Source organism: Hemitrygon akajei, unplaced genomic scaffold (assembly GCF_048418815.1).
Source record: "Hemitrygon akajei unplaced genomic scaffold, sHemAka1.3 Scf000207, whole genome shotgun sequence".
Classification (NCBI taxonomy): domain Eukaryota; kingdom Metazoa; phylum Chordata; class Chondrichthyes; order Myliobatiformes; family Dasyatidae; genus Hemitrygon; species Hemitrygon akajei.
In genome coordinates this window covers 204234-265215 of record NW_027332092.1, presented here as the reverse complement: position 1 = coordinate 265215, position 60982 = coordinate 204234, and the positions used below count along the sequence as shown (strand labels likewise).

At 45.4% G+C, this 60982-nt stretch overlaps 1 protein-coding gene across 4 annotated transcripts; it reads left to right on the top strand.

The window, feature by feature from the left end:
• The first annotated feature begins 254 nt into the window (after nt 1–254).
• On the top strand, nt 255–20910 carry LOC140724409 (uncharacterized). 4 transcript variants are annotated; one of them, XM_073038857.1, is made up of 3 exons: nt 255–589; nt 1422–1590; nt 7448–10248. In XM_073038857.1, the coding sequence occupies exon 3, from the start codon at nt 7783–7785 to the stop codon at nt 9490–9492; it is 1710 nt and encodes a 569-aa protein (XP_072894958.1). In that variant the 5' UTR covers nt 255–589; nt 1422–1590; nt 7448–7782; the 3' UTR covers nt 9493–10248. The 4 variants fall into 4 exon arrangements, 3 of the variants coding, with proteins under 3 accessions (XP_072894958.1, XP_072894957.1, XP_072894956.1); XM_073038856.1 differs by having other exon boundaries at nt 256–589; nt 7467–10248; XM_073038855.1 differs by having other exon boundaries at nt 256–589; nt 7396–10248.
• Nucleotides 20911–60982: the final 40072 nt, after the last annotated feature.

Here is a 60982-nt window from a genome sequence, read left to right as displayed (position 1 = left end):
GTTCTGGGCGCCCCCATTCTTGGAAGGATGTCGGGGCTTTGGAGAGGGTGTGGAAGAGGTTTACCAGGATATTGTCTGGATTAGAGGGCATGAGCTATAACGAGAGGTTGGACAAACTTGAGTTGTTTTCTCCAGAGCGGCGCAGGCTGGGGTGAGACTGGATGGACATTTATAAGATTACGAGAGGAGTAGATACAGTGAACAGACGATATAATTTTCCTGCGGGTTGAAATGTCTGACACATTTAGGGTGAGAGGCGATGTGAACGGCAAGTTTGCTTCTTTACAGAATGAGGGGTAGCTGGATCTTTGTCTGGGGGTGGGAGACCCCCACAGGTCACGTGATATCGTCTGCCCCTCCCATTTAACCGCAGATGGGCAGGATCTTGGCGTCTGTGTCCGAGGCCCCGCCCTCCGGATGATGCAACAATTAGTTCGCGCATGCTCACAGTCTACAGGCGGGCGGTGTGCTCGCTTTCACAGCGCTGAAGTACATCAGCTCCCGGATCGGCAAAGGGTTCCCGCCTCCTGGGTGGGGAGCCGGGGGTCGGGATCACTGTCTGCGGGCCGAAGATATCACTTTCCCATCGGTGAGTACTGAGACCGATCCCGAGTGAGGAGATCCTATGTTAGCCATGAGCTCCGAACCGAGGGCCAATTTCTCATTTAGTACCCAGTTATCTGGGCTCGTCAGAAATGTGTCGGCTTCACTGAATCTGCATTGAGCGATCCAAACCAGGAGCCCAGGCTGTCTATTTCCACAGAATTGAAACGGACGTCCCGCGAATAGGTCACGTGAGGCTGTGCGCCGCAGATATGCTCCGCCCTCCGCTTTGTGACGCACGGTCACGTGGTGTGTGCCCACTGTCTCCGGATGAATGGTGATGCGGGATGGTGGGGGAAGTGGAGGGATGTATGGTGAAGTAAACCTACCAATGTTGAAAAGCCTGGATACAGTGGACATGGAAAGTTTGCGATTGACAGCACAGTGTCAGAGTAAAGATGCTTCCCTTTAAAACTGAGATGAGAAAAATTTCTTCAGCCAAAAGATGGCTGATTTGTGGAATTTGTTGCCACAGAGGTTGGTTGAGGCTGCCATTTGGGTATATTTATGGCAGAGATTAATATACTCATGATTGCTAAGTAGCTTCAGGGTTACAGCAGGAAGGCAGGAATATGGTGCTGGAATAAATCTCAGCCATGGTTGAGTGGTGGAGCAGACTCGATGGATCGAATCACCTAATTCTGTCCCTACATCTTATGTCTAACAATGACTGAATGATATCAGGTTTTGTGACGTGTCAGGGACAGATTTGTTCACTGAGATCGTTATATTTGTCTTCAATGTTTAGAGTTCAGGGAGCAGAAATATTTTGTTCTCCTTTGTATTGTTAACATGGTTCGTTATCTCTCATGTTAAAGTTACACCTGCGGTGAGAGATTTATTGGAAGAAAAGCCCACAACTGGAAGCAAACCACAACTGAAGACGAGGGAACAGCAACACGTGAACCAGCCCGAGGACTGAGAGAACCAACTGGAGAGAAACCTTCTGACTCAGGGTTTCCAGTGATTCAGTCAGAAGAAAGTTTGGTGAGTCTCATTTACTCAAATACTGGTCCTTTAGACATCACATAACTGTACAAAGGAAGGTAGGGAATAATTGGAGTGAGACTGAATGTGCCCAGAAATACCAGTTATGCCTCTATCAGACCCAGTTGCAATCACTCCAGATCTGCTAATGTGCTGTCAGTAGCACGGCTCTTTAAACTTACACACATTCCCTCAGTGTTTGCTCATTTGAAGAGCTTGCATCTTCTGAAGTAGCTTTTGGTCGGTTCTGAGTGTGGAGAGGGAAAGAGGGGTGTTTATATTTATTATCTTGCAAAAAGAAGTAATTGTTTGCAATTACTTGCTGCAAACTCACTACCCAGACCCTGTACATTCTCAACAATATTAATTACATAGATGACAAGTAGCAATGGGTGTTACCCTGGGGAGCTCCAGGAGACACGGGCCTTGCCTCCAGTAAACAGCCTCCCATCATCACCATCTGCTTCCTACCATCGAGCTGTTCCCAGACTCTAGGCTCTGTGACAAACACAATGGTAGCAGCAGAATTAGACAGTGATTAACATAAAGAGAGATTTGTTGCTTCTTGAAAGCTGTCTGATGCAATGGACCAGATCCTCGTTTGCTCACAATGTGATCTGCCCTCGGAACCATCCTCCCGGGTCACACTTTGTCCGATAACCCACATCCCCAACCTCCCTCCACCAGCCAGTAGCCCCACAACTTTCCCACCATTTACCCCACACCCGTACACACAAACAGATTCATGTCACCAACATCCACTCTCACTGCTGGGGAACCACAACCAACTGATCCTACATTCCAGGCCCAGATTGTCCAGCCTTCTGTCTCCATCCCAACCCTTTCCCCCCCTGCAACCGACCTTCGATTTAGGTTGTCACGTAACCTGTAACCGGGTAACCAAACCAGCAGAAATGGAATGATACGTTGGAGTCTGTTGGTACTGTAACTAAAGGTGTTTATTAATAAACTAAGTAATACAGTATCCAAAATGCAAATATACATATAAAACAGGTTAGCAATGATAAATACAGAAGTGTAGGAATAAGAACCAAAACCAAGCTCTATCGTAGTCAAGGGGTAAATGAATAGTCTTAAGATAATGCAGAGTTCAGTTCAGTTTGGGTTGAGGTAGTTGCTGTTGTGATGTTGGAGAGAGAGAGAGAGAGAGAGAGCGAACGAGAGATGAGCGGAATCAGCAGGCAAACCTTCCGTTGTCTTCTTGTTCCTTTGACCTGTTGTGGTCATCGATTATGACCCTTCCGTTCCCGGCTAGACCGTTCTTCAGTGCTGGACTTGTCACCCAGGCGAGGATGGGCACACACACAAGCCCCCACCGGCCTGCCTTCACACACTGTGAGCTTTGGACCGAATCCCCCGAATCGACCCTCCAAGCCCCCACCTTCCTGTGGGTGAACAACACTTGTTCAGTGTCCAGTGGCGTGTCTGCCTGTGTCTCAGCAGACTCATCTTTTATCTCCCCTGCCGGGGTTCCAGCCATCCATTAACTGATCATGTCCATCAAACTGGGCCACTCCCTCCTGTCTCAGCAGGCACCTGGCATCACTCTGCTGTGTCAGCAAGGATTCACTCAAGCAGGCAAAGTCCTTGGGAGTAAAGTCAACAATCAGCGAAGAAGCCATCATTTTAAATCCTTGTGTCTCTCTCATTGTCAGCATGTGCAGCATGGTGCCTCTCCCCATCTTTATCCCTCCCTCTCGTTAGCAGCTTAGTTCACGGGGGGCCAACTCTGGACCCCATCTCCCCATGGTTTTCTCATCACACATAACAATGTAAACCCGAGACCAGCTCCTTCCTCATCGCCGCCCAACCAGGCTCAGAGCTCGTTAAGGAGCCTCGTGTGTGGTACCTTGTAAAACATATATGTCAAACTCAAGGCCCGCGAGCCAAATCCGGCCCGCAGTGGAATTATCTTTGGCCCGCGAGATAATATCTAATTACTATTAAAGCTGGCCCCAGTAATCGAAGCGCCTATGGCGTATGATATGGCTAATGCTGAGTTTATTCAGGTACCAGGTTTTCAGGGTTTTTAGTGTTTATTCGGCAGTCTTCTTCATAAGAAACGGAATTTATAAAGTGAAACACTTTGTAGTTATAGCAGAGACTGAGACACATGAGAGCAGGCTGAAAAAAACGGATGCAACGAAAGCTGCGTTCGCACGCGACCGACTGATCTGGCCCGCATGAAGCTGTATTTTGCTCAATCCGGCCCGTGACCTAAAATGAGTTTGGCACCCCTGTTAAAAGGTCTGAAAATCCAAGTGCAAAATATCAACCAACTCTCATTTGTCTACCCTGCTTATTATTTCTCAAAGCATTCCACCAAATTCATCGGGCAAGATTTTCCCTTGCGGAAACAATGCTGACTCTGGCCTATTTTATCTTGTGCCTCCAAGTACCCCAAACTCACATCCTTAACAATCAACTCCAACATCTTTCAAACCACTGTCAGTCTAAGTGGCCTATAGTTTCCTTTCTTCTCCCTCTCTCCCTTCTTGAAGAGTGGAGTGGCTTTTGCAATGTTCCAGTCTTTCAGAACCATTCCTGAATTTAGTGATTCTTGAAGGATCATTAGTAATGCCTCCACAATCTCTCCCGCCACCTCTTTCAGAACTGTGTGTGTAAACCATCTGGTCCAGGTGACTTATCTGCCTTCAGATCTTCAGTTTCCAAAGAACCTTCTCTCTCCTTGTGGTCCCTTCTGTACAGGTCCCACCTTCCCTGGAAGAGAGCCATGGAACCAAAAATCCTATCCCCCCCCACATGCCTGATGTCATGCATGGGTTTGCTACACCGGGGTCTAACATCATGTGTGTGATACCTTACATATGTGGGTTATTCTCGTGGTTGTGCAGTTTAATCTTTATTCCGTTCAGACAAGGGAGTGAGATCCAGTGTCACGTCCTCTCATTGTGGGCGGGCATTTTTTCATTCACTCCATTCCACTGTTAAAACTTGCCGAAGTGCAGCCAATGTTTCGAGGTATATAATCCTATTAATGCAAGAAGGAAGCTGAGGAATTCCTGAGGAATAATCAGTTTGCTTATAACAGCAGATTGGAAAATGTCCCTAGGCCTGGTGGTACGTTTTCTGTTTTTGTGTTTTCATTTATCTTCGACCCGATGGGTGGTTGAGAATTGAGAATGTCTGGTCTGGAGTTCTGGGAATCTTTAATTATGTTGCCTGATTTACTGAGGCAGCAGAAAGTATAGAGCGAGTCCATGGAGGGGAGGCTTGCTTCCATGATGTGCTCAGCGAAGTCCACAGTTCTCTGCTATTTCTTGAAGTCAACAGAAGAGAGTAGCCACACAAAGGTGTGATGTATCCGGATTGGAAACTTTTTATGGTGTAAACTTCAATTCGCCGGAGCAATAACCACACCACAATCAGTTCATTATTTTTTTCACGAGTTCACTTTATTCTTTTCCATGAATCATGGGAAGTTCACATCTGCAGATGTGCCGGGCTGTCTGCACCACTTTCTACAGGTTCCTGCGATTGAGGGAAGTACAGTTCCCATACCAGGCAGTGATGCAGCCAGTCAAGATGCTCTCAATTGTCTCCCTGTAGAAATCTCTTAGCATTTGGGGCCCAAATCAAACTTCTTCAACCATCTGAGGTGAAAAACACAGCTGGTATGTACAGACCATTTGAGATCCTTGGTGATGTTTATGCTGAGGAACTTAAAGCTGTTCACCATTTTAACCCCAGGTCCATTGACGTCAATAGGGGTTAGTCTGCCTCCATTCCTCCTGTCCTCCACAATCAGCTCCATTGTTTTTGTGCCAATGAGGGAGAGTTTGTTCAGACCAGTCAGATGTTGTTCAGACCTCAGATAGAGTCAGCAATCAAATGGTTGAGCATGGTGCGATGAATGTGCTGAGCTGTGTATATCACAATGCAAGAAGCATCGTAGGAAAGCCAGATGAGCTCAGGACAGGGCATTATGATATTGTAGCCATTCTTGGGACTTGGTTGCACCCAACAGTCTGAGGGATTTAGAGGAACAAATTTCCAGAGAGATCGCAGACCATGCCAAGAAACAAAGGTTGATTCAGTAAGTGATTTTAACTTTCCAGATATTGTCTGTGACTTCCATACTGTAAAAAGACTAGATGGGGTAGAGTTTGTCAAATGTGCCCTTACTCAGTAGGTAGGATTCCCGACGTAGAAGTGTGCAGGAAGCTGTTAGGAAATGATCCAGGGCTGGTGACAGAAATTAGTGATCATAATGCCAGGAGATTCAAAGTAAATATGGAAAAAGAGAGGTCTGGATCACGGGTTGAGATTCTCAATTGGAGACAGGTCAATTCTGTGGTATCAGAAAGGATCTGACAAGTGTGGTTTGGGACAGGCTGTTTTCTGGAAAAGGAGTACTTGGTAAGTGGGAGGCCTTCAGAAGTGAAATTTTGAGGGTGTAGAGTTTGTACATGCCTGCCAAAATAAAGGTTGCATGGTAACTGGTGCAGGGAACCTGGGTTTTTAAGAGATATTGAGGCCCTGGATATGTTGTTCCTCTAAATGCCTCAGACTGTTGGGTGCTACCAAGACTCATTAATGACTACAATATCATGATTCCACGCACTGAGCTCATCTGACTTTTTTTAGTTGTCTTCTGTTGGTTTCCAAAAGCTTCCCAATATTTTTTCTCTTTTGTTTGCCCTCTCTTTGGCTTTTATGTTGGCTTTGGCTTCTCATTTTAGCCACAGTTGTGTCCTCCTGCCTTTCCAATGCTTTCACTTCCTCGGATGTATCGATCACTCAGCTCCCGAATTGCTCCCAGAAACTCCAGCCATTGCTGCTCCGTTGTCCCTTCTACCTTTTCCCTTCCAAACAAGTTTGTCCAGCTTCTCTGTCACAGAAACCTACAGAAGTTCAGTATGGAAACAGGCTACTTGGCCCATCTAGTCAATGCTGAAAAAGCATTTAAGCTGTCTAATGCAACTACCTGCACTGGGACCATCGCCCTCCATACTCCTACCATCCAGACTCCCATCCAAACTTCTTTAAAATGGTGAAACTGAGCTCATATTCATCACTCATGCTGACATCTCATTCCACACTCTCACAACTATTTCAGTGAAGAGCTTTTCTACACGCTCCCGTTAAATTTTCACCTTTGCCACTTACCCATGATCCTCTGGTTATCATCCCACCCAACCTCAGTGGAAAATGCTGCTTGCATTTACCCTATCTGTACCCTAATAATTTTGTATACTTGTAACAAAACCTCAAAGCAATGTATGATTCCCTTGTTTATGTTTAGAGCATATTTTAGGTGAAAAGATGATGAGGGGCATTCATTGTGTGTATCACCAGAGGCTTTTTTCCCCAGGTCTAAAGTGGCTAACATGAGGGGCATAGTTTTAAGGTGCTTGGAAATAGATACCGAGAGTATGTCAGGGGTTAGTTTTTTTACACAGAGAGTGGTGGGTGCTTGGAATGAGTACCGGCTATTTGTGTGAGAGTGTTTCAGTTACTGTGGGGCCAGGCACCCATGCAGCTCAGTGGGAGCAGGGAATAACACCAATGGACAGAGTCAAAGTGAGCCGGGTCACAGATTGGAGATGTTAGAAATGTCCCATTCTCATAGAGACAGGAGGAGCATCAGAGAATTTGATGGTCATTCTAGATACCAGCACTGTGCCCAGTTAGAAGATGACTTCTCTCTCCAACTTGGGTTGAAATTCACTGAAACGTTGTGAAACCATATCACACCTTGACGAGTCAAGTGATCTCATCTGAAATGTTGTCTGTTGATGGACTTAGTAAATCTTTTTACAGGTTGAAAATGATGAGGAATTTGTCAACTGGAATCTCAAACATATCATGCCAGTTTTTCTGTCTCTGACCAGATATTTACGAAGTGGAGCAAGGGATTCACTTCATCTTCCTTCCTGTTCAGACTGTGGGGAGGGATTCACTCGATCATCTGACTGACTTCTACGCCCGTTATTTTACATGGGGGAACCCATTCACCTGCCCAGACTGTGGGAATGGGTTCAGTTGGTTGTCTCAACTGAAGGTACATCAGCAAGTTCATACTGTTCTGTGTGAGAGAAGGGATCCAGTCGGTCTTCCCACCTGTGGACACACCAGCCGGTTCACACTGGGCAGAGGCTGGTCATCTGCTGAATTTGTGGGGAAGGATTCACTCAGTCATCTGACCTAATGGCTCACCGGAGAGTTCACACTGGGGAGAGGCCGTTCACCTGCTCGGACTGTGGGAAGGGATTCAATTCCTCATCCCAACTGAAGGTGCATCAGCGAGTTCACACTGGCGAGAGGCCATTCACCTGCTCAGACTGTGGGAAGGGATTCACTTGCTCATCCCCACTGAGGGTACATCAGAGAGTTCACACTGGGGAGAGGCCATTCACCTGCTCAGACTGTGGAAAGGGATTCACTCGGTCATCTGACCTAATGGTACACCAGCTAGTTCACACTGGGGAGAAGCCGTTCTCCTGCTCAGACTGTGGGAAGGGATTCACTCGGTCATCTCAACTGAAGGTACATCAGAGAGTTCACACTGGAGAGAGGCCATTCACCTGCTCATACTGTGGGACAGGATTCACTCAGTCATCCTCCCTAATGAAACACCAGCGAGTTCACACCGGGGAGCGGCCATTCACCTGCTCGGACTGTGGGAAGGGATTCACTTACTCATCCCAACTGAGGGTACATCAGAGAGTTCACACTGGGGAGAGGCCATTCACCTGCTCAGACTGTGGGAAGGGATTCACTCAGTCATCTCAACTGAAGATACATCAGCGAGTTCACACTGGAGAGAAGCCGTTCACCTGCTCAGACTGTGGAAAGGGATTCACTCGGTCATCTGACCTAATGGTACACCAGCTAGTTCACACTGGGGAGAAGCCATTCTCCTGCTCAGACTGTGGGAAGGGATTCACTCGGTCATCTCAACTGAAGGTACATCAGAGAGTTCACACTGGAGAGAGGCCATTCACCTGCTCATACTGTGGGACAGGATTCACTCAGTCATCCTCCCTAATGAAACACCAGCGAGTTCACACCGGGGAGCGGCCATTCACCTGCTCGGACTGTGGGAAGGGATTCATTTGCTCATCTAACCTGAAGTCACATCAGCAAGTTCATACTGGTGAGAAGCCATTCACCTGTTCAGACTGTGGGAAGGGATTCATTCGGTCGTCGTACCTGATGGCTCACCAACGAGTTCACATAAGGGAGCGGCCGTTCACCTGCTCAGACTGTGGGAAGGGATTCCCCTGCTCATCCCAACTGAAGATACATCAACGAGTTCACACTGGCAAGAGGCCATTCACCTGCTCAGACTGTGGGAAGGGATTCCCTTACTCATCCCAACTGAGGGTACATCAGCGAGGTCACACTGGCGAGAGGCCGTTCACCTGCTCAGTCTGTGGGAAGGGGTTCACTCAGTCATCTGAACTGAAAGTACATCAGCGAGTTCACACTGGCGAGAGGCCATTCACCTGCTCAGACTGTGGGAAGGGATTCACTCAGTCATCTCAACTGAACGTACATCAGAGAGTTCACACTGGTGAGCAGCCGTTCACCTGCTCAGACTGTGGGAAGGGATTCACTTGCTCATCCCAACTGAGGGTACATCAGCGAGTTCACACTGGGGAGAGGCCGTTCACCTGCTCAGACTGTGGGAAGGGATTCACTTGCTCATCCCAACTGAGGGTACATCAGAGAGTTCACACTGGGGAGAGGCCGATCACCTGCTCAGACTGTGGGAAGGGATTCACTTGCTCATCTCAACTGAAGGTACATCAGCGAGTTCACACTGGGGAGAAGCCGTTCACCTGCCCAGACTGCGGGAAGGGATTCACTTGGTCATCTCAACTACAGAGACACCAACGAGTTCACAGTGGGTAGAGGCTGATCACCTGCTCAGACCTTGGGAAGCGATTCACTCAGTCATCTAGGCGTATGTAACTCTTGCTTCGGCTAGCAGCTTAATGTAGGGGTGATAGCCCCCAGCCCGGCCAAACTTGTGAAATCTCGTTTGGGTGGATGCTGTGTGATGTGTCCCCTGTTACAAATCAGTTCCCCGAAATTACAAACAGTACACAATATGCGATTAAACGATTGAGCTTTATAATTCTTACTTTGATTATAGGGTTAGTAAAGTAAACAAAGAAAAAGGGCCCGCTCTCTCCATTCACGTCTTCTCATCTCTCCCTAGCGAAAGACCACAAATTCTCTCTTCCAGACTCACAAGAAAGAATGTTTCTCTCATTGGATAGCCCGGCACTCCAAAACCCTGTTATCTCTAGTCTTAACCTAAACATTGCTGCTGCAGAGAAACCATTACCTCAGCAGTGAAACATTACAGAGAGGCCATTACATGAACAGTGAAACCTTGCAGCAAGTTACACATGTGACACACTACCGGGTTCACACTGGGGAGAAAGTTTCAATAAGCTGCATGCTGGATATTTGTCCATCACCGTTGCTGAATGCAATTTCGAGAGTGACTGTCGGTGCTGAACTCTGCAATTATTGCTGCTGCTCACCACACCCAGTTCTGCACCCTGGTCACTGGGAATGGGAGGAGTTTCTTCTTTCACCTTTAATGGGACTGGTGTTTAATATTCTGAATCTGAAACAAATAAATCAGTTTATTTTAAACTCTGTCTCTGGTACTTAAGTGAATTTATAACACACCTAGTGTACAGTAGAGAGTCAACTCTGGCCAGCTGGACCCTGCCAGTGATTCTGTTCCATGACAGTCCTTTTAAATCCTCCCCTGTACGGCCAAAACAGCACGGTTTTCCTCTTCCCAGACAGATCTCTCGGAATTCTTTGGTGAAATAAGAAAGGTGGTGGGTGGTGTTTGTTTGGATTTTCAGATTGTTTTGAACAAGGTGCTGCAGCTGAAGCTGCTTAACAAGACCACAGCTCATGGTATATGATGTCTCTGTGCTGTTCCCGCTGGAGTTTAGAATTATGGGCGGGTTTCCTGAATACTGTAAAGCCAAGATAGAGAGGATGTTTCCCATAATGCATAGCCCAGGACCAGGGGTACACCCTCAGACTACAGGGAAATCAATTCATAAGAAAGATGAGGAGGAAGTCTTATGATATTATGTTTATTCAACATGGCCATGACTGATCTATGTTTCTGTGTCTATCCCCCTCTATCTCCACCTAAAATGTACCCAGTCAGCCGCCTACACTCAGCTAGATAGACACTTCACTGATACTAAAGGAATTTACATGGAAGATTTAGAATTTTAGAAATTTCCATATGTCTCCATTTAAAATGAGTGGCCCTTTTCGATCCCTGTCAGTTTCTCTCTCACTGATCAATATGTCTCTTTCCCTCGTATATCTCCCCCGTCTCAATCCCTGGTTTCTATCCCAGCTTAACTCCCCATCTCTCTTCCCTCTCATATTCCCTCCAATCTCTCTCCTCCGTCATTCTCACCCATGCCTCTTTCTGCCCCTCACTTCCTCCCCGTTTATTTCTTACCCACATCCATCTCACTCTTCCCGCAATTCTCTCCCCTCACTGGTTGTTGCCACCATCTCTCTCCCCTCTGTTTCTCACCTCTAACACTTCCCTGCCAGCTCTCCTCAGTCTTGCTCACTAACACTCCTAGTCTCTCGATTCTCTCTCCCTCTTTTTCACAACCACCACTCAGCCTGTTCTCTCCTCCCTCCAACCCTCCCTCCCCCTCTTTCTCTATCGCTTCCTCCCCCTTCTCTCTTTCTCCCTCTTCCTCTATCTCTCTGTCACTTTCTCTCCCTCCTCTGCTTCATCCAACTCCAAACGCCAGTATGTTCCGATGTCACCAAGGCTACTTATCTTGTCGATGTCACTGTCGCACATTGAAAGGGACGGGTTGCTATCCTGCAGTGAGCACGGGCTGAGATTCAGTGTCGGGGTGGGGGTGTGGTTTGTAGACAGAAAGGGGAGAAGAGAGGTGAGAGTGAGCGGAAGTTGGGGTGACTGGAGTAGGAGAGGGAGGTGAGGAAGTGGGAGAGGATGTATTAGGATAAGAGGGGAGAGGAGGAAATGGAGAGTGAGAGAAGATGGAGGAGAAGCAGAGAGGAAGGTGTGCTGAGAATTGAGAGGAGGGTGAAGGGTAGGGAGAAAGGGAGTGGAAGATAAAGTGAGTGCACTGTGGAGAGGAGCAAGCAAGATGTTGAGGGAGCTGCACACACAGTGTTGAGGGAGTCCCATTCCCTCTGTCCTACTCACTGTAACTCTTCTAAGGATGTATTTTCATCAATGAAAACAGGATTCAACATGCTGCGAGCATGTACTATTCTGAACTGAAATGAAAGCTCAGACCAGAAAGATGAAGAAATGATCACAATCGAGCAGTTATTCCCTCTGGGGTGGTTACATGTCCTAAGATGGCTTTAGGAGCAAATAACACTCGCCAGGGGGACATTAAAGAATCTTGGTGGGGCGATAAGCCATCAGATCTGACCGACCATTAGTAGAGCAGGCACTTCCAAAAAAGGTGGTGGCGCTGGGACACAGGAAGAAGCATCGCACTGCAGGCCTTGAGCATTCGTCATCACAACGCGTCTGACACTTGGCGATCTCGTCCGACCTAACCACCCTAGCAGACGTTGTTGCAGATGCATAAATTAGCGACGGGGGTACTGGACTGTTCTCGCCTCGCGGCACTGGGGCTAAAGTAGGTTGGGAAACTCTGCTAAAGAGGATTGAGTTAACCAATGGATGAGCATAACCGTCCACGGGTGAGATCCACCATCTGAGCAGACGAGGTGTCAACGTGAAGCGTCTGAGGACAGGCTCAAAACTGGAGATCTCTTCTCAGAAGCTGAGTGGTTCCTTGTGTAAACAGAGGACCAGGCGGTTGACACAAAAATAACAAACATGCACTTTGAAAGAGTAACAAACTCAAGATGAAGTGTTGTGCCTTTCTCAGGCTCTGAAGCAGAATATGCCATTTGATTGCTCACACAGTCGCCATCAAGTGGCAAGCATCATTCATCAAAATCAGGAAGGAAGGTGACATTTCTCCCTGGAGTCGTAATTTAGGTGCTCCATGGAAATTTGCACAATTATGAACCAAATCCAGGAGTTCTGTAGTGTTAATCATTTCTCCACAACAGGTTTATCTGATACCAAGGACAAGTGTGAGGTTTACTGTAAGCTCCTTAGACTGGTGACTTTCTTTTTCATTTCATCCTGACGCAAAAGACTGAAGTAACAAATGAGATGCAATTTTGCTGATTAGGTTTGAATGCCCTTGGATGCTCTCCCGCTTTATCATTACTGACAGGGTTGTGACGGTGACAGGGCCGGAATATGCTGGGCAAATAAACAGAAAAGGTAGGGTGAGATAGGAGGTGGACATCGCGGGCTGAAGGTGTGAATGTGTGTTTGCCTGTGTTGTGCCTCTCTCGGGCTCTAAACCAGTTTTATTCTCTCCGCTGTCATGTTCTTCGGTGACCGTCCATTCTGCAGTGTCCAGATGGTTCTCCACCTTGCTCTGACCTTTCAACCCTTTTGGATGCAACTAGTCACCAAAATGTGTCTGACCGTCAGGTTGTTGAGCAGTAGTATTAACACGAACGGGAGTAATGACGTTAGAACAGTAGTAAGACAGTCATATCCCACCCACCCGGGATCCGTATAGTATCCCGTCTTTGGAACGCAGTCTCCGGGTATATTGTCAATAACTTTCACAGGTTGCAATATAAGAAGTCGGGCACATGATTCAAACAGACCAGAACACTGGTTGTTATCAGAACCACAGACGCAGTTTTCCCGGTGCAATACTTTACTCTCCACCTCTGGCAACAGATGACGACAAACCGATCAAAGGTAAAGCTGACAGTGGACCAGACAGAGGAGTCTGTGGCTGTCTCTGTCAGGGCAGCAATCACACTGCATACGGGGGTGATGGCCAGGTAAGTCCCAGGGAAGTAATAATAACTGAGCGGCCACAGTATCACCACCAAGACAAAGGTCAGTAGATCCGCCGATGCCATGGCCACCAGGTAGCGAGTGGTGCAGTTGGAGAGGCCGCACATTCCCCGGGACAGGATCACAGTCGCCGATAAATTCATTTGGGGGGGGGGGGGGTGGTGAGGTAACAGCAGAAGGAATCAATGAATTACTGCCTCACGCTCTGTGGGACTGTGCAGAGATAAGCTGTAAAGAGAGAACAGTCAAACCTGGCGGGCGCTGAATACTGGAGGTTTAAAAGGTTTAAATCGTGCTTCGCAGACTCCGCAATGGTGCGCAAGCAGGGAGAAAGGTTACATACTCGGTACTGCAAGAGGAGCAGGATTTGGGAATGAGGCACTGTCAACTGATCGCCAAGGGAACTTTACGACCGATGTGTAAAGTTTGGATACCTCTGCACTTCCTTCATATCCTGGCGCTCATCGCATGTCGCTACGCCCCGCTGTCTCTGAGGTTGTCCATTTACAACGTTCAAAGTTCGTAGCACATTTACTTCCTCTGTTCGCAGGCGTCCATCTCCTTTTCGACTCCGGTTTGTCACCTGCCCTCGCCGGCCCAGCTGTGCTCGGTGCTTTTAAATTCTGCAAATACACTTGGATGCGGTTCCTTCAAACTACGACAACGGATCAGATCAGGAAGTTCGCATTTTCTTTTTATTTGCACATTCTTCCTGACCTGCTCCGAATTACAGAAGCATTATTCCAAATGGTTCGATGTTTATTTTTCCAGACCAAAGTATTGCATGTACTTTACCCCGTCAGGCATCTAACAGACACCTCTGGTTGGCGAAACCCCTCTTCACCGATAATAAGGCGTGGAAACAAACCCTTGTAAACGAAAACGCACAACGACACGATTTGAATTTTCAAAACTCCCGATGGTCCGAGATTGAACACACAAGCGAATCTCACCAGGGTTTCGCTTTCCGCGTTCTCCTCAACCTTGTAGCATTTTTTCAAACACAGCACAATTACTTTCAATTTTAAATTAAAGCATTTTGAAATATTGGTGCGGAAAAAAAACGCCATGGTGCTGAGCGCGCTGGAGAATTCGAGTTTACTTTGATAGCGGTTTTACCTTGATAAATCAAAGCTGCCTGTCATGTCCACAAAATATATCCAACTCCCCGATCTTCCACTCTACATCTGTTTCAGTTAATGTTTGTTTTTTTTTCTTTTCAACCTTGTCTACTGATTAAACTGCAAGGAAACTTCTGACCGAACACAAGAGTTCTGTCACAATGACTGCACTACACTCACTAATACACCAGGATCATAACGCTGTCGGTAACTGAACGGGTCCATAGACCGCGCACATTGAACTGCAGATGTTAGTTCACGTCTGTTCCTACCAGGGACACCAATAACGGCAACGATCAAGTAATATATCTTTCTCATACTGTAGATAGTTTCAGGCATTCCGTGTGTGATTCACTCTGTATTCGAGCTGCCCGCGGTCTCGCTGAAGAAACTCTGAGCTGATGAATCTCCATGGTCATTCATTTATATTCACTCTAGCACGCTAAGTGTTCAATTGTTCACAAGGCTGACGTGTTTTCCAACAGCTGGGGTAAAAATAAGCATGATTTCATTCAGGTAAAATCCCAGGCATGATGAGGTATGGAGAGCTTCACACGAAATTGCAAAATCCCAAAGACGAAGAAATGATGAATCGAGAATTCAGTGAATGCTGCCGTGAAAGTCTCTCAGTCTCACCTCTCGGTTTCATGATTCTTATTGTTGATCTTGTCCATTCCCAGGCTCCATAGACTTTGTCTCGATTATAGATCCGCTCTGGGAAATTGTCTCAGTTATCGATCTTCCAATAGAAATATAAAAAAATATATGTTGTTTGTATGCTCCTGTAATATATTGAAGAACCTTAACCTGATATCGCATCCAGACTTACGAAGATAATGGACGCACGAAAACCGTTAACAACAATAATCACAACACATACAAAATGCTGAAAGAACTCAACGTATAAGGCAACTTCTATGGAGATGAATAATGTCGAAGTTTCATACAGACGTGCCTTCTTCAGATTAATTAACGTTTAGTCGAGCATCTCGGCTCCAACAACAAAAAGCAGATTTTCCCAGTGGCCAAACATTTCAATTCCAATCCCCATTCCTGGTCTGAAATGTCGCACATCGTCTCCTTTGCTGCCACATGAACAGCCTCAGGTTGGAGGAGTAAACTGCAATTATATTCTGTCTATGGAGCCTCCAATTTTATGACATGAACACAGATATCTCGGCTTTCCGGTATTTTCCCCCTCCCTTTTCCCTCTTCTTCATTTCACCACTCTGGCCTTCTACTCTTCTCTTCACCTGCCAATCACCTCACTTCGGTCCCCTTCTACTTCCCTTTCTCCTATGATCCACTCTCTCCTATCAGATTCCTTCTTCTCCAGCTCTTTGCTTTTTCCCATTATCACCCAAGCTACATTTCGCCCACTATCCCACGCATCCAGTTTAATCTACTACCTTCTAGCTTGTGCTCTTTCCAGCTCCTCCCAATTTTCTTATTTTGGCATCTTCCCCCGTTTTACTCCATCCTGAAAATTCTTATTGTTGATCTTGTCCATAATTGTCAGACCATTATGCTCCCTGAGCACCTTCACAGTCGTAATTTTCACTGCACATACTTCCCTGATACTCTTGAATGTCCGGTGTACTGCAGATGTCTTCCACTGTGAAGACTGATGCAAAATTCACATTCGGTTCTTCTGCCATCTCTGCGTCTCTCATTACATTATCTCCAGCGTCATTTTCTATTAGTCCTCTATCTACCCGCAATTCTCTTTTTCTCTTTAGTCGCCAGCTACCTTTCATAATTAATCTTTTCCTTCCTAATGACCTTCTTAGTTTCCTTCTGTAAGTTTTTAAAAGCTTCGCAATCATCTACCTTCCACTAGATTTGGCTTCCTTGTATGCTCTCCATTTTACTTTTATTTTATCTCCGAATTTACTTGTCAGTAACGGTAGTGTCCATCTTTCATTCGAAAATGTTTTCTTATTTGAAATATATTTGTCTCACAATTCCCTAATTTTTCGCAGAAACTCCAGCCATTGCTGCTCTGCTGTCCTTCCTACTGGTGTCACTTTCCAGTCAACTTTAGCCCGTTTCCCTCTCATGCCATTAAATTTTCATTTTTTTCCACTGAAATACCGACACATTGACATTTAGTTTCTCCTTCTCAAATTTCAAAGTGAACTCGATCATATTGTGATCACACTTCCCTAAGGGTTCCTTAACCTTAATCTCTTTTATCACCCCCGATCATTACACAAAATCCAATCCAGCACGGCCGACCCCGTATTGGGTTCAACAACAAGCTGTTCTCTTAGACATTCTTCAGTTTTTCTCTCTTGAGGTCCAGTACTGGCCTGGCTTTCCCAATCGAATTTCATGTTAAAATCCCCAACGATTATCATGACATTGCCCTCTTGACACACCTTTTCTATCTCCTGGTGTAATTTGTAATCCAAATCCGGGGTGTTGTTTAGAGGCCCGTATACAATTGCCATTAGGGTTCTTTTACCGTTGCCATTTCTTATCTCAACCCATAGAGACCCTACACCTTCCAATCCCTATGTCATCTCTTTCCAATGATTTAATATCATTTTTTATATACAGGGCTACACCAGCACTCCCCCACCTCTTTAGCCAAGTTTCAGAGATGGCCACATCCTCATACTTGCCAATTAGTAGCTGAATTTAAAGATAGTCCGTTTTATTTCTTATGTTGCGTGCATTCTACTGCAACACTTTCATTCCAGTATTTGTTGCTTTCTGATTTAACTGCACCACGCCTCTATTGCCCTGTAACTCATCCCATTGGCTGTGATTATGCCTCATCTCCTGCCTTTCATTTCTATCATCTCTGTTGCACGCTATCTGTGACTTATTTCTGTTTTCCCCTTCCTAACGCCTATCACCCTGGTTCCCATCGACCCCCCCCCCCTCCCCACTCACCCCTTACAGCATAATTAAGTGTGCCCGCGATGTTATTGGACTTCTTTGGGTTCAGGTGTAATCCGTCCTTTTCGTACAGGTTGTACCTCCCGCAGAACATGTCCCAATGATCCAGGAACCCGAAACCCTGCCCCGTACACCAGTCTCAGCTACTCATTAACATGCCTGATTGTGCTATTCTCGAATCGTTAGCACGAGGTACAGGCAGCAATCTCGAGGATACTACGCTGCAGATCCTGCTTTCCAACTTCCTACCTAACTCCATGTCAGGACCTCCTCCCTATTTCTACCTATGCCATTGGTACCAACGTGTACCAAGACTTCTAGCTGTTCACCCTCTCCATTCAGAATACCCTGCATCCGATCCAAGACAACCCGTACCCTTGCACCTCGGTGGCAACACAGTATGCGGGTGCCTTTATCAGGTTGACAGAATCCCCTGTCTGTTCCCTCACTATGGAATCCCCTGTGAATGCCGCATTCCTCATATTCCTCTTTCCCTTCTGCACCACGGGACCACGCTCAGTGCCAGATCGCTGTGATCGTCCTCTGTCAGGTCACTTCCTCCAGCCGCATGCAAAACAAGATGACGATTACTGAGGGAGGTGGCCACAGGGGTGCTCTCTACTATCTGAGCACTTCCCCTCGCTCCCCTAACGGTCACCCAATTATCTAACTCCTGCAGCCTCAGGGTGACAAATAGCTCCTCTCTATCTCCTGTTCACTCTCCCTAATAAGCTGTAGTTCATCGAGCCGCAGCTCCAGATCCCTAACACTGACTCTCGCTGCACTCTGTGAGACTGGAAGATTCCCAGTATTCCCACATCCGACACGCAGAGAGAAATACTACCCTTACCGCCATGCTCTCTATTCCTCAAAAACAAAAATCATGTCTGGGTGTATCTGTAACCGCTTCACGCTCCGCCCCTGTTTCTCCTTCTATGACATCCGTCTCACACTCCTCCCGCGGTGCTCCACCCTAGGCATTCCCAAAATCCTTTCCTCCCGCCAGTTTCAATGGGTCACTATTACGAACACGTCTTCCCCCCGCCATCCGGTTCCTAAATGGGCATTAAACCCATGAAACCACCACACTTTTTAAATAAAAACACAAAATGCTGGCAGAACTCAGCAGGCCAGACAGCATCTATGGGAGGAGGTAGTGACGACGTGTTACTTCACTCCTGTTGAAGGGTTTCGGCCCGAAACGTCGTCACTACCTCCTCCCATAGATGCTATCTGGCCTGCTGAGTTCTGCCAGCATTTTGCGTTTGTATTTATTTTTCAGCATCTGCAGATTCACTTGTGTTCACTTTTAAAATATATATTATTTCTGTTTTTGCACTTCTTATCTGCTCAATACCGATATACCATTATTGATTTACTTATTTATTGTTTGTTTAACTTTTTCTATATTATGCTTTGCATTGAACTGTTGCTGCTAAGTTAACAAATTTCACGACAGAGGCCAGTGTTAATAAACCGGTTTCTAATTCTGATATTGAATGGAATTTAAGTTCTGTGGTGTTTGTATTTGATGCCCCATTGACCACCTTTCCCTCAACATTTATGAAATTGCCGAATCATCAGTGATCTTTATCTGAGTTATTCACTGCTGATGAAAACCAGGAATAAGCTCTTATCCCGGGTATCTGTGTTTCCCTGTTGTGAAACTTTCCATCCCAGGAACATACTGGTGAGAGTCTTCAGCACATTTGTGCAGGGGATCTTCCTCCCGATAGTGCGTTGTCGAAAGCTGTGACTAGCTCTTCAGTCAGAGCTGAAACGAGCCAAGTACATTTGTAATAACATATCTCTGTTCTTGTGCATTGTCCCTCATGAAATTAAAGGAACACGTTTCCGGATGTGTAACTACTAAGATTTCATGTTCCTCGTAACGACCTCGTGAGGAATTTAATCTTGCGCTGATTGCGTATGAGCATAAGACCATAAGATAAAGAAGCAGATGCAGTCCATTCGGCCCAGCGAGTCCGTCCCTCCATTCAATCATGGGCTGATCCAGTTCTTCCGGTCATCCCTACGCATCTACCTCCTCCCCTACCCGTTGATGACCTGGCAAATCATGAAAATATCTATCTCTTCCTTAAATACACCAACGACCTGTCAACAAATTCCACAGATTTACCATGCTCTGACTACAGTAATGTATCCCCATCTCTTTTCTAAATGGACGTCATTCAATCCTGAAGTCGTGCCCTCTTGTCCTAGACTCCTCTACCTTGGGAAATAACTTTGGCATATCTAATCTGTTAAGGCATTTTAACATTCGGAAAGTTTCTCTGAGATCCCCCCTCATTCTCCTGAACTCCACGGAATACAGCCCAAGAGATGTCAGACGTTCCTCATAAGGTAGCCCTTTCATTCCTGAATCATTCTCCTGGATCTTCTCTGAATGCTCTCCAAAGTCAGTATATCTTTTCTGAAATAAGGAGCCCAAAAGTGCACACAATACTCCAAGTGTGGTCTCATGAGCCCTTATAGAGCCTCACAATCACATCATTGCTCTTGTATTCTATACCGCCAGAAATGAATGCCAACGTTGCATTCGCCTACTTCACCACCGACTCAACCTTGGAGGGTAAACTTTAGGGTATCCTGCAGAAGGACCCGAAGTCACTTTGCATATCTGTATTTTGAATTCTCTCCGGAGTTCTCACTCGCTAACTGGTTGCATTGGAAGCGGGGGATCTGCTGATCGTTGTCCTGAACCAGATACTGAGCAGGATTCCAAATGCTCACATGCTAACTGGAATTTTCTTCTTGTCTGAGTGTGCATCGGTGTTTAACATCCACGCTGTTCCTCTTTGTTCAGTCTGGTACTTAGTCTCCTTCACTTTTGATCGATCCGTGGCCATTTGTTGCCAAAAAAAAATTGCACCACGAAAATCGGGGCAATCACTCTGGGGACAGTGACAGTGATCAGCTGGTTAAGAAACATTTACTGGTACTTTCGTTCGTTTCTCACAGTATTATACAATGTTAAATTACTCCATTTATTTGTTCGCCTTCTGTGTATTATTTGTTCTTGTCTTTTGCAATTCCAATGAAGTTATTTAATTGCATCCTTACTTCTGTAAATCCCATTCCTGTTGGTTCCCCAGGCGCGTGAATTAACCATCAAGCACGTTTTAGTCACCAGTAGAGGGCGCAGAAGACTCCAGTGCGCTGACATGGGGCAGGATGACAGAGGATCGCAGATGGTGAATCGCAGGAAATCCCTTTTGCAACGAGGTGCTTAAGGACCGTAAGAAATGCAAGATAATGTCGTGGTTACTTGAAATGACCTGGAGACACAGACAATTCTTCAAGAAAATTAAACTTTTATTTGCAAACAAAGGCTGAGGCAATCAATGAACTTGTCACCGAAAGCCCACCGAGCTCCGGTATACAGCATTCTTTATAGTAATTTCTTATCTCAGTTACATTTCGGTTTCATCAGCATACCCAATCAAGTTTTAATTGCATATCATCTATATATTAACTAATTAATCTCTCTTGCCTAGCTCACGGTGCGCCACCATTATGTTTCACCCGTTCGCATTGGGGCCTTATTCCTGGCCAAGGTTATGCTTTCCAGACAACCTCCGTCACATTACATTCCTGCTCGCACCTTCCTGTCCGCCACCGTTATCTCGTACTAAACAAAGGCTGAGTGCAATACATGGGGTACATTTCAGCTAATAGTGCTGCTAGCTAAACAGGTGTTCTGCAAGTGCCACAGTATGCAGCTAAAGGAGTACAAAGTATCTAGTTAAAACAACACTTAGCAACATGTGTCTAGTAAAATAATACATAGTAATATTCAGTACCTAGAAGTGATTACATAGTATAGTAAATAGCTAATACATAGTGATTATAATTCAGGTATATGTAATGATTATGTCAGGTATATTTCTCAATATAATCCCCCCTTTGAGACCCACAGGGTCTCACACAGAAAGAGAACACTCAGAGGCCGTGCACCAAAGTCAAAATAAAGTCCAGCATTTTAATCCTAAATTTGGGTCAGCTACAATTTCCATAGTCGGAGCTCAAAATGATCTTTCTCTGTTATCCTAGGCTGTTGAGCCAAAAACCAGTCCCTCCGTAGCTGAGACAGGAAAAAAGACTCAGACACCCTTACAGACTAGTGTCCACATCATTAACACCCTCCAGTCCGCTTGATGCATCGTGCAGACTGTAACAGTACATCATCGGTTTTTCTCCTTGTCTGGGGTCAGATTCAACAATTTCCAGGAGCATCCGGAATTGTTTTGCTGTCGCACGCATTATCAAAGTCTTGAGACATGGAAGAAAACAGCACAGAATAAATGCACAACTTATCAGCACAATGCCTGCAGTCATTGCCAGTTTAGTCAGCCTCGCACCCCATCCCCCTAGTTTGCTTTCTAACCAGTCAAACCACTGATGCCCAAATCCTGCATTCTTTTTGACCTCCTTCTGCAGATTCTTTAATTTATTCATTGCTCTGGTGAAAGACCCTTCCTGGCTAGTATTGTTCGGTATGAAAGTGCAGCATTGTTCTCCAAACATTACACACACACACACCCTTTTTCTGCCAAAAGCCAATCCAGTACCTGTCTGTTTTGCCACGCCATCCTGCTACTGCATCCAGCTGTTGCCCTAAGGCCTCCAGCGCATCATCGGTGTAGTTGATGAACCTCTGTTGAGTGTAGTATATATAATTTATCCATTCAACAATTTTGCTTACCCCTATCACAGGTATGAGAGCTTCCCAGCCTGCAGCAATCTCATTCCGCGCCTTGAATTCGTTAGGTATACCTCTCGGCTGTCCTATACTGTCAATCCGGATTGTCGGGTTAGGTTCATATTTTCTCTTCTGCCATAGCAGTGTCCGCTGCTCAGGGAAGTTAGCGTTGGACTGTACTTCAGGGGACATTATAACTTCCTGAAGCAGCATGACACGCATACATGTTCCTGCCCAGTTGAGGGGGAGCGTAGATCTCAGACCTCACTCCTGTCTGCACAGCCACCAGGTGTCTGCTAATGGGATGGTCTGAGTGCCCAATGCACCCTAGGAGGAGGGGAACCCGTTATGTGTTTTTTACCTGTGGTGACATCCCACGTCTGAGTGCAGTTGCCTTGGAAGTGGCCAACCGGGCGAGTGCCCACCCGCATGAAGCATTCATAACGCAGGTGATCCTGCATCATAAGTTGTTCCTGCATAGGTGTTTGGCTCCTTTTATTTATAGCCCAGGGTCTGCTACAATTACAGTAATAGGCAAGCTTGTTTTGGTCACACTGCGAGGACGCCTGATATAACATACACCAATATGGGCACATGGGTGCATTGTTCAGACAGTTTCGATAACAGGGATCAGTGTTAACACAAATCCTCATGTAACAAGCCCTGGCATTGACTGGACCAGGACATCGTTGCCCCCATCGCTCCCCACATCGCTCCATGTGTTCCCTACGTCACTGCGCACAAGTGGAAGAATTATAAGGCATGGGGACTACATGCTGCGCAGGGTTTGCCCTTGAGCACAGGAGCAATTCTGTCTTCCCATCGTGCTTGCTGTATACATTGCCCATTGGTACCATGTTTTCTCTTGTCGCGGCAAAACGGTGTGTGTGCTACTTCTCTTACTGCGTGCTCCCGAGTTTCCCAGGGTTACATCATTCCCATGCCATATCCTCCATGTTGATGGTTTCCAAATCTGCGCTATAGTAGGCGGGTGTGTTATCCTGTGGGGCAAAACTGATTGTATCCAAACCATCCCCATTGTCTGGAGGAATACTACTATCCCCAACTTCATTCTCAGAGTCATCAGAATTACCAAAGACTTCCCTTACCACCTGGTCAAATTCCTGTGCTGCAGTGTCGGCTTCTCGTTCCTCCTGGCTGGTCTCTGCAATCTGCTCCTCCTCACCACTTACCTCGGGTTCCGCCTCTGTCTGTACCTGCGGAACTGCCTTAGTGCAGTGGTTGAGATGATACCAAGTGGAACGCCCTTCCACCTGAACCGCAGTGGGTGATGCCTTGACTTCCGTGAAAGGCCCTTCCCTTCTTGGTTCGCTCCACTTCCTTCGAAACGCTCACACGTAGACCTGATCTCCCGGTCGGATTGGTCCTTCCCCTTGGACGGTCTCCGGCTCTTTCTGTTTTTCCTGTGTATAAATAGACTGATGTATCACAGTTAGTTGCCGCATGTATTGTCTTAGTTCAAGTTCCAGTTGCTCTAAACTGGGTCCTTTATATGGTCCTCTCCATTGCGGCACTGGCATGGGCCTTCCAGTTAGCATTTCATGTGGTGTCAAGCATGTTACCCGATTAGTCTGCATATTCATTAGGTCTAACGGTAATGAATCAACCCAATTCAGTCTAGTCTCTGCACAAATTTTGTTCAGCTTGGCCGTCAGAGTGCCATTGATTCTTTCCACCATGCCCTGTTATTGTGGGTGGTACACACATCCAAACCTTTGTTTTATACTTAGTACTTGTAATACCAATTTGACCACCCTTTGGATGAAGGCCGAACCGTTGTCCGAGCTAATCTCCGAAGGTATTCCAAACCTTGGGATCACTTCATTTGTCAGGAACTTTACCACTGTTCCTGCCCCTTGATCCTTCGAGGGTATTGCCTCTACCCATCTGCTGAACCTGTCAATTACCACCAGAATGTATCTTTTTCCTCTTACCGTCTTTATCATATCTACGTAGTCGATCACCAGATGTCGAAATGGTCCGTCAGGCACGGGTATGTGACCTATTGGGGTTGTAATCCTCCTTCGAACGTTATTCTGTGCACAAACCTCGCATTGTGCTAAAACATAGTCTACCGAAGCCTGTAAGAAAGGAGACCATAAACCATCTTTTTTAATTTTCCTTATTACTTCCCCCCTTGAACAATGGTCCACTCCATGTGCTTCTGAGGTTAGGATAGTCAACAAAGGAGTAGGAGCTACCCACAAACCATCCTCAGTGCTCCACAGGCCTTCTGGGTTCTACCTGGCCCCCGTCGCCTCCACATTGTCTGTTCTGCCAACGTTGCCCTACATTGCATGTCAACCAGGGCCTCTATCGTGGGTTCCGGCTCTAGGCTTACCTGGGGTGCATATCAGCCGATGTACACCCAGACGCTTTCCTGGCCGCTTCGTCTGCAGCTTGATTTCCTTTTGTTATCATACCATTCCCTTTCTTATGTGCCTGGCACTTCACTATAGCCAGTGCTTGGGGTTTCATAAGTGCTTTTATCAAGTCTGAAATTTGCTGACAATGCTGTATGGGGTCTCCATTACTTTTCCTGAAGCCTCTCTGTTTCCACACTGCCCCAAACAGATGACATACCCCATGGGCATATGCCGAATCAGTGTAAATGTCTACCTTCTCACCTTCCATCATCTCACATGATGCTGTTAAAGCCTTGAGTTCTGCTAATTGGGCAGAGCATGGTTGTGGACAAGCTTCCACTCTGATGGTCTTGAAGCTTGACTGGTCCTGCTGTGCTACTGAGAAACCTGCATGATTCCCATCATAATCCCTATAGCAAGAACCATCTCCAAACAAAACCTTTTTATCCGAATCCTCTAGGGGTTTTGACCGTAAATCTGCTCTCAGCTTGGCAAATGTCATAGTTTTCCCTACACAATCATGGGGTTCTCCTTCGCAGCTCAAAGGGACATAATCAGCTACGTTGCTGGTGGTACATCTTTGTATAGTTACATCCGGAAATGTCAACAGCATCAGATACGCTGCCATCCTGGCTGGTGTTAGCACAAATTTCCCTCTATCCAGCGATTCTGCTACCTTGTGGTGTGTGTACAGAATCACAGGATAACCCATAGTTACAGATGATGCCTTCTCATACGCATAGTACAGTGCTGCCAATCCCTGATAACAAGGTGGATACTCCTGGGCCACCTCGTCCAGTTTTGCACTGTAGTACGCTATTGGCTGCTTCGCTTTCCCTGTACCTGTCTCTTGTGTCAGCTCTGCTGCGACATAGCCTTCCCGTCGATTAGATACATACAGATGGAAAGCCTTTTCATAGTCAGGTAAAGCTAATGCCGGGGCTGACTGCAGTTCCTGTTTAATAGTGTTGAAGGCTATCTCCGCCTCCTCATTCCACTGCAGGCTAGTTCTCAAATTGGTATGGCCTGCTTCCTTCATTATCTGCCTCAGTGGTGCTACAATCTCAGCATATTCTCCAATCCAGTCTGAGCTGTATCCTGTCATTCCCAGAAACGTCCTCATCTGCCCTACTGTCTGGGGCTTTGGAGCCTTCGTTATCGCTTCAATCTGACGGCGCTATTGCCTTCACACCTTTAGATACCATACTCCCTAAGTATTCCACCTGCTGCTTGCAAAACTGCAGCTTTTGGTTAGATACTTTATGTCCTCCATACGCCAGTTTCTCTAAAAGAGTCACAGTATCCTGTTCACACTGCTCCCCACTTTCAGAGCAAATCAACAAATCATCCTCATACTGTATCAGTGTACGTTCCAGCGGAATGCCATCCAAATCTGCCTTCAATACTTGGTTAAAAACATGTGGGAATGCTTAAATCCTTGTGGCATTCTATTGTCGGTGTACTCGCTGCCTCTGTATGTAAATGCAAACAATTACTGACACTGTTCGGCTAGGGGAATGCTGAAGAAAGCCGAACATAAATCAATCAGGACCACTGCTGTCAAATCCTCCACTACCTCATTCACTGCTCGTAAGTCATGCACCAGTCTCCACTTAGACTTGTCCGCCTTTGGGACAGGCAACAGCGGAGTATTGCAGGGGCTGTTTACCCTCTTAAGTACTCCTGCCTCTAACAGTCCCTGTATTGTCGGCGCTATACCTTCCTCTGTTTCCGGTCTTAAGGGATATTGTGATCTCCTAGGTGGAACTGCTCCTTTCGTTAACCGTACCTCCACCGGACTGGCTGTTTTTATTTTCCCCACGTCCGTGTGATGTTGCGACCACAGAATAGATGGCAACTTGTCCAACCTTTTATCTTTCTGCTGGCCCTCTGCCTTCCTCAACAATGGCAGTTGTGGCTGAGGAGTTACTTCGACCTCCTTCATAGTTCCTGTCAGATCTATGTTTACCCTTATCTTAACGTAGTTGTTGTCTCCGGATATCCATACCTCATGCATAACCTTTCTCCAAGCCGCTACAGTGCTTACCTGCTTTACTAGGGGTCCGAGGTCTTTAGACTGGTATCCCTCATTTACCAGCAAGGTTACGTGGGGTGCAGCTCCCGGTATCCTGTGCCATTTCTTCAAAAAGGTATTCCACCTGACTTGCTGGGCCGTCCCCTGTTTCTCAATTACTATAGCTTCTCCTTTCAGGTGTTGTCGATATCTGTCCTCAGGTTCCATCCCTCCTCTACCTCCTTACTCTGAGTCTCATCGAAAACTACAGTACAATGTAACTCAAAGATTTGGGCGCTACAGCCTCAGGTAATATGGCCTGCGCGCCCTGTTTCCACTTCTCCCAGGTTTCCCAAATCTGATTTTCTATGTCCCCTATCCAAAAAACATTGGCTTTCTTAGCCTCCCTAATTACTAGCTCAGCGTCTGTTCCTTCCACGATCAGCCCGTTTCTAGTACATTCTAATTTTAATTCCAGTTTCAATAAAGCATCTCTACCTAACAAGTTAATCGGAGTTCCTTTAGATACGAGTACTGGTAAAACAATTCCTTTATTTCCCATTCTCAAATGCACTGGAGCCGTGCACTGTGTCAACTGTGTTTTCCCCGAGAACCCTCCCGTCTTAATAAACTTTCCTGACATGGGAAGGTGAAGGGCATACTGTGGCTGTACGCAAGTGTACGTGGCTCCAGTATCTATCATCATTGTTGTCAGTTGCCCTTCTAACATAACCTGAACCATAAGTTCCTCCTCTGCCTCCCTCGTTATCATTGGGTAAGGTCCCTTCCCACTCAAGTTCTCGGGGCATCCCTAATACCTTGCATAGGGGTTTACAGGTCTGCTCGGACCCCCAGGACCCGGCATGTGGCTTAACTGTGGCTCCCCCTGTTGCTCAGTCTCCAGTCTCCACATTTCCAACTGGTTTTCTACATAGGCTGCTGGGTTTTCTGTGTCTCCCAGTGGTTCCCCTTTAAGGCTTTGATGTCCACTCTGGGTGGTTAAAGTTTCCTGAAGGCCTGCCATACGCTCTGCCTCACTGGATCAAAACTGGCTCCATTAGTCTTTGGGTTGTCCACATTCTGTAAGCCAGCCATTTCCATCAGATCTTTTAGCTTGGAAGTTCCCATCAATCTTATCAGCAGTGCCTTCAAATTTCCCATAGCCGACAATCGTTCCGTTGTTTCCTCTTTGAAGGCCCTAATACACTTTCCTGCCACCTCGTGCAGACTAGGGAGAGTATTCTTCAGCCCTTCCAGGTCCTGGGATCCCCAAGGGATATACTGTACTTGGCCCGATCCTTTTACCAGCTGTGGCAGCCTTTCCTTCTCCCTGTTCCATGTAATCATGCTTCCTTCCTCACTTGATTCTTCATCTATTGCTGGCCCTATTCCTACTGGCTGCCACTCATACCTCCCTGGGGTATATATTTTCCCTTGTACCTTCTCTCCTCTAGTCCCGTCTTCCATCTCCGATATTTGCCTCCGTTCTCTCTCGAGCTTCTTCCAAATTCTGGTCTCCTACCTTCCTCCAACTTCCTCACAACTCACTCCGTTCTCGCCGTCTAGATGATTCCTGTTCTCTTCTAGTCTGTCTCTCTCTCTACAGTATAACTGATACTCCTCATAATCCCTCTTCTCTTTCAGCTGCTGTAGCCTTTCCACTTCTCTTACCATCTCCCTTCTTTCCTGTTCCAACCTCATCCTTTCTCCCTCTATCTCGTTCCTCAGCCCCTCTCTCACCCTCACATATTTCCTTCTTTTATCCTCAGGGTCCCAGACCTCTACTTCCCCCTGCAGGCTTACTGTTCCTGATATCATGGGGCACTGCTTGGGTGTTCCCTGCTCATAATAGGGAGGGGGTCTTTCTACTTCTTTCAGATCCGGGTATGGAGCTGAAGCCGGGTTCCTGTCAGGCTTTTCCTCTCCCCCACCCGACTGTTTTTCCTGTTCCCTTGTGCCTTTTTCGTTTATTATCAATATCCTGCCTGTCTTTCTCAATCTCTCTCCCTCCATCCTAAAAATTTTCAATACTTCCATCTCCTGCTCTCTCCTTTCCTCCCTTTGCTTGGACTTATCGTTAGGTTTATGATTTTTAATTAGTGCTTCCATCTCTTCACACAAACTTACATCGAATGTGCCTTCTTTTGGCCATTTCGTGCGCAGGTTTTTGTTTCCCCCCCCCCCCCCCCATTTCTCTGAAATTGCAGCGATCTCAACTCTATTTACCGGGAATTTCTTGCACAGTATGTCTACTGCTGTTCCTTTTTCTTCCGCCAAGTTATTTTCTTATTCTCTTAGGTATCTTTTTTTTTAAAGAAGTCTCACAGCTCAATTAGTTCCCTTATCCTATCTCTGCGCCTGGCACTACAGTCTATTCTACCAGTGTTCAAGCAATTTATCAAACTCCTCTTACCTTTTATTTCGTTCTGCCCGAGCAGTCCGCAACCTAGGGCGATATCCACAGAAATTTCTCTTCACTGTCCCTGCCCGTTCAGCCCTTCGTTTCATACGAAGCGGTATCCACAGGGATTTTCTCTATTTTTCCTTTCCCTGCCCGTTCAGCCCTTCGTTTTGTGTGAAGCAGTATCCACGAGGACTTACCAACACCACGTGGAATTTTTCTTCACTCAGCTTTTTATTACCTTATTCGTACTTACCACCACTGCAGTGTTCTCGATCAATAATCTGAGCCTCCTGTCAACCCCCAATTCTGCCAGATTCTTTGGATCGGAGAGCCCCTTCGGCAGATGCTACACACCTCCGAGTCCCCGAGACGCCCAAAATCAACATAATTTTAGTCCAAATTGTCGGAAAAAGCGTTAACCTTTTTTTCTGGGTGCACCGGGAAGCGGCCTCAACCCGCCGAATCCTTCTTGTGGGTTTCTTTCCGATCCTGTTCGTGACGCCAGTTTTGTCGTGATTACTTGAAATGACCAGGAGACGCAGAGAATTCTTCGAGAAGTTTAAACCTTTATTTGCAAACAAAGGCTGAGGCAATCAATGAACTTGTCACCGAAAGCCCACCGAACTCCGGTGTACAGCATTCTTTATAGTAATTTCTTATCTCAGTTACATTTCCGTTTCATCAGCATACCCAATCAATTTTTCGTTGCATATCATCGATACATTAACTAATCAATCGCTCTTGCCTCGCTCTCGGTGCGCCACCATTATTTCTTTCCAGTTCACATCTTGGGCCTCATTCCTGGCCACGGTTGTTTCTCAGTCAGCCTCCCTTAACCTCTCTCACATTACATTTCCTGTTCATACCATCCCGTCTGTCACCGTTATCTCTTCATAAGCCATTCTATTGTATAACATATGGAGTACATTTCAGCTAATTAGTGCTGCTAATGATAAACAGATGTTCTTTAACTGCCACAGTATGTAGCTAAGAGAATACAAGGTATCTAGTAAAACAATACATAGTAAAATGAGTTTAGTACAGGGGTGTCAAACTCATTGTAGGTCACGGGCCGGATTGAGCAAAATGCAGCTTCATGCGGGCCGGATCAGTCGGACGCGTGCGAACGCAGCTTTCGTTGCCTCCGTTTTTTCAGCCTGCTCTCGTGTGTCTCAGTCTCTGCTATAACTACAAAGTGTTTCACTTTACAAATTCCGTTTCTTATGAAGAAGACTGACGAGCAAGACTGCCGAATAAACACTAAAAACCCTGAAAACCTGGTACCTGAATAAACTCAGCATTAACCATATCATACGCCATAGGCGCTTCGATTACTGGGGCCAGCTTTAATAGTAATTAGATATTATCTCGCGGGCCAAAGATAATTCCACCGCGGGCCGGATTTGGCCCGCGGGCCTTGAGTTTGACATATATGGCAGTAAAATAATACATAGTAATATTCAGTACATAGGAGTGATTACATAGTATAGTAAATAGCTTGTCCATGGTGATTATATTTCAGGTATATATAGTGATTATGTCAGGTATATTTCTGAATACTACAAAGAGCAGCCGATCTGTACGGTCTCCTGATTTGTTTGAGTCCTCCTTATTCCAACGTCTTTCAGTTTCCGACACTACTTCAGCAATTTAGCGAGGACACCACTGCAACTGGAATCCCTCTGCCAATTGCCGGATCTCCGCTTCATCCTCTTTATAGTCCAGCTAAAATCTGCCTGGGCACTTATAAATCCCCCTCCCCCCGTTTTATCTCCCCCCCGCCCCCCCCCCCCGTTTTAAGCGTGGGAAAAGGTGGGGATATTTTCTCAATGATTGGGGATTTGCCGAAATGCGATATATACCACACACCCATATCCTCATCTTCGGAGTCCGTATCCAATAATCATGCACCAGTTTAATTATTCCTGTTGCTGGGCGTTCAGCACACCCCATTCCGACAACAACCCCCGATCCCTCACGTTGCCTCAGAGTGTTTTTATTAGATTTAGAGTCCAGGCCCGACTCCGGGTCAACTAGCACCTCTTGTCCCAGAGACAGATGGTGGTTCCAATAGCGAATCTTGACCGGCCCATTTACATCCTCTTTTGCTCATACCTCCTCGTATTTCCTTGATTCTGCTTGGCAGCCACGACCTCAGTTAATTCATAAGCCTTTTTTTCCAGCTCCCCTCTCGTATCAGATATATACCAGATAAGTCTTCAGTGGCAAGTTTTCTTTGCCAGTTGGAAAACGAAGGTCGATGGGCAGCCTTGCCTCACGCCCAAAGGTCAAATAATATGGCGAGTGCCCAGTAGCTGAATTTTGCGTACCGTTGTAGCAGCACATTAAATGTCCAATATATCCACTCCACTTGTTCTTTTTTGTTGGTCTTCAGGGTTCTGAATATGTCCAGCATCGTCCTATTATACCTCTCCGGGTGTGGATCACCCTGCGATTGATAAGGCGTAGTCCTCGACTTCTCGACTCTAAACATGCTCAGTAACTCATATATTGTGGCGACCCACTTACTAGCACACTCGAGCCGGCTTACAATTAGCCAGCGTGCAGGCACAAAGGCTAGGTCCGCAACAAAGGGAGAAAGCCTGAGGGGGTGTCAGTACGTGCCTCTCGAAGCATCCGCGCGGGGGAGGGCGGATGGAGGGAGGTTTTAAAGCAAGGCTGTGAAGTTCGAATAAACGTTATCTTTGACTGCAGTTTACCGACTCCGTGTCGTTATTTTAGCGCTGCGTGTAGCACACCGCTACAATATGACCCTTCTTTCGAAATATCGCTTAAATCGCTCTGTATCCGACTGGGGAGCCTATAATAAATGCATATCTGGTGTCGTGCCATATTTTATCATGTGCTTCCAAGTATCCTAAACCCTCATCCTTAATAATGGACTCCAAAATCTTCACAACCACTGCTGTCAGGCTATACCGCCTTCCTTCCGTAGGCTACTTAAAGATCGGAATGGCATTTTCTCAAAACACATAGAAGCATTCCAGAATCCACTGATTCTTGAAAGATCTGCCGCATTCCTCCCCAATTTCGGGCTGATTAGTATCATTGTTATGTTATTGTTTAGTTTACCATCATTTCATTTCCCCCTCCTTACTGGTTTTAATTGCCTTCTGTAAGTGTATTTTTTATTAAGAAAACCTTCCTTTTACACTACATTCACGCAATCTTTGGGAAATCGTGTCCTATCTCTATTGTTATAATGCTATCGCTGCCTTCTCTGGTCAGACGTGGTTGGTGTATTATCCCTTTGTAATACTTCTCCTTGAGGGAGTCTGCCAGTAATGCATTTCCTGTTCTTTATTTTGACAATTACACAAGCAGTATTTTTATATGTTGATAATAACAAAATTTGCGTATTTACATACGGTTACTGACATAAAACGTGTATATTATTATGGCACAGAGCTGTATAATTCGTCGGTGTTAACGACACAGAATTACCAGAATCTACTTGGCTGTGATACCCCTGAAAGTACCTGAAGTGATGGGAAATGTCTCCACTCCAGGTGTGGTGAATATATTAAATCACCATAGGGCCAATGAGAACTCAGTGATCTTCCTCAGCATATAAAAATTACAGCACGGAAACAAGTCATCTCGGCCCTTCTTGTCCGTGACGAACGCTCACTCTCACCTAGTTCCACTGACCTCAATCAGCCCATTACCCTCCATTCATTTCCTGTCCATATACCTATCCATTTGTTTTTAAAAACACAATATAGAATCTTCCTCTACCACTCGTTCTGGAAGCTCGTTCCACACAGCTACCTTTATCTGAGTAAAGAAGTTCCCCCTCGTGTTACACCTAAATTTTTGCCACCTAACTCTCAACTCAAGTACTTTTGTTTGAATCTCCCCTACTCTCAATGGAACAAGTATCCTATCCACGTTACCTTTATCTATACCCCACATACTTTAAATAAATCTATTAAGTTCTCCTCTCAACCTTCTATGCTCCAAAGAATAAACACATAACTTGTTCAACCTTTTTCTGTAACTTAGGGGCTGAAACCCAGGTAAAATTCTAGTAACGCTCCTCTGTACTCTCTCTATTTTGTTGACAACTTTCCTATAATTCGGTGAACAGAGCTGTACACAATACTCCAAGTTTGGCCTCACGAATGCATTGTACAATTTTAACATTACATCCCAAATCCCTGTACTCAATGCTCAAATTTATAAAGCCCAGCAAACCAAAAGCTTTCTTCCCCACCTCATCCACATGAGATTCCACATTCAGGGAACTATGCACCATTATTTCTAGATCTCTGTGTTCTACTGCATTCCACAATTTACCATGTATGCCCTATTTGGATTATTCCTACCAAAATGTGGCACCTCACACTTATCACCATTAAACGCCATTTGCGATCTTTCAGCCCAGTATTTGAACTGGCCTAAAACTCTCTGCAAGCTTTGAAAATCTTCTTCATTATCCACAATGCCACTTATCTTAGTATCATCGGCATACTTACTATTCCAATTTGCCAGCCATCATCCAAATCATTTATGTATATGACAAACACATTGGACCCAGTACAGATCCCTGAGGCACACCACTAGTCACCCGCCTCCAACCTGACAAACAGTTATCCACCACTAGTCTTTGGCAGATCCCATCCAGCCACCGTTAAATCCATTTTACTACTTCAATATTAATACCCAACGATTGAACCTTCCAAACTAACCTTCCGTGTGGAACCTTGTCAAAAGCCTTACTGAAGTACATATAGACAACATCCACTGCATTACCTTCGTCAAATTTCCTAGTAACCTCTTCGAAAAGTTCAATAAGATTTGTCAAACATGACCTTCCACGCACAAATCCATGTTTACTGTTCCTAATCAGACTCTGTCTATCCAGATAATTGTATATACCATTTCTGAGCATAATTTTCATTAATTTACCTACCACTGACGTCAAACTTACAGGCCGATAATTGCCAGGTTTACTCTTAGAACCCTTTTTAAACAATGGAACCAGATGGGCAATATGCCAATACTCCGTTCCCATCCCCGTTTCTAATGAAATTGGAACTATTTCAGTCAGAATATTTCTCTCAAGTCCTAGGGAATATCCTGTCAGGACCCAGAGGCATCCACCTTTATATTCTTTAAAAGCGCCAGTACTTCCTCTTCTTTAATCACCATAGTTTCCATAGCTACCCTACTTGTTTCCCTTATGTTGCACAATTTAATATCCCTCTCATTTGTGAATACCGAAGAAAAGAAATTGTTCAAAATCTCCCCCATCTCTTTTGGCTCCACACATAGCTGTCCACTCGGATTCTCTAAGAGACCATTTTTTCCCCTCACTATTCTTTTGCTCTTAATATATCTATAGAAGCACTATGGATTCATTTTCACTTCACTTGCCAAAGCAACCTCATATGTTCTTTTATCTTTTCTAATGTCTAATGATCATTTGAAAACCATGTCTCTCTCAAACTTTTAACCTTTCCTTTCAACCTTACAGAACAGAAAGATTGTGTACCCTCAAAATTTCACCTTTAAATGACCTCCATTCCTCTATTACACACTTCCCATAAAACAAATTGTCCCAATCCACTCCTTCTAAGTCCTTTCGCATCACCTCAAAGTTCGACTTTCTCTAATCAAATATCTCAACCTATCCTTACCATAATTATATTGAAACTAATGATATTGTGATCACTGGACGCCAAATTATCCCCAACACATACCTCCGTCACCTGACCTATCTCATTCCCTACCAGGAGATCCAACACTGCCCCTTCTCTAGTTGGTATCTCTATGTATTGCTGCAAAACAACTATCCTGCACACATTTTACAAACTCCAAACCATGCAGCCTTTTACAGAATTGGCTTCCCTGTCTATGTGTGGAAAATTAAAATCTCCCACAATCACAAACTTGTGCTTACTACAAATATCTGCCATCTCATTACAAATTTCCTCCTTCCATTCTCGCTTCACATTAGGTGTTCTATAATATACCCCTATAAATGTTACTACACCTTTCCCATTCCTCAATTCCACCCAAGTAGTCTCCCTAGATGAGCCCTCTAATCTATCCTGCCAAAGCAACTCTGTAATATAGAGGAACATTGCATCATTACATAATGCATGCATGCATTTCTAAATGACAATAAACGAGGACTGAGTGTCCTCATAATCTAATGTAATATTTTCCGTGACAAGCAATGCAACACCTCCCCCCTCTTGACCTTCTGATTCCATCACACCTGAAGCAACGAAATATAGAAATATTTAGTTGCCAATCACACCCCTCCTGAAACCATGTTTTACTAATAGCTACAATATCATATTTCCAGGGATCAATCCATGTTCTAAGCTCATCCACCTTTCTTACAATGCTCCTAGCATTAGAATAAATGCATTTACGAAATTTTCCTCTTCTTACTCTGTGTTTATCCCTAATGGTGCAAACAACTTTTCTATTTTCTTTTTCTTCCTTGTCCCCTACATCTTCGATCTGAGCGCTCCCCTTCTCTATCACCTGCCTACCCTTCCTCACACACTGTCTACAAGCTTTCTCTATTTGTGAACTAACTTCCGCTCCTATTCTCTTCAATTTGATTCCCATCCCCCTACCATTCTAGATTACAGTCTTCCCAGTAGCATTAGCAAATCTCCCCGCCAGTGTACTGGTTCCCCTACGATTCAAGTGCAACCTGTCCTTTTTCTACAGGTCTGTCAGGAACGGGGGCCGGATGGACCCAAACGCAGGACGAAGACGCTGAAGTACTAGGGGGAGGACAGGATGGGCATGCCATGGCATTTAAGGGTTAATGCAGGGGGGCTGGATCCAAGAGTTCAGACGAGGCAGACAGGCAGGAGGATCCCAGAGTCCAGACGAGGCAGGCAGGCAGGAGGATCCCAGAGTCCAGACGAGTCAGGCAGGCAGGAGGATCCCAGAGTCCAGACGAGGCAGGCAGGCAGGAGGATCCCAGAGTCCAGACGAGGCAGGCAAGCAGGAGGATCCCAGAGTTCAGACGAGGCAGGCAGGCTGGAGGATCCAAGAGTTCAGACCAGGCAGGCAGGCAGGCAGGCAGATCCCACAGTTCGGGGCAGGCAAGCAGGCAGGCAGGCAGATCCCACAGTTCGGTGCAGGCAGGCATATTCCTCATGGCGGGCCGCAGGGATCCCTGGCAGGGCCGCCTCCCAGGCGGGAACACAGAGGCCTGTGCCAGTCGCGGACACCTCGGCAGGTGCGGGGCACAACCCTTAGGGAGTAATAGGTGGAAAAGGTAGAACCCTCGCCGGGCAGCGGTAGTCCGGCCGGACCCGCCCGACGGAGGCAACGGGTAGGAGGGGCCGGGACCCCCACCGTGCAGCGGCAGTCCGGCCGGACTCTCCCGACGGAGGCAGCGAGTAGGAAGCTGGGTCCAGGGTGAGCAGCAGAACTACAGTGATCCACCGGGTACATTGGTAAAGGCAACCGAAAGCGCGGGCAAGACGAATAAGACGGGACGGCGGGGCCAGCGCACCCGAGAGGAGGAGGAAAGGCATGACGAACGGGATAAAACAGGTACAGAGTGGGTTGCAGAGCAGAATAGACAGCCGGTTGCAGAACAGGCAAAAGACAGGATACGGAGCAGGATTCGGAGCAAACGAACCAGGTGTAGAGTAGGTAACACCGACTTCGGAGCAGACAAGGAGTAGACGAACCAGGTATAGAGCTGGTTAAACCAGCTTCGGAGCTAACAGAATGCAGAACAAAACGAGGACCTGCACGGTCGCCGTCCCACGGCCCCTTATAAACATCTGCAGCCGAATGTGCCACAGGTGTGCCTCCTTGATCCAGGATGATCTTAACAGGCTCAAAGAGACCGGGAGGACCAGCTGCAAGACCCGGAGTACGGAGCACTCGGACCGGGTCGAGAACCGGAGCGCGGAGTACGGACCGGACCGGACCGGACCCTGACAAAGTCACATCTGCCCCAGAAGAGGTCCCAATGATCCAGAAACTTGAATCCCTGCACCTTGCTGCAATTCCTCAGCCACGCATTAATCCTCCACCTCATTCTATTCCTACTCTCACTATCGCGTGGCACAGGCAGTAATCCTGAGATTACTACCTTTGCGGTCCTTGTTCTGAACTCCCTTCCTAACTCCCTATATTCTACTTTCAGGACCTCTTCAATTTTTCCTACCTATGTCATTGGTACCAATATGTACGGCGACCTTTGGCTCTTCACCCTCCCACTTCAGGATGTCTAGGACGCGATGAGAAACATCCCGGACCTTGGCAGCAGGGAGGCAAACTACCATTCTGTAGTTTTATCTGACTCCCTAACCGTCGAGTCCACTATTTATACTGCCTTCCTCTTCCTTTCCCTACCCTTCTGAGCTACAGCGCCGGATTCTGTGCCGGGCACACGGCCACTGTTGCGTCCCCCAGGTAGGCTGACACCCCCCCCCCCCCCCACCATAGTACTCAAACAGGAGTACTTATTGTCAAAGAGTACAGCCACTGGGGTACTCCCTAGTACCTGACTCCATCCCTTCCCACTCCTAACCGTGACCCACTCGCCTGCCTCCCGTGGCCCCGGTGTGACCACCTGCCTGTAACTCTTCTGTATCGACTCCTCATTCTCCCTGACTAGAGCTGCAGCTCCAGTTCCCTAACACGGTCCCTCAGGAGCTGCAGCTCGGCGCACCTGGCGCAGATGTGGTCGTCCGGGAGGCAGGGAGCCCTCGCACTCATAATTCCCCCTTTCCTCAAATAACAGGAAAAACTGAAACCCAAACCTACCTTGCCTCGCCCATTTCCGCCCAAGCCCGTTGAGACAAAGCCCTCTTTTCAAAACTATGTGCTCTTCTGTCAGCCAGTTCAGCCTTGGGGTGAAAAAAATCTCTGACTATCCACACGATCAATGACTGTCTTCATCTTATACACTTCTGTCAGGTCACCTCTCATCCTTTGTCATTACAAGGAGAAAAGGGCCTATTCTATAAGGTACGACATCCATTCCAAGTAATCTCCTCTGCACTCCCTCTCTATAGTGGCTATTGTATAGACACTGGTTGGGGAAAATCTGCGTGCATTCACCCTGTTCATTTCCCGAACTCTTCCTTTCAGATTATTACTGGAAATTTTGCTTATTAATATTTCAAATCTGTACGTAGGTGGCCAGAACAGCCACGGTATTCTATCTAAGGCCTCACGAACATGTTGTACGGATTCAACAGAACGTCCCCAGTCGTGTACTCAGAGATCTGATTGTGAAGGTCATTGTAATCAGCGCTGAATACGAACCGGTCTGCCCGTGACGCCAATATCCTGGAATTATCGGTCTATATCGCCAGGTCTCTTTTTAAATACTGCACACTATAGTCCAAATATTCAGTATGTGCCTCGGAACCTATTGTTCCTTTCCTCAAAACGCTGACCATCTCACATTTCTCTGTATTAAGTGCCATCTGCCATTTTTCAGCCCATTTCCTAGTAAGTCAACATTAAGCTCCAAGCTTGGATTGAGTTCCTGTTTGGAAGAACGCCGCCAACTTAGGAGTCGGTGGCAGTTCTTTTGATTCAGTTTTCTACATCGAGATCTTGGTCATTAACTTTAACAAAACAATGGGCCTATACCAATCCCTGCACTGCACTGGCAAAGTCAAAGAATCAACCATCCACTCTATGCGATCGAGAGAGAAAAAACGTTCCTCAATCGGTCCACAAGCAGCAACTAAATTCGTGTGGGACCGTAAATTATATTATCAAAGGTCCCGGGAATATTACTCTCGATCTATTTTATATGCTCAGAAGAACATAAACACAACGTGTTTATTGTGATACATGTCATGAGGTGATACTGTGACTTTCGTCATTCAAATGACTCCAAAGGACTGGAAGCACCGACAGAAAAAATGATTCTATCTTCCTCATCAATGAAATGTACCCTGTTTCGCCTGCCGAGCTGTTGTCCCGCCCTGAGTATTAGAAACGAATGTGCTCAGCTGAATGTGAAAAAATATATCTGTTTGAAGTTGATTGACCATGTTGATTGACAATATGTTTGTCTACGTTAGAAACAACACTGATCAGAAAATGTCCCAATTCACCAGCTGACGTCAGATGTCTTGGAAAGTGCATTGGTAACGCTCGTATTATCTTTTGATTAAAAGTTATTAACTTCTAACATCCCTTCGGGAAACGAATTCATGACACGGTTACAGAGTGAGAAAAGTACTGTAACATAGCTGTTTGTGTAGCTGCTTGTCCCTTATGCAACTGATGTCATAACCACACTAACTGCCTCAGTGGAATTACTCTGAATTGCATATAACTCTGTAAAACCTGCCACCAGTCTATATGAGCAGTGGGGAACGTTCCGTACAACTGAACGCTGCCTCTGACGGAATATGGGATATCCGGTGATTTACTACATCGCGAGCATTTTCTATCCTACAATCGTAGCGATTGGTATCCCTGGTAAGATACTGGAGCTGGTCACTCTATGTGTGGTGCCGTCTTTATCTTCCTTCGTTCAATTGCACTGCTGGACTTTTCCTGAGCACAGATGCTACCTTCGTCTGAAATGTGTTTCCAGAATTGAGGATTCAAGCTCTGATAGTTTTGTTAACACAAAGTACACTGCAGATGCTGTGGTCAAATCAAGACGTACACAAAGAAAAAACAAGCTGGATGAACTCAGCATGTCGGGCAGCATCCGTTAACTGCTCCTTTCAACGGATACTGCCCGACCTGTTGAGTTCATCCAGCTTGTTTGTTTGATAGTTTTGTTTTTCAGCTTCCATATTGTTTCTATGTGTGTTTTTCTTTTACTTTTGTCAATTAACGTTGGTGCCGATTTTCCCATAATTCAATGGTTAAACCTTGCTCGGATTTCTGAACCAACAGTGGTCGCATGTTCAATCTCATGATTTCACTACAAATAAGACGTTCAGCCATTTCACCTCAAGTAATGGAAATGGAGGGATCGAACTTCACTGGTATAAGAGTCGTGGAAATCTGATGCCCTTTCTAATCTGTCGGGAAGTCGCCAACCCACTGCTAATTCTGTCCACTACTGTCCAGCCGGAGTGCACGGACAGAGTCCGCACAAATTGAATTTCTACTTTTCACTTCATCCAAAAAAAAAATAGAATCATATGGTGGGCATTCAGATATTTGCAGCTAACGATAATTCTGTGTTGATTTTTGTTTTTTCTCCAAATTTCTTGTAGTTAATTTAACGGCTATTGTGATCCTATCTCGGGGAAAATGCGGACTTTCAAAATGCATTACCCTTTACCTCGTTGGAATGGCAACAGCGGATATGATGGTGGTTATAGTTTTCGCTTTAGTGCAACAGGCCAACAATATCTACATTTATTACAGATCCCTGCTCATCACTCCTGTGTGCGCAGTGACAATTGTATTAGTTGTTGTGACGAGGGACTGTTCTGTTTGGTTTACAGTCAGTTTTACCTTCGATCGTTTCATCGCAATATGTAGTCGAAAGCTATCGGAACGATACTGCACTGAGAGAACAGCAATGGTGGTTATGGTGACCGTGGTTATAGTGAGCTGCGGGAGAAGTGCCCCGTTTTACTTTGCTGTTGAACCTTACGTCATCATTGACAGCATGCCGTGGCGTTGCACCTTCACACATGAATACGCTACTTTACCCGTGTGGAAAGGAATCGAATTACTAGATAGCATTTTAACACCTTTGCTACCAATTGGCTTAATTCTTATCTTCAATGGGCTAACAGTAAGACATATAATTGCGGCAAATAGAGTCCGCAGAGGGCTTCGGAACAGCAGTGATAATCAGAAAGACACCGAGGAGGAAAATCGCAGAAAATCGATGATTTTATTGGTTGCAATTTCAGCTAATTTCATATTGTTTTGGATGCCCTATGCAGCTCGTTCCCTGAAATGGCAAACGGAAAATTACTATTACCTGGACAAATATTTGAGCTCCCCGGTATATATTCTGCAGCAATTTGGGTACATGTTGCAAACTCTCAGTGTGTGCACTAATACCTGTATCTATACACTGACACAGAGTAAATTTAGACAAGAGCTCAAGGATGGATTGAAGTGTGTTTTTAGTTTAAATGGGCATCTGTGTAGATAACGCCCATTCCAATAGCAATTCAGCTGAGTTTTAGAAGAAAAGAGTTTTTTAAAAATCGGTAGCTTTGGCAAATATGTCATACATTCAAATAATCATGTGCCTGGTCATCTTGAAATGACTAAATTCCAAACTATCGCAGAGATGCGACAATTAACCGGGAAAAGTTACCACAGCATAAAAGACAGGACCAATAGTCTCCGGGACAGCTTCATCGGCCAGGCCATCAAACCGATGAACTCACGCTGCTTTTAGTGTTTTTCTATGTTATATTGGCTCTTGTATTTATTATAAATTATTACATATCACTGGGATTGCTCATCGCAAATTTAGACGGAGACAAAACCTAAAGATTTTTATTCCTCATGTATGTGAAGGATGTAAGAAATAAACTCAATTCAATCACAAGGGTAAGAGTGACTTCGGGATTTCTCGAGGTTCTTCTTCTCCTTGTTCATGCGGCTAGCGCGTTGCACGCTTGGGCGATCATGGCTGTCCACATCGAACAATCCCTCGCAGCGTCAATGGTATCTCGCAGACTTAGATCTGTTAGTTTTCACAGTGTTCATATATTTTCTTCATTGACTTCCTCTTCCGCGTTTCCAAGGGATGCGGCTTTGTAATGTAAGGCGCATTCTACTTCCCCCTTTCTGATGACACGGCCCAGGAATTTCTGATTCCGCTGATTTAATGTTCTCATTATAGATCCTTCTGTATTGGCACGTTGGAGTACTGTCTCATTAGCTACCTTGTCTCAACATGATATTTTCAGAATTCTTCTATGAAACCACATTTCTGTTGCTTCTATGTTTCTTTGGAGTTCTGGTGTTATTTTCCATGTTTTGGAAGCATACAGCAAGATTAACCAGATGTAAAATTTATTAGTCTAAGCTTTGTTGTCATAGAAATGTGTCTGTTGGTAAAACTGGGTTCCATTTTTTGGAAGTTGGTTTTGGCAATGGCAATTCCTCTCTTTTTTTTATTTCTACTTTACGTCTAGCATCTTGTGATATTAAGTTACCAAGGTTCAATCTCTTGGTTACCGATGTAAATTTGACAGTTGGGAGTATCCTGCTGTTTTGATATTACCATACATTTGATTTTTTTTTAACAGTTGATGGTTCGGGGTTCAGATGATTCAAAAGGCCATTAAACTGATTAACTCACGCTGATTTGAGTGTTTTTTTTTCTCTGTTACATTGACTAAGATTGAACATTGAACATTTAGACGGAGGCGTATCCTAAAGATTTTTATCCCTCATGTATGTGAAGGATATAAGAAATAAAGTTAATTCAATCACAAGGGGACGAATGACATCCGGACCTTTCGGGGTTCAGATGTTTCAACGAGCTCATAGTCGCGTAAAGCCTTTCATACACAGATAGTATCACAGCTGCGGAAAGGGAGGACACTGTGGTAGGATAGTATGTTAATAGACTGTGAGTGGAACTCAGAATTGGTAAGGAAGGAAACACTCGATTGAGATTATTCTGTACGGAGCTCCCATCACCACGAAAACAACACACAGACACAGTGACAGATCGGGACGTAGATTTTGCACAGGTGCTTTTACTAACATGGTTGTTATCACAGGCAACTTAAACTTCACTGATATTCATAGGCAATTCCTCTATTTAATAGGTTTAGATGAGACAGAATTTCTCAGTTGTGTACAGGAAGGAGACCTGGCACAAGTAGCGGACAGGCGGACTAGTTAATAGTCCAGCTTGTGCTATTCTAGAAAGTGAAATGGGTCAGGTAACTGATCTCTCCACGTGTCAGCATTTCAGAACGATACAGCAAAGCTATTCGACATACCTTACACTGGGCTAGCAGCAGACAATATGGAATGTACTTAATTGATACTATTGGGTAGGAACGTGGCAGCGAATTAATGAAGCAACTTGTACCCTCAAATGCACAACAAAAATATGAAGATTGTTAATGGAGCACGACATTGGTGTTCAGTATTGGCTTGTTTCATTGAGGCGGGGAACGGATGGCCCCGAAGGTAAACCTGGTTGACAAGAGAAATGGAACACCTCTTCAAGAAGAAGTCAGGAATATACTTACAGTTTTGGAAGAAAGGATCAGGCAGGTCTACGGAAAGTCACAATGTAGCCATCAGGGATTTAACAATGGACTAAAAGGGCACATGAGAATGCGTGGGAGAGCAGCATTAAGGTAGGTATAAAACAGGAGGATGACGAGAGAGAGTGGGAGAGATAAAAGATTAAAGACGAAACATGTTTCTGGAGGGCAAGGAGGCAGTGAAAGTCCTTTATGATACCTTACTTCGGTGTTTACTAGTGAGTGAGACCTTGACTAATGTGGATACAGCGAAAATAAGCAGGTGTGCTGAGGCAAGCAGACACTTAGAATTACGAGCTGAAAACTGGGAAGACATGAATGTAAACCATTTCACAGTGCTAGAGGTATGCAATCCAGGTAAATAGAGAAATATTTCTCCGCTTTTGGACATGATATTTGCGTCAACACTGGCCACAGAAGTAGTGAGGGAGGATTGGAGGATGGGAAGTGTTTTTTCTTTGTTCAAGAAATGTAACAAAGGTAGTCTTGAGAATTAAAGGTCAGTGAGTAGAGGGCAAGGTATTGGAGAGGCTTCTTACAGAAGGAATTTATGGAGAAACGTATTCTGGTTGGGGATAGTCAGCATGGCTTTGTGTCCCTTATGAGCCAGAACAAGTTCCATGAAAAAGTGAAAAATAGGTAGATGAAGCAGAAGAGTCGATGTGGGGTACATTATTTTTTAATGTATAAGACCGGGTTCCCTATGGTGCACACTTTCAGAAAATCATGTGGCCTGAGATCTAGTGAAACCTGGCGTCATAGATTCTCTACTGGCTAACCAAGGGAAGACCGATGAGGTAGTCGATGGAATGTATTCTGCCTGGAGGACAGTGGCTAGTGATGTTCCACAAGGAAGATACAATCTTTAGTACATTTTACAACTGTATCTTGACTCTACTATTAAAGTGTTCTGAGAGACGGACATTTATTTGACCATCCTGCAGTACTTGGATAATTTACAGAGCTAGGGCTGATTTTGAAAGCAAAATACTGAATTCATTCTGAAACTATACGCTATCTGAGATGAAATCACATATTACAGGACTGAAACTGCATTCTATCTAAACTTAAATCACGTTTACTTATTACAGGCAGATGCTACGATTACATCAAAGCATTTTTTCCCAATGGAACATTACAACTCAAGATCAGCATTTCAAAACATTCTACAGCATCCTTTGCTGCTTTCCGAATGAGCCAGCCTCCCAGAAAGCGAATTTCAAGTTTCCTATTCAAGTACATACGAAGTCGTCTTATGTCAATTTACATTTGAACAGCGGTTTTAGATATTCCGGGTTTAGACCCGGAATAGATAATACACTCATATCTCGATTCAATTAACCTTGATTTCACATGGACAGTGTGGAATTCGTGTCTCCCTCTGAAATCAATACCACAATAAACAAACACAAGAACGCAATCGAAATACGGAAGTAAAGCAAAACCAAAATCTAAGTTCCAACTTTTCATCCTTCAAAACTGCCGCTGGTAACTGGCGTATATTCTAAAGAACAAGGGGAAACCAGATGTGGGTGATTGCGGCCCCGATACACTAAGAATTTTTTATAATTTTGGAAAAAGAAGCAGTCTCTGATATTCACATGTTCCTGCAAATTTATTTCAACTAATGAAGCAGACATTTTCAGACAGTGAGATCCTCTTGTTAAACAAAAGAATAATTCAAACATCCATTCAATGCAATGCTAACAATCACACGACAGCCTTCCGTTCATTCACGTACGCATTACCTCTGGTTCTCTTTCAACTGCACCCACAAAAGTCTAGTGTTTGTGCAACATTTTACATTCTCAATGCATTCACACTTTAAACTATCGCAGAACTTTTAAGTGTTGAACGGTTACAAATATTATATAATTAGAATCATACAATATTTAAAATATCCTTTCGAGTCTAAAGCAAATGGTCGCCTGATGGTATGTATCGTCCGCAAATTATTATTCAACGTATCTAAAAGATGACGTCACGACGTCACCAAATCTCCAAAGGCGTAAACGTTTTCTCGCCTCAAATCACTGACCAAAGATAAGATTGAGAACAAAAGAACGATTTCTTGTATATTATCAGGTTTAATAATCCCCATCACCACCGTTAAAGTAACATTATTTTGTACTGTACTGGCGCCTGTTCCACACGCCACCAACCCCCCCCCCCCCAAAAAAAAAAAAAAAATCCGGAACTATGGTCTTTACTGCCTTAACGATGCAGTGGAGCTATTTTCCTTTAGTGAGTTACCTCCCTTATAATCGGAGGGAGGAGCTTAGGCTGACGGCGCCTAACGGGGACTCGTTTGCTTGCAGCTTCTGACTCAGCTCTATTTTTATCTTTAGTATCTCATTTTCTTCCTTTTCTCTGTTCTTTTGAAGGATGTGGCCTGGAGTTACACAATGTAGAAACATATGAAACTCTGAAAGGGGTGGATAAGATAGAGGCTGTAAAGTTCTTTCTACTGGTAGATGAAACCAGAACTAGGAGACATAACCTCAAGATACCACAACGTAGATTTTGGACGGAGATAAGGAGAAAATGTGTTCCCAGAGAGTGGTGAATCTGCAGAATTCTCTGCCCAATGAAGCACTGCAGGCTACCCCAGGAAATAAATTTAAAACCAGGTCGAATAGAGATTTGCAAAGTAGGGGAATTATGGGTTAAGGAGAAAAAAAAGAAACAGGTAGTTGGAGATTAATCCATGGTCAGATTGGCCATGACCTTATTAAATGGCGGAGCAAGCTTGATGGGCCAAATGGCCTACCCCTGTTCCTATTTCTTAAGTACTTCTGTTTTTATGCTTGTCGCTCGTATGGTTGATTAGCGCGTCTAGCGGTATTCTCTGCTAATACCCAAAAGTAACAACGGATTCTTTAATTCTTCATTTAGTCCTCAATCCTTGTACTTTTGGAAAAGTCAAATGTTACGAATGTAATCCTGAGGCTTTATGAAACTGCTATGGGTTGTGGTCATTTGATATGTTCGCATAGGAACCAATCAATTTCCTTTCTTCTACCGTACCTTGACATGACACTGCCCTTTGCTGATCAGTTGCCTGTAACAGCTGCCTGTGGTTATCCGCGGGCAGTAATGTCGATAACACTGTGCGTTTAAGCCTGTGTTAAGCTATTGTCAGGTAAAGTGATTACGATACGTGGTTCTGGATGCTGCAGTGTTTGAGCGTTGGTGCGAATCTACCGGCTTACCGGTGACGTATGTGTTTGCATTGAGTTGGGTAGACAATCATATCTTGGACAAATTGTTATTTCAAACTTTACTTTTAAGGCAGTAGGAGCAGTTACGGTCATGGATCTGAGGTTTGAGAAACTGGCGGGACCACGCGTTGTTTTAGTTCAGACGAGTGCTGAATTACGGCATTCAATCTGCCTGGTACTATTGGGGCCCCAGCTGGGAGGGGTCGTGGGCTATTCATACTTTCCGGGAGGAGGAGACTGTAGGAAAGCGGACTGAATTGGAAACCGAGTTTCCCCGCAGCAGGTGACAGAGACTTCAAAGACAGTTTGCTCTCGTTTCTGCGGAGACAGGGGAAGGAGTGTTCTGATGTTGAAGTACGATTGAGTCCTCCAGCTGGGAATGTGAATTCTGAATTGGTACCAGCCCTCACCTCCCTGGCAAATAAATGGCAAAGTGGACAGGCAGGAGCGGGGACCTAGTTATGGAAAGCTAAGTGTGTTCTCAGGAGTGAAGCCCACCCCTGGAGGGAGAAGAGAGTATAAGAATTGCGGTGAGCTGACCTATCAGATGTTGGTAAGTGGCAGTGCTCTGATGACGTAAAAAAGACAGCGAATGGCTGAAAGTTTCAGCAGGGCGACTGTTGACCGAGTGAGATCCGTAAAGACAGAGAACCCATTAGCTACCTCTGCAGGCTACAGGCAAGCGAAAGAAGGTGTTTTTGGTGCGACCGATAGCCGAATGAAGCTGATGGCTGTGTTTCAGAACATGTTTCAGGAGAAACTTTCCACTTGCGGTTGGAGAGGCAGCTGAGTTATTTGCGGCGTAGCGGGGGGAGGAGGTGCATCCAAACGGCTGAGATGAATCAGTTAAGAATGGACCAAGTGGAAAAAAGCGCGCAGTCCTCGGACGACCACTTGGGGTCTGCGAATGTTCTGTAAGACGCGCCCACCCTCTGTTTCCGAGCTGATCAGAAAAGTAAGAGTGGAGCAGAATGTGATGGAGGAGCGGGTGTCCTCTGTCAGCCGGGTACCGTACTCGGTAACACCAACTTTGGCTGACGTGACAACTGTTAAACCATCCCGGGGAGTGGTAAAGGAGCTTGTGGCAGAGCTTGCAGTAGTTAACGGCGGGAGCGGCCAGCCCGCAATAAAGCCAGGGAGTCGGACCTCCTGAGGGGACTGACTAAGCTGAGGGCTACGAGTGAATGGTGTTCCGCGAGAATGGAGCGGCCAGTATTGTGGTGAAGAGGGACACGACAGGCGGAATTGCCTGAAGGACGGGAAAACCCTTGGAGAGTCAGCCCCGGACACCTTTGAGTAAAGACCCAGTGCGGCTGAATACTGGTGACCAGGAAGAAGAATAGGATGTTACGGATGTTTGTGGACTATCGGATTCCACAATCCCCGACTAAGATACGGTGCCCAGGGTCCAACACGCTCTGTCCTGCCTGAGTGATGCCAACTGATTCAGTGTGGCTTGACTTGAGGAGCGGGTATTATCAGATACCAGTGACTGAGGCTCTCTCCCCTCAACTTGGGTGTCGCTAGAGCAACAGGTCAGATTTTAAGGATGCAACGGGACCAAGAGAGGGAACGTCTTCACTCAGAGGGCGGTGTGAGCGTGGGATGTGTAGCCAGAGGAAGTGGGGATTGGAGTTTCAATAGCAAGGTTTAAAAGACACTTGGACGGGTGCATAGATGGGAGGGGCATGAAAGGCAATGGTCCCAGTACAGTTTAGAACAGATTGAAAGAGCAGGGATTCTGTTTATATGTGTGACGTTCAATAACTGTACATCCCAACCCTCAGTCTCCTCTCCAGGCAGTGCCTTACTCCGAAGTGAGATTCGGCAGTCTATATTTTCCAGGATTATCCATCCGCTTTCATAGGTAATAGAATACCTTTCATCACTGTTTTTCTGCTGCCTTGTTTGTGGCGAGAGAGGACACAATATATTGGTCAAGTTCTCAATAGTCTATTCTCCTGCCTCTCTCAATAATCTGCAGTATATCCCACCTGACGCTGGAAAATTCTCCAACTTAAATCTACTTAAGAGACCAAACGCTACCTCCTTAGTAGTCCTGTACTCAAACAAATTTTAAAGACACGGTTGGTAACTGCAGGATAGGAAGGGGTTAATCAAAGACTCTCACTGCAGAGAATATCCCTTCAGACCCTATGCCCATGCGACTGAAAAGTACAACAGGCTAATTTCTGTCCCAGTGGATTCCGGACAAACGCAGGAAGATGCACCTATTTTGATTGACAGCTGATCGCCATGGAACGGGTAGGCCGAAGGCCAGTGTCAATGCTGTAATCGACCCTATTCATCTCAATCTATGCTGCCCGACCTGCTATATTTCTCGAAATTTTTCATTTAGTCCTGGTTAGCATTCTATATAAATATCTTTTTTTTTCTGGAAGACTGAATTGACCACGGTTGAGGCATGTATCATGGGTTGATCGGTAGGTGCTGATGTACCCTGCTGATCTACAAGGGGGTGTTGAGATCCTAGTTCATAACTCACTGAAAGTGGCTGCAGGGGGTGTTGGGTTGGTAAAGGCGGCTTAGAGCCTATTTGTCTTTAGCAGTCGAGACATTGAGTTCCAATGTCACGTAGTTATGTTGCAGCTTTACAAATCTCTAGTTCAACCGGATCTGGAGTACTGCATTCCATTATTGGAACAATGTGGAGGTTTTGATCGGTGAGACGAAGAGGCTTAACAGGATGCTTCCTGGATAAGGAGAAATTAGTCAGTCTGGGGATATCTTATTTGGAACAGCAAAGCCTGACTGAAGTTTATAGGCATATGAAAGACACGGACAGAGTAGACTGCTGGTATTTTCCCCTGAACATATAATGTCTAATACCAGATGGCATGTATTTATGGTGAAAGTGAATCTAGAGGGCTAATGATATGTGTCTGCTGAATGTTCTAGTACACAGGAAAATAAAATGCCGATATGATAAATGGAGTATTCAAACATACAGCACGACGCTGAGCAAACTGCTAACCACCCTCTCTGGACTGCTGGCCTTGGTTTGAAAAGTTCCTTGTATTCAGACTCACAAATGCTTATATTGTTGCATCTGTTTACCTGATCAAGAAACGTTGAATTGAAGACCGTAGCTGTCTGAAAAGGGATAATTATGGACTGTGGAGTTCAGAACCGCCGCTCTCTGAGAGACGGTTCTCAGGTGGCCATGGAAGTAAAAGACCATCGAATATTTGGGTACGAGGGTTGTTTAATTCCCCAACAATATATAAATTTGATTACGAATGTTATTTGATTTGCACTGACAACTTTAGCGACGAGGATGGGATCCTTTTAGCAGGATATAGTGAACCCTTGACGAAGAAATTAGCCCCCTGAAAGGGAATTAAGCCGCCTGAGAGACTGCCCTGAACGGCAGGATTCAGGACCGGGACTGTGCCAGATCAACTTGTCACTTACCGGCCAGTGACCAGTGTTCCCGAGTTCGGATGAGAACAAGATGGAAACTGGCAGAAGGGGCATGGAACCCTGCAATTTAAAATTGCATTAGAATAAAACTAATCTTTTCGGGACCCAGATGTTCGCTGTTCCAATCAGCGGATTTTTCACGTGGATTACTGGTGCTTGGAATATATTAACATGAGTTAAGTAAGATTTAGGATTAAAAGTGATGGGTAACTGTTCTGGTATGCAGGCGGTTCCGTCCAAAATTAATCCGACCGCTTATCACGAGCGAAGCCCGAGTAATCCTCAAACGAAAATACCGGTAAACAGACCCACGATGACGAGAACCGTAAAGTTCAACAAGACAAAGTGTTTGCTGGTTCGCCCAGAATCCCCCGCCGATAAGGTTCGTTTGAGAACAGGTGATAACAGGTACGCTTTTACATTTTCTAGTGATTTGCATGATTGGAGTCAAGGCTTTGGTCTTACCTGGGTGGTTTCGACCTGTTAAAAATAAAACATTGGAAGGAGACGGCGGTTCAGGTAGCGGGGATTCCACATGGGACCTCGATTAAATTGTGTGGTGTTTTAAGAAAAGGGAAAAGCTGACCAAGCAACGCAAACCACCTGTAGAGGAATTTAACAAAGAAACTACTTCTAACAGAAAGACACATGGCATTGACGGTGACGGCTCCGAGGCCCGTTAACAGTTGTCGGCTGCTTTTACTCCGACTCCTCCGCTGTTCGATCCATCTCAAAACCTCTCAGAGGTCTTTGAAGTAGCTGTAGCCGCCCAGCAGCGGCCCGGTCCTCGCCGAGGCGCTGTCTCCGTCTGCAATTGTTTTCGCAGCCGGTGCAGCCGGGATGGAGCGGATCCCTGGATTAATCTCCTGTCTCGTTAAGAAAAACAGTGGCGTTCCGTGATTGGCTCCCACAGACTTGCCAATTTTTTCAGCCGCTGCTCGGGAACATGGGCCGGACAGAGAGTTGGTTCCCCTTTCCCAGACAGACTCCCGAAGGCGACTGGGGTCGATGACAGACAAACCATAGTTCGCGAAGAGAAGTGAACCCATTTTAATGACAGCCCAACAACACGGGGATTTTGCTGAGATTACCTGATGCCTACAGATAAAAGGAGAACCTCTTGAGGACATTATAGCTCGTTTTATGAATAGCTGGGAGTTCATCAGCGGCCTCGACAACAACCTTAAAGATAGCACTAGACCATGTGAGGATCATGTGAAGATCATGTAAAGACGCTTGCAGTGGCGAGCAGGAAGGCCCAAAAACAAATATAAGCAGACTTACCTCAGCTGGGTGAGGGAACCATCCAATATTTTAATATACGAGATATGGTGTATGTAAAGACGATGAAAATTGATTATTTCTCCCAGGTGGAAAGGGCTATTCAAGAGATGCTGGCCACTAGGACTGCACTGACATTTGAAGGAGGACCCGATTTGGTCCACGGCGGGTATCCCGGGCAAGAATATAAAGGATGAGCGAAGGCCGCTTGGACGTACCCAGACAAAAGTCCGGCAGAATTCAAAAGAGAGAGGAGGGAAAAGGTATGGATCCGAAAGGTCATACTAAGAATAACCGTTAGGCGTCTGTGTAGAGACAAGAGCAGTGATTCACAAAGGGGGCGGATACATATCCCACTGGACGTTATGGAAACAGGAGTTTTCGTGCATCAGTCAATTGTCTAGGCGGTTTGGGAGCGGTAACGGGTGTGCAATTGCTTTGGGGGGCATTAGGCTAAACGGTGTGGGGAAACACTGGACTAGAATGATATCAGGGACGGTGGTGTACTCTTTGAGTTGCAAAATCTTACCGAACAATGAATATCCTTTGACCGTTAGAATACCACAAAGATAGGAAAAGTACTGGGTCCGGAAGCTGAATAAAGGGATTAGGAGCCTTCTGGGAACAGATAACGCTTGAGCAGGCAAGGAATAGTGTTGTGCGCAGAGGGAGTAGCAGATATAACGGGGTATGGGGTTACAGGATTTTACAGAGATAAGAGGTGTGTGAGGAATTGGAAAGCAAATACGGAGTTAGGAATGTCTGAACAGCTGGGGGGAATTAACTGAGATGAATATGGACTCGGTAGATTTAAATGTAGGGGGATGGTCTTGGAACCAGAGGATTACAGACGTCTGGAATGGTAGAGGTGCCGCATATGGTAGCAGTGACAGGAAGGCCGGCTGAGGATGTGGGGTTACAGAGATTGGGAGGTATGTAAGAATTATAAGGTGTTACACCCCCAGTAAAGGTTGTTGCGCATGAAAAGGCTTTACCGAGATAGATACGAGCTGTTATTCCGGAGCAGGTCGTTAAATTGTGAGCGATGCCGAGGCGTATCAAGCTTACAGAAATAGGAGATGTCATGGCAACAGGGCGTAACAGAGAAAGAGGCGGGTTCAGGCGGTTGTACGCAGCTGCAGATATTCTAATGAGCGGAAAGGACGGAGGGCAGAGAAGAGCCAAGCGGGCGTAATATTTATCGAAATGACAGCCAAGGATGGCAGGTGTTAAGAAGACAGGGACAGGTTAATGTTGAGCATTTGGATTCTGGTTTCGGGAGGATATATGGTCCAGAGAAACATATGCAGACACATATTGAAATAGGTCAGCAATATCATAAGCAATCCCATCCACCCTCTTCATGGACTGCTATCAAGAAAGAGGCAATATACGTACACACCAGGAACACCAAACTCAAAAACAGCTGATTTCTTAATAATGTTAAGGATAATAAATACATCCATCTGCTAACCTGCTCAAACATAACACCAACACAACTACTTAATCATTTACAGGCAGAGAGCTGATGTACGAATACTGCTGGACCAAACGTCATTTTATGCACAGTGCATTAAATCAATGTACACAAGCTATCTTATGCTTTTATATTCAATGATTTTTATTGCTGAATTACCTTATTTTTCCTTTTTTGTTTGTTCTTCATCGGAACACAACTGTTCGTTCTCCTTTACATTTGGGCACTGGAAATGATATGAGACAATGTAAACTCTGAATCTAGAATCTGGAGCGGAGCCCAGACTGGAGATACGGCAGCCGCTTCTTGTTTGTACTCAGGGCACGACTTTATCAATGAAATGTAACACTGAGGTAACCGGACATTTCACTACACACTTCAGCTGCTCCCTGAACTTGGACTGAGTCACTGTGTAAATAAATGTGTTTGTGCAGCAGCTGAAATTCTTCAGCAAAATCCCAACATTGTGAAAGATCCATTCAGAATCGTTGAAATCAGAGCTTGTGATCTGATAATAGACGAAATTTACAACCAGCGTCAACCACAGCAGGATGAAGCTGCCGGAGAGGGTAAAGAGTAAAACCACAGACCTCCTCCTGCTCTCCATCTCCGGGTCACTGCGGTTTACCCTATTGCTCTCACCCTTCAGGCACTTACGGACCCGACTGGCCAGTAAAATGTGCCTGATTGTCAAAGCATTCAGCAGCAGAATTGCAGTGAAAGGGAGAAACGGAGTTAGAATCGTATCGATCCAGTCAAAAGCCACCCACCCAGGGTCAGTCCGATAGCTCTCTATCACTTTACAAAACCACGGAACATTGTTGATGATCTCCTCGGGTTCCCGTATGAAGTAGCGAGGAACGTTTTTCAAGCAGAACAGAACGCCGGTTGTTGTTAGAACCACCGCCGCAGTTTTCCCGGTGCAATATTTCAATTTCAGCTTCTGGAAACAAATGGCGACAAAACGATCAAAGGTGAAGGTGACGGTGAACCAGACAGAACAGTCGGTGGCTGTGAATGTCAGTACATCTAGAACATTGCACACACGGGTGAGGTTCAGGAAATTCCACCGCGGAAAATAATGATAATTAATCTGATAGAAAATGACCTCGGTCACAATACTCAGTAGATCAGCCGCTGCCATTGCCACCAGGTAGCGAGTGGTGCAGGTGGAGAGGCCGCACTTTCCCCGCGACAGTATCACAATCGCCACTAAATTCTTTTGGAAGAGGAGAGCGAGGCTGAGAAGAAGTGCGGCGGCGGCCATTTTCAAATTGCTTCTCAGATCGGAGTTCTGAGAGGCGGGACTGCGCAGGCGCGTGAAGGAGGCCTGGGAAGGAGGGAAGATATAAAAAGAACGCAGCCTTAAGCAGCGGGCAGCTTCGTTTGCGGGCAGCAGAGTGAGTCGGGAGCAGAGTGTAGGGCTTGGGCTCAGAGGGCTTAGGCGGAAGAGGGCACAGTAGGCTTATCTTTTAGTTCTTGTTATTTTCAGTTATTCGGGAGGTATGAGTGTGAGGGCAGCTTGTTGTTCTCGGTGTCGGATGTGGGAGATCCTGGAGTCTCCGAGCCTCCCGGACGTCCACATCTGCGCCAGGTGCGCCGAACTGCAGCTCCTGAGGGACCGAATTAGGGAACTGGAGCTGCAGCTCGATGACCTTCGCCTGGTCAGGGAGAGTGAGGAGGTGATAGAGAGGAGTTACAGGCAGGTGGTCACTCCGGGGCCACGGGAGGCAGATAGGTGGGTCACGATCAGGAAGGGGAAGGGGCAGGTACTAGAGAGTACCCCAGTGGCTGTACCCCTTGACAATAAGTACTCATGTTTGAGTACTGTTGGGGGGGACAGCCTACCTGGAGGAAGTGACAGTGGCCGGGCCTCCAGCACAGAGGACGGCCCTGTAGCTCAGAAGGGTAGGGATAGAAGAAAGAGGACCATAGTAATAGGGGACTCGATAGTCAGGGGTTCAGACAGGCGGTTCTGTGGAGGTGATCGGGAGTCCCGGATGGTTGTTTGCCTCCCTGGTGCCAGGGTCCGGGACGTTTCTGATCGCGTCCAAGATATCCTGAAGTGGGAGGGTGAGGAGCCAGAGGTCGTGGTACATGTAGGTACCAATGACATAGGTAGGAAAGGGGAAGAGGTCCTGAAACGAGAGTATAGGGAGTTAGGAAGGCAGTTAAGAAGAAGGACCGCAAAGGTAGTAATCTCGGGATTACTGCCTGTACCACGCGACAGTGAGAGTAGGAATGGAATTAGGTGGAGGATGAATGCGTGGTTGAGGGATTGGAGCAGGGGGCAGGGATTCAAGTTTCTGGATCATTGGGACCTCTTCTGGGGCAGGCGTGACCTGTTCAAGAAGGACGGGTTACACTTGAATCCTGGGGGGACCAATATCCTAGCGGGGAGGTTTGCTAGGGCTACGGGGCAGACTTTAAACTAGTAAGATGGGGGGGCGGAAATCAATTTGAGGAAACTATGGGAGAGGAGGATAGTTCACCAGTAGAGCAAGTAAGTAGACCGTGTGTGAGGGAGGACAGGCAGGTGATGGAGGAGGGATGCGCTCAGCCCGAAGTTGTAGGGGAGAAGAAAGAAAAGGATAATAAATTTGAATGCATTGCTAGGGATGAAAAGAGAGGAGGAGGTGGAGAGTATCTTAAATGTATCTATTTTAATGCTAGGAGCATTGTAAGAAAGGTGGATGAGCTTAAAGTGTGGATTGATACATGGAATTATGATGTTGTAGCTATTAGTGAAACATGGTTGCAGGAAGGGTGTGATTGGCAACTAAATATTCCTGGATTTAGTTGCTTCAGGTGTGATAGAGTAGGAGGGGCCAGAGGAGGAGGTGTTGCATTGCTTGTCCGAGAAAATCTTATGGCGGTGCTTTGGAAGGATAGATTACAGAGCTCCTCTAGGGAGGCTATTTGGGTGGAATTGAGGAATGGGAAAGGTGTAGTAACACTGATAGGAGTGTATTATAGGCCACCTAATGGGGAGCGTGAGTTGGAAGAGCAAATGTGTAAGGAGATAGCAGATATTTGTAGTAAACACAAGGTGGTGATTGTGGGAGATTTTAATTTTCCACACATAGATTGGGAAGCTCATTCTGTAAAAGGGCTGGATGGTTTAGAGTTTGTGAAATGTGTGCAGGATAGCTTTTTGCAACAATACATAGAAGTACCGACTAGAGATGGGGCAGTGTTGGATCTCCTGTTAGGGAATGCGATAGGTCAGCTGACAGATGTATGTGTTGGGGAGCACTTCGGGTCCAGTGATCACAATAGCATTAGCTTCAATATAATTATGGAGAAGGACAGGACTGGACCTAGAGTTGAGATTTTTGATTGGAGAAAGGCTAACTTTGAGGAGATGCGCAGGGATTTAGAGAGAGTGGAATGGGTCAAGTTGTTTTATGGGAAGGATGTAATAGAGAAATGGAGGTCATTTAAGGGTGAAATTATGAGGGTACAGAATCTTTATGTTCCTGTTCGGTTGAAAGGAAAGATTAAAGGTTTGAAAGCGCCATGGTTTTCAAGGGATATTAGAAACTTGGTTCGAAAAAAGAGGGATGTCTACAATAGATATAGGCAGCATGGAGTAAAGGAATTGCTCGAGGAATATAAAGAATGTAAAAGGAAACTTAAGAAAGAGATTAGAAAAGCTAAAAGAAGTTACGAGTTTGGTTTGGCAAATAAGGTGGAAGTAAATCCGAAAGGCTTCTACAGTTATATTAAAAGCAAGAGGATAGTGAGGGATAAAATTGGTCCCTTAGAGAATCAGGGTGGTCAGCTATGTGTGGAGCCGAGGGAGATGGGAGAGATTTTGAACGATTTCTTCTCTTCGGTATTCACTAAGGAGAAGGATATCGAATGGTGTAAGGTGTGGGAAACAAGTAAGGAAGTTATGGAACCTATGACAATTAAAGAGGTGGAAGTACTGGCGCTTTTAAGAAATTTAAAAGTGGATAAATCTCCGGGTCCTGACCGGATATTCCCCAGGACCTTGAGGGAAGTTTGTGTAGAGATAGCAGGAGCTCTGACGGAGATCTTTCAGATGTCATTAGAAACAGGGATTGTGCCGGAGGATTGGCGTATTGCTCATGTGGTTCCATTGTTTAAAAAGGGTTCTAGAAGTAAGCCTGGCAATTATAGACCTGTCAGTTTGACATCAGTGGTGGGTAAATTAATGGAAAGTATTCTTAGAGATAGTATTTATAATTATCTGGATAGACAGGATCTGATTAGGAGTAGCCAGCATGGATTTGTGCGTGGAAGGTCATGTTTGACAAACCTTATTGAATTTTTTGAAGTAGTTACGAGGAATGTTGACGAGGGTAAGGCAGTGGATGTAGTCTATATGGACTTCAGCAAGGCCTTTGACAAAGTTCCACATGGAAGGTTAGTTAAGAAGGTTCAGTCGTTAGGTATTAGTGCTGGAGTAATAAAATGGATTCAACAGTGGCTAGATGGGAGATGCCAGAGAGTAGTGGTGGATAATTGTTTATCGGGATGGAGGCCGGTGACTAGCGGGGTGCCTCAGGGATCTGTTTTGGGCCCAATGTTGTTTGTAATATACATAAATGATCTGGATGATGGGGTGGTAAATTGGATTAGTAAGTATGCTGATGATACTAAGGTAGGAGGTGTTGTGGATAATGAGGTGGGTTTTCAAAGCTTGCAGGGAGATTTATGCCGGTTAGAAGAATGGGCTGAACGTTGGCAGATGGAGTTTAATGCTGAGAAGTGTGAGGTTCTACATTTTGGCAGGAATAATCCAAATAGAACATACAGGGTAAATGGTAGGGCATTGAGGAATGCAGTGGAACAGAGAGATCTAGGAATAACAGTGCATAGTTCCCTGAAGGTGGAGTCTCATGTAGATAGGGTGGTGAAGAAGGCTTTTGGAACGCTGGCCTTTATAAATCAGAGCATTGAGTACAGAAGTTGGGATGTAATGTTAAAATTGTACAAGGCATTGGTAAGGCCAAATTTGGAATATTGTGTACAGTTCTGGTCACCGAATTATAGGAAAGATATCAATAAATTAGAGAGAGTGCAGAGACGATTTACTAGGATGTTACCAGGGTTTCAGCACTTAAGTTACAGAGAAAGGTTGAACAAGTTAGGTCTCTATTCATTGGAGCGTAGAAGGTTGAGGGGGGATTTGATCGAGGTATTTAAAATGTTGAGAGGGATAGATAGAGTTGACGTGAATAGGCTGTTTCCATTGAGAGTAGGGGAGATTCAAACGAGAGGACATGATTTGAGAGTTAGGGGGCAAAAGTTTAAGGGAAACACGAGGGGGTATTTCTTTACTCAGAGAGTGATAGCTGTGTGGAATGAGCTTCCTGTAGAAGTAGTAGAGGCCAGATCAGTTGTGTCATTTAAGGTAAAATTGGATAGGTATATGGATAGGAAAGGAGTGGAGGGTTATGGGCTGAGTGCGGGTAGGTGGGACTAGGTGAGATTAAGAGTTCGGCACGGACTAGGAGGGCCGGAATGGCCTGTTTCCGTGCTGTGATTGTTATATGGTTATATGGTTATAAATTCACTGAAAAGAGAGAGGAGAACAGACACTAGACATCACTGAATGCATTGTTCGTGTCAAAACAAGTTATCGCCTTTTGGCTAAAGATCAGGAATGCTGGAATCACTGAACAGCTGCAAATCCAACAACGTCGGAGCCGGGTCCAACTGCTTCTCATCTGCTTCTTTCGGTGGCGAGTTAAGAATTTCAGTCGTGTAAACGGCAGGGATAAAACGAACTGTCATGAACGGTATTGCGCGGAAGTTTCTATTCTGTACTAGTCCTGATTAGAGTCTCTGATGAGGCCGGATTTACTGAATTAATTAGGACTAACCGGGTCTCTTGAAGCTCAGTATCTGATCGGACCCATCAGCGGTCCAAAGATTTGAAAGAGACAACTCAGTAACAAGTGGGAGAGTGTCTCCTTTAAAGGGTTATTTCTGCACTGTTATTCAATTCGATAGCACACGCCACAGACCCGTTGACATACATTCTGTTGATCCCAAGCGCAGGTATTACTCTGGGCACCGTGCCACTGAAGGTGGATCCCGTGAGTTAGAGGAATAAGAGGTTTAGTTTCTGTTGTCGGAGAATGAGAAATACCAGAACTATGGATTAGCAGGTTCAATATCGCTGAGGAACACTTGTGCAGCCTTATCAAATTGCAAACTTTTCAAATTATCACAAACAGGATTGCAGCGGTTAACACACAGAGGTCACAAGCATGAATTGCTCTGCTCACTCACCAGGAACTCCAATGATGGCAATGCAGAGGTAAAGCGTTTTCTCTGCACTGCTGTAACTCTCCAACATATCATATATTTTCACGTCCCAGCGATGTGTCCCGCTGAGCTACAAGAGATTTCTTGGAATAAATAGTTGAGGTAGCGCATTGCAAGGGTTTTTATATCATTTAATGATCTGCACGGGGGAAATTAGTGTTGAACAGAATAAAAAGTAACGGATTTGGTTATTTATAAACTGATTACGTCAGTCAAGTTAAATCTGGCGTGGCGGACTGTAGTTAATTCAATGAGTTAGTTGCGAAATTACAAAGAATGTAGGTTGTGACGGTACTGAGGGATGTAAATTGGGAGCGGCATTCTTGCAGTAAAGGTGATCTCTTGTGTGCGAGATTATCTACAATCGTCTTCGGCCAGCGAAACCGAATGGCAGGGGCTCTCTCACGGCTTCTACCGAACGAGTGGGAAGATGTACTGAACGATCCATACATTGAGGAATTACTATAGCAGATATACTGAGACCTATATTTCCCGTCCACACCGATTCTTCACTCATGATCTGTGCATATCTGATTGCAAACTCATCTCCGAATCCCGCATTCCTTTAACGATCATCACCTTGTTTTATTGAAATATACGAAGGTTTGATCTTGATCTCCATTGAGGAAGAGCGTTCACTCGGAGAAAAGGACCTTATATTGGTCTTAACACTGCATTGGTTAGAGTTGGAAAGCGCATTAACAAACCCTTCAGCCCACTCTGTCCCAGCTGTCCGTAAGTGATCCCACCGATCTACTCGTCAGCAATCTCCTTGCATTCCATTTTTCTGTCGAAAAACTTGTGAACGGTTAGTCTCGTATCTGCTCCCAACACATTTCTGGCAGCTATACTCATACTATATACTCATCACTGCCAGGGCGAAGAATTTGCTCGTCAAATTCTAATTAAAAATCTCCAGTCAGCTTAATCTTTTGTCCTCTCGTTATTGACAAACCAACACTGCGAAAAAATGCTGAACGCTTTCACCCCGATTAGAAGACCATAAGACATAATAGCAGAATTAGGCCATTTGGCAACTTGAGTCTGTACCGCCATACAATCACGGCTGAACCTTTTACCCTCCGCCTTCTCACCGTAACCTTTATTGTCATGTCCAATCAAAATCTGCCTTAAAGACATTCAGCGACCTGGCCTACACAGCTGCCTGCGGTAACAAAGTCCACAAATTCTCCACCCTCTGTCTAAAGAAATTCCCCGCATCTCTGTTAAGTAGACGCCCCTCTATCCTAAGACTGTGCCATCTTGTTCTAGACCTTCCGTCCATGGGAAACATCTTTTCATATCTACTCTGTCCGTGGCTTTCAATGTCGGAAAGGTTTCAATGGGATCCTTCCACAACTTTCTGTTCCAGCGAGTAGACCCAGAGCCATCAAACGTTTCTCGCATCACAACAATTATTTATGTACAATATATATCAGAAAATTATTAAGCATTGCGTAAGTCGAAATAGAAATATGAAATAAGTTACCCAACATTTCATCATATTTCGGTCCCTATCGTCCTGTTAACTGCTTCTTCATTTTCCTCTGTACTCTTTCTCATAACGGCGTGACTAACCCTGAACACAATATTGCAAAAGCGGTCTCAATCACACATTGTACAACTCTAACATTAAATCACAACTCATGCACTTAGTGCCCTGACTGGTGAAGCCCAGTAGACTTTTGTGAGTGGGAGCATTTCATATACTGTGCGGCCGCGCACAAGCACAGATCACAGGGAAGCGTGCTCGTATATGTTCCTAACATATCATGCATTTCCTCCACCCCTAGCGTGCACCCAGCGGTTAACGTGTGGGCAATAAAAAACTTACCTCTGACCTCCCTCCTATACATCCCTCCAGTTAATTTTTAAGTCTTTACGCCAGCTGCTAGGTTGCAGCAGCGGGCAGGAATTCAGATTTCAGGATTTTTGGGAACTTTTCTGGGGCAGGTGGGAACTGTA

Bases quoted from the DNA above. Each gene is read 5' to 3' on its own strand.
- LOC140724409 (XM_073038857.1), top strand. From the start codon at position 7,783: ATGGCTCACCGGAGAGTTCACACTGGGGAGAGGCCGTTCACCTGCTCG.